Source organism: Pongo abelii, chromosome 2 (assembly GCF_028885655.2).
Source record: "Pongo abelii isolate AG06213 chromosome 2, NHGRI_mPonAbe1-v2.0_pri, whole genome shotgun sequence".
NCBI classification, from domain to species: Eukaryota; Metazoa; Chordata; class Mammalia; order Primates; family Hominidae; genus Pongo; species Pongo abelii.
Window position 1 is genome coordinate 209468822 of NC_085928.1, and position 63679 is coordinate 209532500.

At 42.4% G+C, this 63679-nt stretch overlaps 2 pseudogenes and 1 gene segment (V, D, J or C); all 3 read right to left on the reverse strand.

The window, feature by feature from the left end:
• Positions 1-25565: 25565 nt before the first annotated feature.
• Positions 25566-26011, reverse strand: LOC129047360 (immunoglobulin heavy variable 5-51-like; annotated as a pseudogene).
• Positions 26012-42791: 16780 nt separating this feature from the next.
• LOC129050968 (immunoglobulin heavy variable 4-28-like) lies at positions 42792-45660 on the reverse strand (annotated as a pseudogene).
• An 855-nt stretch (positions 45661-46515) lies between these two features.
• On the reverse strand, positions 46516-46977 carry LOC134761135 (probable non-functional immunoglobulin heavy variable 7-81). The segment is given in 2 exon segments: positions 46516-46847; positions 46932-46977. Coding segments are annotated over 2 exon segments (378 nt in total).
• Positions 46978-63679: the final 16702 nt, after the last annotated feature.

Sequence of the window (63679 nt, forward strand, 5' to 3'; positions counted from 1 at the left end):
GCGTTCACCTAAAATTATGGAGAGAACTAAGGTTCACGCAGATAAATTTTCAGGTAACTGGCATTTAACATATGTTACCCATTTTCTATCAGTTCTTTTTGTCTAGTTTTTTATTTGTTTGCCTGTAATAAACTTTATAAAGTCTAACTGAGAGATAATAAACTTCATATACTTAAAGTATACATTGATAAACATGACATAACTATCACCATTATCAAGAAAGTGGATAAGTGAATTCCCCTCAGTTTTTTCTCCTGTTCCACATTTCCTCCTCCTATCCCTTTCCCTTCTTCTACCATTTCCTCAGGCAACAACTGTTCTTCATTAAATTATTGTAGGTTAGTTTTCATTTTCCAGAATTTATAGAAATGGAATAATATAGCATATACACTTATTTGTTTGGCTTATTTTACTCAGCATAAATACCTAGATATTTTAGCTTGTTGTATCAGATATTTATACATTATAAATGATGGGTAACAGTCCAGTGAACAAATTTACTATAATGATTTTTCCTATTAAGAAGCTAATTAATATGTGGAATCTTCTGTTATTCTGGGTTTTACCAAAAATATCTGCTACTCAGCTTGCAGAAGTACTTAGATAAGAAATATATATATTTTTGTATTTTACAACAACAACATCAACAATAACAGATGAACAGAAAATAAGAAATTTGGCAAATTGTCTTTCATACTTCAGATAATCGAAATTTTAAGACAAACAGCAAATCTGAAATTTAGGGAGAGACAAGTTCTTGTAGAGAGTAACAAAGTCAGGGTATGAGATTACCTGAGGCAGAGTCTGCCATATGAAATATAGTCTATTTCAAGATAAAGCTTCAAATACATATTGGATTGCTTGAAGTCAAGAGTGATGCATGTGCTCTAGTGTAAAATTCTCAGGGACCAAATACTGAAGAGCTTTCCTATTCTCTTGAATATCTTTCCCCTAGAAAGGGGACAATCACATAAATCGTTCTGTACCAAAGTGTCTGTCTGGGAGAGAATGACAGCCTGTACTTCTAAAACACATCCAGACCCACTTCCTCCCTTATCACCACTACAAAACTAAGAAATTACACTTTAGGGGCAAGCCTCTGAAACCAGTATCTGAAGGGCTGAAATAGATACTCTAGAGGATGGAACAAGGTGACAATACAAAGCCAAGCAGAAAATAAAAAGCTATTGTTGCTGTTGATACTGTAATCAGTTGGCTCTAGCTTAGGTAGATTGGTATTGATAATCTGGTTGGGTCTGATTTCAATCGGAAAAGAATGGGAGAAGATAAAATAGTATGGTGTTTCAGCACGTTCAGCTCTCTCTGAGACTTCCAGCCTGCATTTATTTACGGTTGGTCTTATGAACATTGAACATGCCTACACATCTCTCATAATTATTATACCCTATATCCCACAGAAAATTGGCAAGTCCATCTGCAGCTTGTCAAACCTGAATATCAGACAGAAAGAAACTCTAAAGTAAAGTGGTATTTATTTGAGAATTAGCATTGCAATGGGAATGTGCATGGGCACATTTTGGTAGGCAAATAAGGAAAGTGTTTTAAAGAAAAAATGAGGAGGGCCACATATGTGGTTTTCAGACAATTAACCTGGGATAAAATGATCAATAACCAGGGTGGGATCAGTATAATATTGCACAGGCAGCTCTGGGCAGATATACTTGGAGAAGTAATTATTTTAAGGTTGTGCTGGCCTTTGTGCAAGGTTGTGGTTTTGCAGAATCTATGACAGTTCTTGTTATGGAAGACGCGTATGAGAACCCTCCCTCATGGCCTTCTCAGCTCCATTTCCCAGGTTTTAACGCAAATTGTTCCATTTTGATTCTGACAACTTTTACAGTGTCTTTCTAACACTATGGTGAGAAAAGTGACTCTATGACAATTTGCACAGCACAGGATCCAGTCCACACCCATATCTCATCCCCTTCACTACTAATGGCCACATGCAATCTCAGATGAGTCTCCACACAACACCATGGAATTCCCTGAGTCATGAGAAGGAAAGTCCCATCAGCCTCTTTCACATGGCTGCAGGAGCCACATCCTGAGACCCACCTGAGCTCCCAGGAAAAGGCTTGAGCCCTGGAATTTAGACCACAGGGATTACATCTCCCTTTATTAGGAAGCAGGAAAAGCAAATGGAAAACTGAAAGCCAAAAGTGAAAGCCACAACTAAAAAAAAGAAAATGGATATAGCAAAAGAAATAACTAAAAACAACAACTAAAAGAATACAGAAAGCAAAAGAAAAATCAAATCACTGCTGATACTGAATTTCATATTTCATTGTCAAGAGAAGGGTCATATATGGAAGCTGTGAGGTTCTATATGACACTGACCCTGGTCCAGACTCTGTCTTAGTTATGATCAGAATCCATAAATAGTATCTGAATCATGGAATTTCACTGAGGTTACTGTTCCAGGTCTGATTGGAGATGACCCACCAGAACACCTAAGATTTTCCAGGACTCTGATGTTTTTGACATTGGTTGATAATTTTTCTTCTCTGTGTCAATCTACATTTTGTGCATAGGAAAATATGTCTTCACATTACTATGATTATATATATATATATATATATATATATATATATATATAACAATAGTACACACAGAATTCTAAAATGAAGAGGCTCCCTAAAGAAAGTAACAGAAGAAGATGATGAAGTCCAATGTCCTGACAGAAAACCAGCCCCTAACCTCCATGTGAACCTGCCTCTGGAGTGGACTCTGATCAGTAGGCCCTGAGTGACCCCTGTAGCTGATTTCCCCCCAGCGTTCCTGTAGGAGGTTTGTGACTGGGCTCACACTGACTTCTCCTCACTGTGTCTCTTACAGTAAGAGACAGCCATGGTGTCAGCAATCAAACTGTTTATTTGCAGATACAGTGAGTTCTTGTTGTTTTCTCTGGAGATGGTGAATCGGCCCTTCACAGAGTCTGAGTAGTATGTGCTTCCACCACTAGCATTAATGTAAGACCCACTCCAGCCCCTTCCTTGGAGCTTGGTCCACCTAGTGCATGCCATAGCTACTGAAGGTGTATCCAGAGGCTGCACAGGAGAGTCACATGGACCCCCCAGGCTTTACCAAGCCTCCCCCAGACTCTAACAGCTACACTTCACATTGGACACCTGCAAACACAGAGACATTCTTGTCAGAAACTGCCACACAGATCCACTGTTTCTCTCACTCGTATCACTCACACTTAATATTTCTAGTTCTTCTTGATCACCTTTTAGAACAACAAAGAAAACCCAGCGCATCCCTAACTCCATGGCATGTCTTCAGTGTTCAGTGCTAATCACTGAATGGAAGCACCTTGGTACTCCAGGGCTGGGGCTTGTCTCCCAGAGCTGCGGAGTCAGGGCTGGGCTTGTTTTCATCAGCTGAGAGAGGGCCCTATTTTCATGTATCCTAATATATAGAAAGCTATGGTTTGGGATGCCTGAGGAGAGGGGAGGGTCAAGAGAAGATGAAAGATTCCTGGGAGATTTACATTGAAAGTTAATATTGATCAATGAGATGATTATGTGTTTTTTTTTTTTTACTTCTGTTTGTATGATGAATCACATTTACTGATTTATGTATGTTTGAGAATGGAATACAACACAGTCATAAGAAGAATAAGATCATGTTATTTGCAGCAACATAGATGGAGCTGGAGGTCATTATCCTAAGGAAACTAACACAGTAACAGAAAATTACATACCATCTGTTCTCATGCATAAGTGGGAGCTAATTATATTGACACAAAGAAAACAACAGACACTAGGTCCTACTTGAGTGTGGAGGGTGGGAGGAGGGTGAGAATTGAAAAACTACCTACCAGGTACTATGCTTATTTCCTTGGTGACAAAATAATCTGTACATCAAATCAACAGAGCTTATAAAATGAGCTTATAAAATCAACATTTGCTTATAAAATGAAACTTGCGCAAGTGCTTCTGAACCTAAAATAAAAGTTTAAAAACATTTTGGCTAGTTCTTCATTATTAATACAACACCTGAATACTCCTTAGTTATTGCAAATGCTCTCTAGAATATTTTTGTGCATGTTTTTTTTTTACTATCTTTTAACATAAAAAAACTTAGATTTATATAACTACACAAGTTAATAATGTATTTTGAAACTTCATAGTCACACCCATAGATACAGACACAGACACACACACCCAGCAATGAAACATATATGTGCACAGGCAAAAATAAATGCATTACCAAACATCAGAGTGACATACATTTGTTTCTATGTTATTATATTTAATTTATATGGATTTATTTGTATTTATAGTTTAAGGTTTTAGTCCAAAGTAACATTCTTCTATGAGTAAGTCTGTCTATTCCAATGTAAATTAAGAAATATATGTAAATGCATGTTTTAGTAAAACTTACTGTAACTGCCATTATTGACAAATCTATCATTGAAATATACAATGGTATTCTTTATATACTCTGTGCTGGCTTATTTCCCATTTTTACTAATAGCATATTTTTTAAATAAATGTTTTAATGCATTTAATGTTATAAATAAATATAATAATCGATAAGGCAAGCATCTCTATTAAAATTTTATTACATGATTGGTTGAAATAACATTGCACTTTACAAAAGGCATCACCTTTTCCTAATTTAAATAGCATTTCAATATTAAAATAAAATATTAAGTATTAAATTAAAAAATAGCAATTTCCACTTTAAAGAGTTTTTTCTTTTGCAATGGCTTCACATGAATTTTTAACATAAACTCGATAGGTTGTTTATTTGACAATATTCCTGGATGCTATAGAATATCCACAAACATAGAATTAATATCAGCACAGGGTTCCCAGGATTCACTCACAATGACAGCTTGCTAGAGGGTGGTCAGGAAGTGTGCAAACACGTTAGGGATTTAGGCTTTATCATCAAAGCACTAGTGAGCCCCAGGGCTGAGCACACACGGGGCAGCAGGAGCTGCAGAGCCCACTCTGTGGTACTTAGGGAAGATAGGGGTTGGTGTGGGGTGATGTCTGCAGGACCGTTGAAAGGGGTAAGGAGGGCAGAGAGTCTGCAGGTAGATGGGCATATTCTTAGAACTGTTGCCTGCCTATACTTGGTTGGCTTCAATGATCATAAAGGGAAGTGAACTGATTCACCAGACATGGATGAGACATAGTAAATGGGTAAATGGGCTTGCTGATTCCTTGAATGGAAATTGAGAATTATAAAATGTTTGGACAGAAGAAGGGAAAGTAGAGAAACAGACTGAGGGGCAGAACACCAGGGGCCACCAAAGTGGAGGACAGGAGCCCTTAAAGTGGGGTTTCATCTTCACAATCAGCAGATGAAAGAGAAAGAAACTCAACACCATGCATATGCTGAATTATTGTTAGAAAACACTTACAAAAGTGTGACTGACAGCACAGTAACAAAAATCTGTTTGTGTAAATAGTTTGAAGTAATCATACACAATTTCTTCATTTTAAAATGGTACTGAGATATTATTGCTAGTATTATTACAAAAATATAAAGAATTAAAAGTTTAATTGAATTCCTGTTCTAAGTTAGGATTTTGTAGGTAAGAGAAACATGGATTCCAAGGAAGAAATGGCAAAAGATGCTGAGAAGACTTTCACTTCACCAGGTCAGGAATCACAAGGCCTAAATAAAGAAACCCATCCTCCCCAGGCACCTGATGATGCACTGCTTCCTAAGAGAACCCTGATGTCCTGACTGCCCCTTGGTGTTCTTAGCGCCCCCTACTGTCCCGAGCGCCCTCTGTTGGTTCCAAGCTCCCCCTTGTGTCCTGAGCGCCCCCTGGTGGTTCTGAGTGCCGCCTGGTGTCCTTAGCTCTCCCAGATCTCCTGAGCGCCCCCAGGTAGTTCTGAGCTCTCCTTTGTGTCCTGAGTGCCACCTCATGTCCTGAGCGCCGTCTGGTGATTCTGAGCAGCTCCTGATGTCCTGAGTGCCCCCTGGTGGTTGCTGAGCCTCTCCTGGTGGTTCCTGAGCGCCCCTGGTGGTTCTGAGCAGACCCTGGTGTCCTGATCCTCCCCTTGTGTCCTCAGCGCCCCCTGGTGTCCTCACCACCCCCAGGTGGTTCTGAGCACCCCCTGGTGTCCCCACTGCCTCCTGCTGGTTCTGAGCTCCCCTTGGTGGTTCTGAGCAGTGTCTGTCACACAGTCCCCTCCTGTCTCCCTGCAGGGAGGTTTGTGTCTGGGCTCAGACACAAATACAGGTGTCTCCTGTGTTAGGTTGCCACACAGATATCTCCTGTGTCTCTCAGTAATACATGGCCTTCTGCTCGGCTCTCAGGTTGGTCATTTTGAGGGAGACTGTGCTGACAAGGGTGTCCCTGAAGATTATGATTTTTCTTTGTATTGATGGAGGGTACCACTAACAAATTCCACTTGAATCACTTGCTGTTGCCTCCCACAACAACCCCTGTCCTGAATCCTGCTGGGCTGAGCTCATGCTAGAGTCAATGAAGGTAAATTCAGAGGCTTTGTAAAAAAGGCTCTGAGAATTGTTGGGCTGTACCATTTCTCTTCCAGATTCCACCAGTGAACTTCTTGTAGGACTCTTACAAACACAGAGGGAATAGGCTGAGAAGCAGCCACAGCTAGGCTTGATCCACAGGGACCCTACCTCTGAGAATAAGAAGAGAACCCCAGATTAGCAGAGACCCTAAGATGTGGACACTGAGGAAGGGCACAGACATCAGGTGGCATCCCCTTCATGGACAGGGGATAAGCTGTCCACGGGCCATTTTATGAGCATGGATGGGGGGCACATTTACACGTCTTTCTCCCTGTGGACAAGTGTGAACTGCTCAGCAGGGCTCATCCCTCTGCCTCTAGACTTCAGGGAGGGCAGGGTCAAAGAATCACTGAAACTGGATGCTCCAGCTTAATCTTTCCATCAGTCTCTTCTTTTTCTCTAATGTGAGCCTGGTTTAGTTATTTTTCTGGTATCAACCTTCATCAACAAATAAGTCAAGGAAGTACATGAAAAGAAAGTGTTAGGAAGAGTTCGTACATGAACAGGAACCTGTTTGCATGTCTCCTACTATAGAGTCAGTTCTGGGGTGAAATTCCTGAGGAGAGAGCAATGCTCATAGTAGGTGAGAGTGTCATTTGTAGCATTTGGAAAAATATAATTTTCCCATCTGTCCTTAGGCAACTACTGATCTTTTTTTGTTACTTTAGACTCATTTTCATTTTTTATAATTCCTAGAAATAGAATCGTACTTTATGCACTTTTATGTGTTGGCTTATTTCAGCATACATTTTTGTGAATACAACAATGTTTTTTGTATCAAAGCTGTATTACTCAGAGTTCTCTAGAGAAATAGAACTAATATAACATATGTATATAGGAAATATAGTTTATTAGAATTTTCTCACAAAATTACAAAATGAAATTTCCATGATAGGCTTTATAAAAGCTTGGGAAGAGAGAAAAACTGGTAGTGGCTCAGTCTAAATCCAGAAGTCTCAAAACCAGAAAAGCAAACAGTACACACTTCATTCTCTGACCAAGGGCCCAAGAGCCCTCAGCAAGCCCCTGCTTCACGTCCCATAGTTCAACTGCCAAAGAATGTGAAATCTTATGTCCAAGGGCAGGAAGAGTAGAAAAAGGCACCCAGCAAGGAAAACAATGCAAAACAAAACAAAAACAGAAGGCTCAGCAAGCAATGTTATCTCTTCTTCTTCCACCTGCTTTATTCTAGCTGTGCTGGCAGCTGAGTGGATGGTGCCCTTCCATACTGACACTGGGTCTTTCTCTTCCAGGCTACTTAGTCAAATGCCAACCTCCTCTGGCAAAACCCAAGAGACACACCAAGAAACAATACTTTCCCAGCCTTCTAAGCATGCTTTAATCCAATCAAGTTAAACCTAATATTAACTATCACAAGCCAATCCCTTGTTGTCAACTTAGCACCCCTACACATCACCTGAAATCATGCTCAATCTCCAAATAAAGACAATAGTAAGGTCATAATTATGCCTAACATAATACAGCTCCTTCATACAACTGAAAGTGCACTAATCCTTAACCTAAATGCCACTATATACTGTTAACAACTCTCAAATGCTGATAGGAAGTCAATAAATCTTATGTTACATGAAAAACAAAAAGAAAACATTTTCTTAGTACAGTTACATACATGCAGAAATATATTCTTAAGAAGATAAGAAAGACATATTCATGACAATTCCAGTCCTCATTTCTGGTCAATGGTCATACCTGGTATTTATAACTACTTTCTTGTATCTACCCATTCTGTATCTTTTTGGCCTTCAGCAGTTACCTTGGCTGTTCAGTTTTGCTTCTTGCTTGTTTCTTTGTTTGTTTACCTGGTGGAGTGACCCAAGCTTTTACTCTTGAAGAATCTGGGCCATGTGTATGCCTGCCTGGATTAGGTTGTTGTAGTTTCCCATTGAGCTTAATCACATGGCAAAGTAATGCTAAGAGATGCCCTAAGAAATCCCCCTGTATTCCAAACATACTCTTTCTTACATCCATTGTGGAGTAGTAGTCTGATTACATCTTGATAGCCTGGGTCAATCACCCCAGCCATACAAATTATAGAGAGTTGTTTTTCCAATTTATGTAAATGCATTTCTTTGAAGTTCTGAATGGGAGTTTTTTTTTTATATGGTGACAGATAGAGATCCAGTCTTATTCTTTTACATGTGGCTTGCTAGTTTTCCCAGTACCATTTATTAAATATGGTGTCTATTTTCCAATTTATATTTTTGTATGTTTTGTAAAACATCAGTTGGATTTACATATTTGGCTTTATTTCTGGGTTCTCTATTTTGTTCCAGTGGTCTATGAGCCTACTTTATATCAGTACCATGTTGTTTTGGTAACTGCAGCCTTGTGGTATAATTTGAAGTTCAGTAATGTGATGGCTCCATTTTTTTCTTATTAGGATTTATTTGGCTATTTGGGCTTTTTTGGTTTCATGTGAATTTTAACATTATTATTTTTTAATTCTGTAAAAAATAATGTGGGTATTTTCATAAGAATTGCACTGAATCTGTAGATTGCTTTGGGCGTTACGGTCATGTTCACAATATTGCTTCTTCCCATCCATGAGCATGGGATGCATTTCCGTTTGTTTGTGTCATCTATGATTTCTTTCAGCAGTGTTTTGTAGTTCTCCTTGTAGAAATCTTTTACCTTTTTGGATAAGTATATTCCTAAATATCTTTTTGTAGCTTCTGTAAAAGAAATGGAGTTCTTGATTTGATTCGCACCTTTGTTGTTGTTGATGTATAGCAGTGCTACCAATTTGTGTACATTTATTTTGTAACCTGAGACATAAGTGAATTCATTTACTAAAACTAACAGTATTTTGGAGGAGTCTGGGGTTTTCTAGGTATATAATCACTTCATCTGTAAACAGTGATAGTCTGACTTTCTCTTTCTCAATATGGATGCCCTTTATTTTTTTTTCTGATTAATTGCTCTGGGTAGAACTTCTAGCACTATGTTGAATAGAATTGGTGAACATGGACATTCTTGTATTGTTTCTGTTCCCAGGGGCAATGCTTTTAACTTTTTTGCATTCAGCATGATGTTGTGTGGGAGTTTTTCCTATATAACCTTTATTAGTTTGAGGTCAGTTCCTTCTACGCCTACTTGACTTAGAATTTTTATAATTAAAAACGCTGAATTTTGTTAAATGCTTTTTCTGCATCTATTGAGATAATCCTATGGTTTTTGTTTTTAATTCTGTTTATGTGATGTGTTACATTTGTTGACTTGTGTATGTTCAAATAATCCTTCCATTTCTGAGATGAAACCTACTTTTATCATGATGAATTATCTTTTGGATGTGCTGTTGGGCTCAGGTAGCTGTTTTTTGAGTATTTTTGCATCTATATTTACCAGGAAAATTCATATGTAGTGTGTGTGTGTGTGTGTGTGTGTGTGTGTGTGTGTGTGTGTGTTTTCCTGGTTTTGGTATCTGGGTTATAGTAGCTTTAGAGAATAATTTAGGGAGGATTCTTTTTTTCTAAATTTAAAAAATAGTTTCAGAAAAAATGATAGCGATTTTTCTTGGAATTTTGTGTAGACTTCAAATGTGAATTCACCTGGCCCTATTTTGTTGTTGGTATTGTTGGCGGTTCTTGAATTACTGATTCAATCTCACTGTTTGTTATTCATCTATTCAAAGTAACTGTTTCTTCTTGATTTAATCTAGGAGAGTTGTATGTTTCTAGGAATTTTTCCATTTCCTTTAAGTCTCCTAGATTGTGCACATGAAGTTGTACATAGTAGTCTCAAATTATTTTATATATTAGCAGTGTAGATTGTATTGTCTCGTTTCCTTTCTAATTGAACTTATTTGGATCTTTGCTCTTCTTTTCTTGGTTAATATAGCTAATGGTCCATGAATTTGATTATTTTTTCAAATAACCAGCTTTTTGTTTCATTGGTTTTTTGTGTTTTTTGTTTGATTTTCATTTAGTTCTGCTCTGATCTTTGTTATTTCTTTTCTTCTTCTGGCTCTAGGTTTAGTTTGTTCTTATTTCTCCAGTTTCTTGAGGTGTGACATTGTTGCAGAAATTCAGGAGGGCAAGGGAGACCTCAGGGTATAGCAGGAGGATCGTTTATTGGGTGCACTCTGTCCCAGTGGACTCAACGTCCAAAAAACTGGGCCCTGAACAAAGACAAGGTTTTGCTTATATACCTACTCCTAAGTGGTGCAAATGCGAATGTACAGATGCAAGACAAAGGCCGTTAAACAAACTAAGACAGGCTTATAAGTCAAGTTTAGTATACTCCTTACTATGCTGCCCAGATGGTCATTATCTGCTTAGTTCAAAGGAGTCTCACAAAGACTCGTCCTACGACCCCTGCCATGGCATGTAGCTGGCTACAAGCCAGACCTGCTCAGGCTATACTGCTTAGATGAAGAAGCAGGAACCTACAATCATTAACTATAGGAAAAACAGAAACTCCCAAAACTTACAGAGCAAGGAGCAAGATATAGTTTACATAGCAGAGGGGATGAGATTCGACAGGGAAGTTTACTTACACTAAAGGAGAGATAGGAAAACCTATCTCTTCACGTCGTTATGTTGAGGGAGTGCTGGGAGAGTCTTCAGAGCACATTCCTCTGAGCTCTGGCCCTTAAATAACGTTATTGAAACTTTGCCTGTTACTGCCTTTGACATGAGTCAGCCTAACACAGGCAGCTTGTTTCTTTCCCTTTTTTAATTTCTATTTTCTTTTTTTCTTTATTTTTTTCTTTTTTCCCACCTCATACTCTGCCTTTGATGCCTCCTATGTATGAAATTTTAATAGAAGTCATCACTACAACTTTGTTCTTCATGATAAGGCAAGTTTTCTTCGTTTGGTACAGCTTGGTATTTAGTTAGAGCCATTAGTCAAGTGGTGATGGTTTTGTCAACTACAGCTTCTATAGTTGATTGGATGCCCCTGATGAGGAGGCGTAAGAGGCAGGGGAGTATTAAACAGCCTCCTAATATAGCTAGTACTATCCCTATTAATGTTTTAAAACTGCCAAAACCTGAAAACCAACCTCCAAAAAGGGAATCTGGAGACCATATTGGCTTCCAGGTCTGAACTGGGACATGAGCTAGCTTTCACATTCTTGCAGTTATTTCCATGATGGCCTTTCTGTTATCATCAATTTCTAAACAACAATTTGTCAGATTAAACTTCCCGCCTATGCCTCCTTCCTGGGCTAGGAGGTAGTCCAAGGCTAGCCTATTTTGATAAATGGCATTTCTCATCTTTATGGCTTGCTGGGCCAGCAGGTCTAATGCATTTGCAGTTTCACTGGTGATGATTTCAAGTACTGCCTGCAACCTTATGATGTGGTTGAGCATGTAAATAGGGGTACAGTATCCCTGCATCCCATCTTGTGCCCATGTAGCTGGCCCATAGTATTAAATTATTCTTTCAGGAGGCCAATCGGTGTCCTTCCGATCTCCTATCTTTATATCCTTTTTATGTCTATATTCCTTTTGCTCCTTCCCTTAATTTTGTCATAGATAGGATACCCTAAAACCTCTCTCTGTTGTAATGGGTCAAGGAAGAAAGATGGTGTTATTGTCCCCAACACACAGGCCCCTGTCCAATTGGCAGGTAATTGCCAATAAGCTCATGGCCGACAGATCCAATCGAGGCCAGAAGGTGCTTGCTAGGTGTTTGGTGCCTCTAGCTGATACCAGGAGTGGTTTAAAGAGTGAAACGGGAAAATGGATTGGGGCGTGGCAACCTGGTTGTATCTTTACCTTGCTTATTTTCGCCCCGCCATAAAGTTTTCCCTAATGTCTCATTGTAATATTGCTGTCCTAGGCAGACTAATTCCCCTACTGGGTTTGTAAAGGCTTTTCCCCAGTGGGCAATGCAGAATCTTCCAATGACAGAAGATTTTAGCAGCCAGACACCTGAGCTCGTGAGTGCCGACTCTGGGGATGAAAGGGTTAAAGTGTAATTTTCTTGAGGGAATAGCTCTTTTGCTTCCCAAGGCCACTGGTTTCCCATATTTGTTCCTCCACAGACAAAGCATGAGGAAACACCTAAGCTGCCAGCTGTTTTCAGCCAACCGTGCAAACAGATCTACAGCTATAGGAGGAGGCGTTTCAGGTACCTCCTGCTTAAAGTGCTCATTGAATGACTTAAAGATTTGGAACTGCTGCTGGGCAAGAAGGATTCGGGTTTTTTATATATATATATAATATAGACATAGACTCTTGAGTCTATTTCTTGGCTGCTGACTTGTACCCCTAGCGGTGCTTTTAAACCTGTAGTCCATATGAGTCAATTTGGCTCCAAGGTGGTAAGATTCACAGGATTGCAAATGCTAGTTTTACAATCTGGTTCTGAAGGTATTTTGGTAAGCATGATTAGCCCTAGTGATTGTTGGTTAGTAGGCCATGTTGCACAGCCCCAGCAAGCTGTTACTGGGGAACCGGTGGAGCAAGCCGGGGGTGCACACTTATTTTTATGGTAGCTATTATAGTACTCCATGGAACTGTGCATTACGGGAAAGAGTGAGTCTATGGATGTTATCTGGCAAATATCAAAATACAAAGATGTGACTCCCTTGTGGGAGAGATAAACTTTGGTCTTGTTTAAAAGACTTCCTTCCCTTGACCCATTGTGAATCTCAAACCAGGCCCCAGGTAAAAGCTTAGGGTCATAGTATACATAAAGCTAGCTATCCCCTGGGTCACAAACTGAATAGTTTGTTTGGTTGTACATACAAGTCCCCAGAGGGGTTCCTGTGCGTTCATAGTATGTATGGTACAATAAAGTCTTAACTAGTGTATTACCTATCCTTGTAGAACACATGCAATGTGGGCATTCCTCTATAGGCTCTTCCTCTCCTAGGACAGATATGGGGATCAACAGAAACAAGGCAAGGTGTAGCATTCTCACACCTAGCATGGGCAGGATGGAGGAGATTTGTTGAAGCAATAGCACAGCAGAAATATAATTAATGATACAAATAAGATTACTGGACCTAAGATCTCTGGCCACATTTACTCATCTGATGACGACTCCTCAAGCTTCAGCCGTGCGTAAACTAGTCAGCTTCCGGAGTGACTAGAGCAGAGCTTGCTGTTTCCTCAAGCTTCTGCCATGCATAGACTGGTCAGCTTCCAAAGTGAGCAGAGCTGGGCTGTTGTCGTCTCTGCTGGGAACCCAGTCTCGTCACAGGGTCAGCCGGGTCGGATGGCCTGGGTCCTGCTGGCTGGTCCTCTGGTCCTGGGCTGCCGGTTTCAGCCAGTCGTGGTGGATCCAAGGCACGATTTCTGAACTTTAACAGCAGTGGGAGTGGACAAAATTACAACATGGGGCCCATCACATATGGGTCCCAGAGTTAGGATTCCGTTTCTTAACCCCAACAAGGTCCCCAGGTTTGAAAGGGTGTACTGGGTCTGTCAGACTAATGGGCATTCTTTCTTGCACCCAGCCATGTACTTTCTGCATAGCTAGCCCTAAAGCCTGCATATGCTTCCTTAGAGTTCTCCTCACTCACAGAGATCACCTTTAATTTGACCTGTGATTGGGGGTGGACACCCGGTTTGTTTTGTGGGGGTGCACCTGACTCGGAGGAGGACCATGGGTTAGACCTGATCCCACCTCAGGTGAGTTTCCTGACAAAATTTCTTCAGTAGCTGTTTGAGTGTCCAGTTCATGTGCTCCACTTTACCTGAGCTCTGCAGCCTACAGGCTGTATATAATGTCCATTTTATTCCTAATAGTCGAGTTGAGTCCTGCACTACTTCAGCCACAAATGCCAGTCCGTTATCTAACTCCAGAGTCAGGGGTAGTCCAAATCTGGGAATAATGTCTCTTAACAATACCTTAGTCACCTCTCATGCCTTCTTTGTCTGGATGGAGAAGGCCTCGACCCATCCTGAAAAGGTGCAGACAAGCACCAACATGTACTGATAGCCCCCTGCTCAGGACAGTTTGATGAAGTCCATAAGCAGGTTTTCATACGGCATGGCTCTTGTTTCCTGAATTCCTGGGGGGTCAGGTGGGCCCTTGTCGAGGGTTGTTCTGAGCACAAGTTAAACACTGTTCACAAACTGCTCAAGTGATAGCCATAAGCTGGGGCACATAGAAGTGACAACCTAATAATGTCTCTAGTGCCGTGTTTCCCACGTGAGTCCCTTGGTGGAACTGCTTTACAAATCTGAGGGCCACCATTTCAGGTATGGCTAGCCTCCCATTGGAGAATTTCCACCATCCTCCTTCAATGTAGCTCCCATTTTCTTGGGCAAACAAAGCCCTTTCATTTGGAGTGTAGCTTGGGATCTCTGGGAGGGGAATTTCTGGGAGGAGAGGCATAGCTAAGGCTTCCTCTTTAGAAGGCGGAGTCACCATTGCAGTCTGCTTTGCCTCTTGTCTGCCTTTCTGTTTCCTTTCACCTCTGATGTTTCTGCCCTCTGGTGCCCCCTAAAGTGCATTACAGCCACCTGCTTCGGGGCCCACACAGCATCTAAGAGCTGTAGAATTTCTTCCTTGTACTTTCTTTCTTTCTCTCCATCAGTCAAGAGTCCTCTTTCTTTGTAAATAGCCCCGTGAACATTCAAAATGGCAGAAGCATATTTACAGTCTGTGTGAATATTGGCCTTCTGGTCTTTTGCTAGCCAATGAGCCCTTGTCAGAGCTATTAGCTCTGCTTTCTGAGCAGAAGTTCCTGTAGGCAAAGACTATGTCTCTACTACCGAGTCCAAAGTCACTACTGCATACCCTGCTCGGTGGGCCCCCTCTAGGAAGAAGCTGCTCCCATCAGTAAAATATTCAATGCCCGGGTCCCCGAGGGGCCGATCTGTCAAATCTCTCTGGCTTGAGAACACTTCTTCTGCTACGTCCACACAGCAATGAAGGGGCAAGGTAGCCAGGTTTAAGGTATTTACAGTCTCTAACGTTATGCAGGGATTTTCACATAAGAGCTCTTGATATCAAATCATTCTCAGATTTGATAACCATTGGTGCCCCCTTTTGTCCATTAAAGTCAAAACCAGGTATGGTACCTGGATTATCAGTTGCTGTTCCAAAGTCAGTTTATTAGCTTCCTGTGCCAGTGAAGCAGTAGCAGCTAATGCCTTAAATAAGGGGGCCATGCAAGTGCCACAGTGTCTGATTGCCTGGATGAATATGCCACCGGGTGGTGCCATGACCCTACGACTTGAGTTAGGACCCCTATGACCATTCCTTTTCGCTCATGGACATATAAAAAGAAAAGCTTAGTTAGATCTGGCAACCCTAAAGCTGGAGCTTGAGTCAAGGCTCCTTTGATTTATTTAAAGGCCTTTTCCTGGTTGGCCTCCCAGAAGAGGGGCTCCTTCTCTCTGCCCTTTGTGGCTTCATACAATGGCTTAACCATGAGTGAGAAATATGGGATCCAGATGCGGCAGAACCCAGCTGCCTTTAGTAACTCTCTCATTTGTCGCCAGGTGGTTGGAGTGGGAAGCACACAAAAGCCTGCTTTCATTCACTACCAAGCAATCTTTTCCCTTGGCTTATATAGAAGCCTAAATACTGGACACTTTCAGAGCAGATTTGATCCTTTTTCCCTGACACTTTATATCCTGCCTTCCATAACAGGTGCAGGAGGTCTTGGGTCCCCTGAAAGCAGTTCTCCCAGGTTAGGGCTGTTAGAAGAAGATCATCAATGTACTGGAGCAAGACACAGTCACTGCTTAGTGGGGTGTAGGCTTTAAGGTCTGAGGCCTGTGCCTCTTCAAAGATTGTGGAAGAGTCTTAAATCCCTGTGGCAGTCTTGTTCAAGTATACTGTGATTCACCCCATCGCAAAGCAAAAATAGGCTGACTCATCTGTGCCAGCTAGAGACAGAAAAATGCGTCCTTCAAATCTAGGACTGTAAACCAAGTGACACTCACTGGAATATGTCCCATTAAAGTATACAGGTTTGGCAGTACTCGGTGGATGGTCACTGTGGCCTGGTTTACTGCACACAAGTCCTGCACTGGCCTATATTCTCCAGACGGCTTCCACGCTGGCAAGAGAGGGGTGTTCCATAGTGACTGGCATTTGACTATGGTTCCTTGCTTGTGAAGCCGCTCTAAGTGTTTGTGGACTCCCCGTATGGCCTCAGGGAGTAGCAGGTACTGACAGATACGAACCAGAGTTGCTCCCGGTTTTAACTCCACTACAATTGGTGCCTGATTTACTGCCAGTCCAGGCAGGTTACTTTCAGCCCAAACTCCAGTAATTTTAGTAAGTAACCCACGCATTTAATGTACTCCTGGTTCCGGAGTATTTCTTGCATATAGTCTCCATTCCTCAGCCTGTGGGACAGTAAGGGTTAACACTATAGCCTCTGGGTGAGCTAGATTTAAAGTTACATACCCTTGTGGCCCAGATGTAATCTGTGCCTGCAGTTTTTGAAATAGGTCTCTCTCCAGCAAAGGAACTGGACAATTTGGGAGGTATAGGAATTCATGTTGGACTCCTCGTCCTCCTATAACACACCTCTTTGACTGACAGAAAGGCCTCTTCTCTGAGACTCCAGTGGCTCCTACAATAGTTGCACAGTTCTTGGATAGCAGCCCTATAGGTCGGGTCACTACTGAGTGCTTAGTCCCACTATCTACCATAAAGTCCACTAGTTGGCCTCCACTTCTAATCTGAACATAGGCTCTTGGGGGCCCAAAGAGAAAGAGCCCGGTCTGTCCTAGTCCTCATATCCTTCGGCCCTGGCCAGTCCGATTAGATCAGTGTCTGGTTCCTCCCAGGTGCGGCAGCCCCCTGCTAGTGGCCTTCCCATACCACAGCCCTGACCGTTCTCCTTGTTATCATTCTCTGGACACTCGTTCTTCCAGTGTCCTTTCCTTTTGCACTGCGCACATTGATCTGTTTCTAGTCTCAGCTGGCTCTCAAATCCCCATCCATTGTGGCCTCTTCCATGCCCTCATCCATACCCGCATCCCCTTGCAAAACCAGCTTCCCTTCCTGTAAGGGCAGCTGCCAGTAAATCAGCCTTCTTCTTAAGCCTTCAATCAGCCTCGGTCTTTGCCTCCTGATCTCTGTTAATGTACACCTTGGTGGCTACCTCAATAAGCTGAGTAGCATTCATACCCGCGAAACCTTCCATCTTCTGCAAATTTTGCCTGATATCACCCTAGGCCTGACCTACAAATGACGTATTTAGCATATGCTGATTCTCAGTAGTCTCAGGGTTGAACAGGGTGTACAGCCGATATGCCTCACAAAGTCTCTCATACAACTGGCTTGGGCTCTCATCTGCTCCCTGGAGCACCTCCGAGATTTTTCCTATATTAACTGCTTTTCTCCCACCATCCTTCAGCCCATGAAAGATTGCCTCTCAGTACCGCTGCAGGTGCTGCAACTGGGTTGCATCATTTGGGTCCCAATTGGGGTCTGTTTCAGGGAACTGACCCTGTGCATATGCCTGGGCATTAACTGTGTCTGCAGGTGCATTAGTTTTAGCCACCGGAGGGCTGCCTGTGTCACCCTCTGCCATTCCTCCATATTAAACAGGGTCAAATATGCATATGCCTGGGCATTAACTGTGTCTGCAGGTGCATTAGTTTTAGCCACTGGAGGGCTGCCTGTGTCACTCTCTGCCATTCCTCCATATTAAACAGGGTCAAAAGAAGCTGTTTTCAATCTGGTCATGTTGGATTGTATGTCTGAAAAATGGACTGCATCAAGTCTACGAGAGCCTGTGGCTTCTCCATGTAGGAGGGAATATGATGCTTCCACTTTAGGAGGTCAGTGGTTGAAAAGCGCTGGTAAACGAAAGTTCACTCTCCCCTCTGGATGCGGCCATGCTCGTCATAATAGACAGGTCCCCTCGTCTCCCTGAGACGCATTTGCAGGACTCAGCTGCGGCCAGATCTGAGATGGCCTGCCTGACTTTCTGGGCTTTCCACTCCAACTTCCTGCAGTTCCAATTCCTCCTTCTTAGTTGAGGCTGGGGGTGTATACCCTTCCGGATTTAACTCCCCATGGACAGCTGGGGCTGCTGGCCTCACAGCTGACCCTGCAGTGGGAGCAGTTGGTCTCGGCAAAGGGGGGTGGATTGGAACATAAGGAGGAGGAGGCAATTCTGTTTCCTCCTGAGGTGCCTGCAGAACTGGTTTATCTTGGCTTTCCTGTGACTTTCCCTTTTTCTCTGCAGCTGCCAGCATGGCTGATTTTACTTTCATTTTGTCTTCGGCTGCTCGGGCCACAAGCGTCTTACAATATGCTGCTGGGGTGTGCAACCAGGCTGGTCAGTTTTGTATAATATTGAGCCATGAATCGATATAGGGAAATTGATCTGGGTACCCTGGCTGTCCTCCCACCCCGGTCACCACCTTAAACACCCAGCCAATCACCTCCCTATCTATATAGTACCCTCGGCCGGCCAGCCCACCCCTAAAGAAGGCCATTCTGATTCACAGACAGTTTTCAACCTTTAGGGGGTCAGCTTAATTCCATAATCCCCTGCAAAACCTTTCTTAAAATTCTGTAACGTACATTCCAGTGGAGTGGGTTTCAACGATTTTCCTCCCATTTCCTCCCTCTACGACGAACACTCACTCTGACTTTCTTTTCGGACCGACCAGACCGTCTCCTGTTACGGGAGTTTTCGGAGGCCGCCTGGCCAGCAGAGTTCCTTATTCTCAGCACGGCCGCTGCTGCCGCGGGGCAGCTCCTATTAGCCGCATCGCCACTATCCCAGGTAGGCCTCAGACTGCGCTGGGAGCAGAGTCCACGCTAAGAGACCTGCGCCTCCCACGTCTCTCCCCGCACTGGCCCCCCCGGAACCGTCTCTTTCACGCCCTTTTCACCCGCTTCCCCTCCCCCAGTTCCCTTTCGTAGCCGACTTGGCGAGCCTCTCTCCTGTATCGTGTCGGTTGCGGTGTGTGCTTTCTCCGAATGAGCGATCCCCTCTCGCCGCCCCAGCCTCCCTGGGTCGGACTAGACGGACACCCCGGGAGGTGATGAGGCTCCCCTCCATCCTCACGGGACGGGTCCTGCCTTGGGCCCCAAAGCCTGACTTGGGCCCCAGTAGCGCTGCTTCTGGGATCATCCTGTAGCCCTTTCCAGGTTCCTTTGCGCTGTCAGGGGAGTGGCGCCAGGGACCGGGAGAGCCGGTCTCCCCTCCGGGCTGAAGTTCTCCCCGAGGCCGCCTGGGGTCACAGATCGCCGCAACCAGGAGCCCCAGACCCTCAGGCAAAGGAGACAGCCCATCTGTCCTCTCTCGTCCTCCTGGCTGCTGGCTCGCAAGAAATGTTGCGGAACCTCAGGAGGGCAAGGGAGACCTCGGGGTATAGCAGGAGGATCTTCACTGAATGCACTCTGTCCCAAGGGACTCAACGTCCAAAAAACTGGGCCCTGAACAAAGACAAGGTTTTGCTTATACACCTCCTCCTAAGTGGCACGAACGCGAATGTACAGGGCCAAGGCAAAGGCCGTTAATCAAACAAAGCTTATAACTCAGGTTTAGCATCCTCCTTACTATGCAGCCCAGATGGTCATTATCTGCTTAGTTCAAAGGAGTCTCACAAAGACTCATCCTACGACCCCCGCCATGGCATGTAGCTGGCTACAAGCCCGACCTGCTCAGGCTGTACTGCTTAGATGAAGAAGCAGGAACCTACAATCATTAACTATAGGAAAAACAGAAACTCTTAAAACGTGCAGAGCAAGAGGCAAGGCATAGTTTACATAGCAGAGGGATGAGATTCGACAGGGAAGTTCACTTACACTAAAGGAGAGGTAGGAAAACTTACCTCTTTTCATCCTTATGTTGAGGGAGTGCTGGGAGAGTCTTCAGAGCCCATTCCTCTGAGCTCTGGCCCTTAGATAACGTTATTGAACCTTTGCCTGTTACTGCCTTTGACATGAGTCAGCCTAACACAGGCAGCTTGTTTCTTTCTCTTTTTAAATTTATATTTTCTTTCTTTAATTTTTTCTTTTTTCTCGCGTCAACATTAGGTTGACAACTTGTGTTCTTTCTGGCTTTTTCATGTAGGCAGTAGGCACTATAAACTTTCCTCTTACCACTGCTTTTGCTGTATTCTTGAGTTTTCAATAACTTGTTACCATTTAATTAAGATAATTTTTAAATTTTCATCTTTATGCCATTGTTAACCCAGATATTACTCAGGAGCAGATTTCTTAATTTCTATGTATTTGTTCAGTTGTAAGGGTTTCTTTGAGAGTTCATTTTTAGTTTTATTCTCCTGTGGTCTGAGAAGATACTTGATACGATTTCATTGTTTTAAAAATTCATTGAGACTTGTTTTGTGACCTATTATATGTTCTATCTTGTAGAATGTTGCATGTACTGATTACAAGAATGTTTGTTCTGCAGATCTTGGACAGAATGTTCTGTACACATCTGCTACATCCATTTGTTTCAGTGAGTTATTTAAGTGCAATTTTTCTCTGTTGACTTTCAGTCTCGAAGATCTGTCTAGTGCTTTCATGATTGTATTAAAGTCTCCCACTCTGATTGTTTTGCTCTCATTTTTTTTAATCTCTAATAGTACTTGTTTTATGAATCTAGTTCCTCCGGTGTTTGGTGCCTATAAATTTAGAATTGTAATATTTTCTTGTTGAACTGATCCTTTTATAATTGTATAGTGATCATCTATGTCTTTTTTTTTACTGTTGTTGCTTTGAAATCTATTTTGTCTTATATCAAAATAGCTACTCCTGCTCACTCTTGGTTTCCATTTTTGTGAAATACCTTCTTCCACCCTTTTACCTTGAGTTTATGTAAATCTTTGTGTGTTAGGGGAGCCTTTTAAAGACATCAGATATTTCCATTGTGATTTTTTAATCTATTCTGCCATTGTGTATCTTTTATATGAAGCATTTAGGCCATTTACATTCAATGTGAATATTTAGATATGAGTTACTGTTCTCTTTGCCATGTTAATTCTTACCTAGTTTTTTTTTTTTCACTGTGTTATTGTTTTATAGGCCTGTGAGTTTCAAGCTCTTAAGAGGTTCCCTTTATGTGCTTATTAGGCTTTTGTTTCAAGGTTTACAACTCCTTTTAGCATTTCTTGTACTGCTGGTTTGGTAGTGACGAATTCCCTCAGCACTGGTGATTCTGAAAATGACTTTACTTCTTTTTCATTTATCAAACAGTTTGGCAGGATACAAAATTCTTGATTGAAAGTTGTTCTGTTTAAGGAATTTGAAGATAGAAGCTTAATCCATCAGGCTGGTGAAGTTTCTGCTGAGATGGGTTTTTGTTTTGTTTCATATTACTGCTCTTAGAATTATTTCCTTCATGTTGACTTTTGGCAGCCTGATGACTATAAGCTTGGTGAAGGCAGTTTTGCAATACATTTCCCAGGAGTTCTTTGAACTTCTTGGATTTGGATATCTAGGTCTCTAGGCAGGCCAGGAAAGTATTTCTCAATTTTTCCCTCAAATAAGTTTTCCAAACATATTGTTTTTTTTTCTTCTTCAAGAACACTAATTATGCTGAGGTTTGGTCATTTTACATAATCCCATATTTCCTGGAGACTGTGTTTACTTCTTTTGGTTCTTTCTAAATTTATTTTTCTCTGATTTGATCATTTCAAAAATTCTCTAGTCTTTTTTCTTTTTCTTTTTTCTTCTTATTTCTACTTTATTCTTCTTTTTTTCATCTAATTTTTTTACTTCAACTTTTTATTTTATACTTTTTCTAGTCTATTGTTATATTTTTTCTTCTACTTTTTTCTAGTCTATTTTTAAAACTTTCCATGGCATTTTGTAATTCCCTTACTATTTCCCTGCATTTTGTCTTCTATTTTCAGAAGTTCTGATTGGTTTCTCTTTATGATATCTATCTCTCTCTAAAAATTTGTATTTATATTCTGAACTGCTTTTATACATTTGTTTATGATGATTTTCACCTTCTTATTATATCTTCTTGAGTAGCTTAATAATCAACATTCTGAATTTCTTATCTGGTATTTTAAAGACTTCATTTTGGTTAGAGTTTATTGCTGGAGACTAGTGTGACCTTTTTGGGAAGTTATAGCACCCTGTTTTGTCATATTACTTGAGTTATTTTTCTAATTTCCTCTTATTTTGGTAGACTATTTCTTCTAATTATTATTGAAATTATGTTTGTTTTAACTGTTTATTTTGTTTGTTTTTAAATTTATTTTTTCCCTTAAGAATGAGACTTTAATGGTTATAATTAATTACTCCTAATTTGATTTTTGGTCCTTAGAGGGGTGAAGACTCCGTAAGAGTTCCGTGGTTATGGAGAATCTTTGCATGATGGCTTTCCTATGTGTTGATTGCAGTAGAAATCTGCTTAGTATGTGAGCAAGTTCACTATCTTCTATGGGGTTAGAATGGTTGAGGTCTATTAAACCTTAGTTCATTCCTCTGTGGCATGCACGTATTTATTTATTTTCCCCCAGTGATTTATTTGCTGGTTTGATGGTTCAGGCTTCAGACCAGTAGGGGGCTTGTCCCTGGATAGAAACCAGCTGTGGCTAAATCAGGTGATAAATGAAGTCCCAGCCTTGACAGAGGTGGCTGGAGGAGCTTTTAGTGAGTCACACTGAGGTCTTATCTGGGGGAAGGGTTGGAGCCACCTCAGCTCCCTTGCCAGGTCTGTAGGAAAGTTATGCACCTCTAAGACACTCTCCTATCCCAGGATTCCAGCTATTCAGATCAGACAGGCATGTCTTTTCCTCTGTACAAATGTTGAAGTGTTAAATACAGAGGAATTGTGACTGTGTCTGGTGAAAACCTGAACCTGGAGAGTGCTCTTTCTGGGGGATGCAGTCAACATGATGTGTTCCAGAAATGCTGTCTATAGTTGCCCCCGTGCTGAACTCTTGTGGGAGAGACCCCAAGTGTGCCTGCAGTGGTGTACAAGGGGGAAAGACTTCCTCTTCTTCAAGTTTTTCACATGCACCAGGGATATCTGACTGTTGAGACAGAGCTGAAGACTTTCTCTGCTGAGCTCAGCAGTGTAACTGTGCCTCTGCTAAAAGAAGTTTCCCACCAATGGAGGGATCTGATGTTCAAGGCCTGCCATCCAGATTCTCTTGTCCCATAGGGTGTTCCCTCAATGTGGTGCACTCCCTTCCCCTAGGAGTAGGAGAACCTGGGAGCCATACTACTGTGAGTGTTGTTGCTTCTCAAGGTCTAGCCGCCCAGTGAAGTTGACACACTTCAACCTGGTGTTGGGGAATGTATGTAAGGGATCTGGTGGTGTGATGTGTCCTCAAATTTTTCAGCAGTGAGCAGTGAACTAGGTCTGATGGAAGTGGCGGGGGAGTGATGGAGACTGTGAAATTCCTTAGGTATTGGTATACTTTGTGTGCTGGCTTTCTTGAATGCTGGTTATAGCAGTAATAAACTGGTCACGTGGACAGACTCAGGACCTCCTGGTCATCCAGAGTGGTGCAGGCACTGGTCATAGCTGAGATCACACAGTCATTTTCTCCTTTCTGGGTGCAGTGATAGTCTACCAGGCGATACCGTGATGGACTGTTTATTGGCCTCCTGCTTGGAGGTGGTGCTTTCAAAAGAGCACCAGCTACAGTATTAACAGTGGGGTTTTTGCTTGGCTTATGTTGCCCAGGAATAGCGGCTACTGTGGATTCTCAGGCAGTGGATGTGGCCATGTATCTCCCAAAAGATGCTGCCCTTTGTATTAAGCTGCCAGGGCAGGTGGCTGCATAAAGCAAGGTGAGGGCTGGGCCAGGTGGGTTTCTGCTCTGAGTATCCTTGTGCAGGGCAAGCAGCAGCCTCTCTGGGTATGGGGGACACCTGATAATGGTGAATTCTATTGTTAATCTGCTGTTTAATTTTGTTTGTCATCTCATCACTCTTGAGAGTTTTTGAAACTATGATAATCAGGGATATTGGCCTGTAATTTTATTTACTTGTAGTGTCTTTTCCTTGCTTTGGAAATAGGGCCTTCCAAAATAAGCTTGGATATATTTTTCTCTTTATTTTGTTGGAAATTTGAGTACAGATTCTAGGTTTTTTTTTAATTTTTGATAAAATTCAGTAGTGAAGCCATGAAGTTCTTGACTTTTCTTTGATTAGAGATGTTCGAAAAATCACTGGCTCGATCTCTTTACTCATTGGTCTCTTCAGATTTTTTTTAATTGGAGTCACTCTGTTGCTCAGTCTGGAGTGCAGTGGCTCGATTTTGGCTTTCTGCAACCTCTGCCTCCCAGGGTCAAGTCATTCTCCTACCTCAGCCTCCCGAGTAGCTGGGACTATGGGACTGCGGATGAACACCGCCACACCCAGCTAATCTATGTATTTTTAGTAGAGACAGGGTTTTGCCATGTTGGCCAGGCTGATCTTGAACTCCTGACCTGAGGTGATGCACCCACATCGGCCTCCCAAAGTGCTGAGAATACACACATGAGCAACCACGGCCAGCCCAGATTTTTTATTTCTTAGTGGTTCAGTTTTGATAGGTTGTATGTCTTTAAAAATTTATCTATTTATTTTAATTTATCCTTAACCAAACAGGTTCTAAAATATTTGCAAGATTACTCACAGGAAATCTATTTATGAAGGAAGTCTTTGTTATATCAAAATACTTACGAAATGGCACAAAGATGAATTATTCAGTGCATATTGTTAAAAGGAAAATAACAACAAAAACAAGATAACCTATTAATAGTACAAAAAGGGATTAAATGATTTTGGAAAAGTAAGTAGAAAATAAAAGAAGGAGGGAGTAAGAGCGGATAGGAGGGAGGAAGGCAAGCAAGCAATGATGAACTGTGTAAAATTTTCACTAATTAAAAGACTATCATATTGAAGAGGTGCCTATTAGGCAGCCTTTTGATGTTAACCATGTAATATACACCACGAAAAACCTTGTAGAACACACAAGAGCCCCCTCAGAGAATCCACCTCCCATGGTCAGGTCTCCCATCCATTTGCCTTAGGGGTTGGGAACCCTCCCATGTTGTTCTCTGGTTCTCACTCCTGAGGACACAAACAGCCAGTGTTTCCTCCCCAGATGAATAGAGAGATCCCTGGGGAGGGTGTGTCTGGCAGCTCACTCTGCACCTGCACCATGGAAGGTTTTAGATGGTCTGTCTCACACAATAATACATGGCGGTGTCCGAGGCCTTCAGGCTGCTCCACTGCAGGTAGGTGGTGCTGATAGAGCTGTCGGCTGAGATGGTGACATGGCCTTGGAAGGACGGGCTGTATCTGGTATCAGAGTTCCCAGGATAGATGCCCCCTATCCACTCCAGTTCTTTCCCGGGCACCTGGCACACCCAGTGGATCTAGTAGCTGGTAAAGCTGTATCCAGAAGTCTTACAGGAGATCCTCAGAGACTCCCCGGGCCTTTTCACCTCTGCTGCAGACTGCACCAGCTGCACCTCAGCAAAGACACCTGTGTGGCAGACACAAAATTTGCATCAGGGGCTCCCTTCTGCCCATTTTTCTCTGTGACCTCAAACCCTGGGCAGGACTGACCTTGGAGAACAGCCAGGACGAGGGAAAGGATGACGGTTGACCCCATCCTGGAGGAGGACAGAAAGAAAGCCCTGCGATCCCAGCTGAGTGGTGAAAGAGACTCACTGTGGAGGAGAGCCCTGGGTTTAAGTGGGGAGGCCCCCATTTGAATTTGCATAGTTGCCGCCCTGGCCTGAAGGGAAGAGTCTACAAGGTTTATAACCCAAAACCGCAACTGCAGAAAAAAGGCTGGCCTGAGCCTCTTGGGAGGGGCAGAATAAGGTCTTAATAATTTCTTACAACCACCTCTTCTCCCTCCCCACTCTTGTCCATGGTCCTACAAGACCCAAACCAGGGCCTCCCTTCTTCCCACTCTTCTCTGTGACCCTGTGAAGGTGGTAAATCTAGATGAAATCATGTGTGTTTTAAAAAATGAGAAATAGAACCAGGAAATGCTTTGAAGACAAAATTCAAATGCGCATATGCCTGATAATAAGAACTACAAAAAAAAAAAAAAACAAACAACCTACTTTCTACTTGCTGGCAATTTCCCATGAGTGTGATTATGGTCTGGGTACCCAGCAAAGGCAGGACCACCCTAGGGCTTCAACAGTCCTCAACTTGATTAACTTGCCAGACCTTCACCCATGCCAAATCACACATTTTTCCTGATCATTTTGTCTTCTAGATTTCTACAGTCTGCCAATTCAACATAAATAGGGAATATTTGTTTAGGTCTCTGAATTGCTGATGGAACTGAAGAGATTGCCATTGCTGCACCCAACTCCTGGTAGTTCTGTTTTAAGTCCTTTGTGTCAACCCCAGCACCTTCTTGTTTAGTTCTTTCATTTTTTAACATTTATTTTATGATATTCACATTGCTTGGAGGAGGCCCTTAACTATCCCCTATGTCTGCCCCATTTTCTTGTGAACCACTCTCATTTCCTTATCATCTAAAAGATCCAAATGAAAAGCCAAGGCAACACAAACTACACAGTTTCTAAAATATTTGCCAGATTGCTCACAGGAATTGTACCTGGGGTGCAGAAGCAAAAGGACTTCTCTTTATCACAGCACAGGCCATGACCTAGGTAAGGTGCATGTGAAGCAATGTCCAGCAGCATTGACAGAAACACACAGCAGCAGGACCTGGATAAGGTGCATGCTAAGCAATGACCGTCAGTATCAACATAAACACATAGCACCATGGCTTCCATGTGCAGCACTGGGCTCCTCATCTGGAGAGCCCACTTTGCATTTTAAAGAGAGAAAAGGCAGTCTCATTCTCAGAGTAGATAAACTTTACATGATCAGGATCCAGTGCACGAGGAAAGCTGTCCCATCAGAAGCATCCTACTTGAGGTTGGGATCAGCTAGAGCCATCTGTGATGTGTCTGTTGTGAGCTGTGGGTCCAGCATCCTCCCAAACATACTCCTCCCTTCTGCAGCACATGAAGCCAAAGAGAATCTGCTACATCATCAGTCTCCTAGTCCATTGGCTAACGTTGTTCATGATCTGATGATATCTATTAATGATATCATTCATATTACAAAATGATGCCACTTTCCACACTATCCTCCCTGTTCTAGTTGTCTAGTGGATTCCCCTCCCCAGCCCAAACCCTGGGCTACCATCTGTGTAGCTCTTCTGTGTTGTGTGTTGTTTCTGGACAACTGTACCCTTTGGTGGTGAATGGGAGTCTAGCAGCCTTGGCTCACAGGGCACACTTCAGGGCTGGATATGCATCTTTTTACTATTATTTTAGCTATCACAGATATGAGTTGCATATTCAGGTTGTTCTTCGTTATTTTTACTTGTTCTTATTCAGGGAACAACTCCTAGGGAGCTGTGTCTGTCGTTTCTAAATTCCATGGATTACTTTCACTTCCTGCTCCTTATTGGAGTGCACACATCATCTTATGCCATGTGATTCTGTAGCCATCCAGGCACTGAATGTCTTTTATCCCACAATTTCTCATCCTTTGACATTATAAACAATGCTCTAGAGATGTGTCAGTAGTCAGGGTCTTTCTAGCAATTTACACCTCTGATGTAATTGTGTTGAGTGTCCCAAGACCATCCTCAGGCCCCACAATCAATAGAAATAAAGGACTCAAGACAAGCTGTTATTCTCATGGGTGCAGCTTTATTATAGCAAATTAATATGAATTAAAATGAGCAAAGGAACCAGCAGGAAGGCCCTGAGAATCCAGGCACAAGCTCCCAAGTGTTCTTTCCTTGAGGAGTCTCTTGACCTGAATTCTCCCAGTAGTGATGCATGACAATACGTGTGAAGCATTGTCCACCAGGGAAGCTCACTTGAGTGCTGGTGCCCAGCGCTGTTTATTGGGGCCCATCACAGATGTGTGTGACACCTGTATAACTGACCTCCAGTGCTCAGACGCCGGCCCCTTCAGCAATAATAGGCATTCCCCATAAGTCATTATGGAAACAGCTAGCGCAGTTGCACCCAGGCTACACACACAGAGACAGAGACACACAAACAAAAACACATTTCAACTAATAATAATAATCATAATACTAAGAATAAAAAGAATAAAAAGGAATGTTTTGGAAGTGATTGCTATGGTTATGACCTTGATGGTGATGATAACTTTGCATACTTAACTCAATGAATTAAGTATGTTAAATAATGTATAGTCTTATAGATGTAATCCTTACCTTAATAAAATGGTTTAAAAATATTTGCAGGAGGAGTTTGCCAAAAAAGCAGATATCATCTCCCAGGAGCTGAATACGGACCTGGCTTGAGAAAGCACTTTTTCAGTAATCTTCAGGGTTTGCACAACCCAAGCCTGCGCAGTAAACACTTTCCTGTACATAAGTCCAGGTGAGATGGAAACAGGCTACTGGAATAAAAGGCAAGATGCAGAAGAAAAGAGAGAGGAAGTGGTGGACAAGATATGAACCCATGTAGGGTCAGTGCAGATGGAAAGCGCTGCTGAGAGCCTGTGGATGGACAAGAATGTGGACCAGGGGCAGCAGGAAAACAAGGCAAGGGGGGTTCTTCCTGAGCCCAACCAGATGTTTCGCGGAGGTTGTGATCAGGGGCCAGGCACAGGCACAGGCGGGTGCCATGGAGTAGGGGAGCCACTGGGGTATAGACCCAGGACAGCATAAGAAATTCAGACATTCCCAAGGCAGCAGGCACAGAAACAATGACTGACAAGCTTCTATCTTGGGCTCCCATCCATATATCAAAGATAAAGTTAACTGATTTTTCCACCTGGGAAGAAATGACTGAATCTCTGAGTGAGGAAAGACATGAGTGGTGCTGCCAGGGGAAGCAATGCTGGACGTGCCAGCAACCCTCCTCCCCTCACACTGCCCTGCATGTCCTCCCATCCTCAGCATGGAGCTTCTCATCCTTGTCCAGTGGTGGGAGCCACAGTCAGTTCCTAAAACCCTCAGGAGGCTTCCTGACATGATCAGCTGAGTCTAACAAAAACATGGCATTCACAATCAAGTTCTCTGTCTACATGTCACCAATGTGTTTATGAGGCTTTAGAGTAAATGAAATAAGTGAAAAAAGACTTTACAAGCAATAGAAAAATCAACAAAACTAAGAGTTTTTTCTTAAAAAAAGACAAATTCTTAGCTAGATTAAGAGAAAAAGAATCCTTTAATAACTAAAATCAAAAATAATTCAGAAAGCATAAGAATTGATAAAACTGAAATTTAGAAGCAATTAGAGATGATTCCTCTGACATTGTTCAAAGTTGTCTCAATCTGCCAGGTAGTAATGGCATTTCTTGTCTCAGAACCCAAGAAGAGTTCTGAAACACACAATTACTTGTTTAAAATATCTGTATCACTCTCTGATAAAATACTCACACATAATAATCTAGCTGCATGAAGATAAAAAATAACTAGTTTGAAATTGGAACAAGTCCCAAGTAAATCAAAGTTAGCATGTGGTTCATAATGTGATAGACACTAGACATGGCTGAATACTAAGAATGTGTTCATATCTATTTTGTGTCAAGATCAGGAAAATATTTTGTATGTTATTTAGGTAAGAGTCCCATTGAGAGCAATGATTTAAGATTATATATTGGTGGGTAATACCTCAATAATAAAAGTAGAGATTATTAACCATTAATTTGTATTACTAGTACAAACTTTCATTCAGGATATATCCCTCTATGTGTTATGAAATCAACTCAGAAGGCAGAAAACATTGCACTTATTAAAGCTTTTTAATAAATTAAAAATTATAATTAAGTATATATGTTTCTAGATGGTGTACAACTTAGGAATATTTTTAACAGAGAGGGTTCTTACGTCTTCTGGAAACCCTATCAAAATGGACAACAGGGGAAGAAACTCCCAGATGAATTTCTACCTACTAGAGAACTGATTAATATAATTTTTTGAGTTACTATTTTTTATTATACTTTAAGTTTTGGGATACATGTGCAGAATGTACAGGTTTGTTAATAGGTATATATGTGCCATGGTGGTTTGCTGCACTCATCAGCCCATCATCTACATTTGGTATTTCTCCTAATGCTATCCCTCCCCTAGCTTCCCCACCCCCTGACAGGCTCCAGTGTGTGTTGTTCCCCTCCCTGTGTCCATGTGTTTTCATTGTTCAACTCCCACTTATGAGTGAGAACATGCGATGTTTGGTTTTCTGTTCTTGTGTTAGTTTGCTGAGAATGATGGTTTCCAGCTTCATCCATGTCCCTGAAAAGGACATGAACTCATCCTTTTTTACGGCTGCAGAGTATTCCATGGTGTATATTTTCCACATTTTCTTTATCCAGTCTATCACTGATGGGCATATGGGTTGGTTCCAAGTCATTGCGATGATGAACAGTGCTGCAATCATCGTATGTGTTCATGTGTCACATAAGACACAGTAGAATGATTTATAATCCTTTGCTGATATACCCAGTAATGGAATTGCTGGGTCAAATGGAATTTCTGGTTCTTGATCCTTGAGGAATCGCCACACTGTCTTCCACAATAGTTGAACCAATTTACACTCCCACCAACAGCATAAAAGCGTTCCTATTTCTCCACATCCTCTCCAGCATCTGTTGTTTCCTGACATTTTAATGATGGCCATTCTAACTGGTGTGAGTTGGTATCTCAGTGGTTTTGATTTGCATTCCTCTAATGACCAGTAATGATGAGCTTTTCTTTTCATGTGTCTTCTTTTGAGAAGCGAGTGTTCATATGTTTTGCCCACTTTTTGATGGGATTGTCTTTTCCTTGTAAATTTAAGTTCTTTGTACATTCTGGATATTAGCCTTTTTGTCAGATGGATAGATTGCACAAGCATTCTCCCATTCTGTAGGTTGCCTGTTCACTCTGATAGTAGTTTCTTTTGCTGTGCAGAAGCTCCTTAGTTTAATTAGATCCCATTTATCAATTTTGGCTTTTGTTGCCATTGCCTTTGGTGTTTTAGTCATGAAGTCTTTGCCCATGCCTATGTCCTGAATGGTATTGCCTAGGTTTTCTTCTAGGGTTTTTATGGTTTTAGGTCTTACGTTTAAGTGTTTAATCTATCTTGAGTTAATTTTTGTATAAGGTCTAAGGAAGGGATCCAGTTTTAACTTTCTACATATGGCTAGCCAGTTTTCCCAGCACTGTTTATAAAATAGGGAATCATTTCCCCATTGCTGTTTTTGTCAGGTTTTTCAAAGATCAGATTGTTGTAGATCTGTGATGTTATTTCTGAGGCCTCTGTTCTGTTCTATTGGTCTATATATCTGTTTTGGTACAAGTACCATGCTGTTTTGGTTACTGTAGCCTTGTAGTATAGTTTGAAGTCAGGTAGCGTGATGCCTCCAGCTTTGTTCTTTTTGCTTAGGATTGTCTTGGCTATACAGGCTCTTTTTTGATCCCATATGAAATTTAAAGTAGTTTTCCTAATTCTGTGAAGGAAGTCAATGGTAGCTTGATGGGAATAGCATTGAATCTATAAATTACTTTGGGCCGTATGCCCATTTTTGCAAAATTGATTCTTCCTATTCATGAGCATGGAATGTTTTTCCATTTGTTTGAGTCCTCTCTTATTTCGTTGAGCAGTGGTTTGTAGTTCTCCTTGAAGAGGTTCTTCACATCCCTTGTAAGTTGTATTCCCAGGAATTTTATTCTCTTTGTAGCAATTATGAATGGGAGTTCACTCATGATTTGGCTCTCTTTTTGTCTATTATTGGTTTATAGGAATGCTTGTGATTTTTGCACATTGATTTTGGAGTTGCTTATCAGCTTAAGTAGTTTTCAGGCTGAGACAATGGGGTTTTCTAAATGTAAAATCATGTCATCTGCAAACAGAGACAATTTGACTTCCTCTTTTCCTATTTTGAGTACCCTTTATTTCTTTCTCTTCCAATACTATGTTGAATAGGAGTGGTGAGAGAGGGTATCCTTGTCTTGTGCTGGTTTTCAAAGGGAATGCTTCCAGCTTTTGACTGTTCAGTATGATATTGGCTGTGGATTTGTCATAAATAGCTCTTATTATTTTGAGATACTTTCCATCAGTACCTGGTTTATTCAGAGTTTTTAGCATGAAGCAGTGTTGAATTTTATCAAAGGTGTTTTCTGCATCTATTGAGATAATCATGTGGTTTTTGTCACTGGTTCTGTTTACGTGATGGATTATGTTTATTGTTTTGCATGTGTCGAACTACCATTGTATCCCAGGGATGAAGCCAACTTGATCGTGGTGGATGAGCTTTTTAATGTGCTTCTGGATTCGGTTTGCCAGTATTTTATTGAGGATTTTTGCATCGATGTTCTTCGGGGATATTGGCCTGAAATTTTCTTTTTTTGTTGTGTCTCTGACAGGTTTTGGTATCAGGATGATGCTGGCCTCAGAAAATGAGTTAGGGAGGAGTCCCTCTTTTTCTACTGTTCGGAATAGTTTCAGGAGGAACGGTACCAGCTCCTCTTTGTACCCCTGGTAGAATTTGGCTGTGAATCTGCCTGGTCGTGGTCTTTTCTTCGTTGGTAGGCTATCATTAATTACTGGCTTAATTTCAGAACTTGTTATTCATCTATTCAGGGATTCCACTTCTTCCTGGTTTAGTCTTGGGAGGGTGTATGTGTCCAGAAATTTATCCATTTCTTCTAGATTTTCTAGTTTATATGCCTAGAGGTGTTTATAGTATTCCCTGATGGTAGTTTGTATTTCTGTGGGATCAGTGGTGATATCCTCTTTATCATTTTTTTATTGTGTCTATTTGATTCTTCTCTCATTTCTTCTTTATTAGTCTGGCTAGCGGTCTATTTTGTTGATCTTTTCAAAAAACTAACTCCTGGATTCATTGATTTTTGAAGGGTTTTTCCTGTCTCTATCTCCTTCAGTTCTCCCCTGATCTTAGTTATTTCTTGTCTTCTGCTAGTTTTTGAATTTGTTTGCTCTTGCTTCTCTAGTTCTATTAATTGTGATGTTAGGGTGTCGATTTCAGATCTTTCTTGCTTTCTCTTGTGAGCATTTAGTGCTATAAGTTTCCCTCTAAACACTGCTTTAGCTGTGTCCCAAAGATTCTGGTATGTTCTGTCTTTGTTCTCATTGGTTTCAAAGAACTTATTTATTTCTGCCTTAATTTCATTATTTACCCAGTAGTCATTCAGAAGCAGGTTGTTCGGTTTCCATGTAGTTGTGCGGTTTTGAATGAGTTTCTTAATTCTGAGTTCTAATTTGATTGCACTGTGGTCTGAGAGACTGTTGGTTATGATTTTCATTTAATCCAAATGCTAATGGAAGCTAAAAAAAGTGATTAAATACACCAAACACTCTAGCTCATTCTAGTTTATAATATTATCTAACCATGGAGATCATTATCATTGTTCATATAAGACAGAATGAATCCTACTCACAATCTTCTAGGAATGTTTTAAAAATGGTCTCTCTACATAAAAATGATCAAATCTTTAATGAAATGTAAAACTCCCTTGGCCAAAGCTTCTCCCACTAGCACTATGGAATCATGGTCCACTCCTCAGGGTGCATCAGTTATTACCCTATGACTTGGCAGCTAAAAGGCCCATATGTTTATAGAGTTTACCCCCAGAGATCATCTTTGTCCTATTGTATGCATGTGTTACAAAATACTGAAAGTGATTCCTGTGTGATATCCACTCCAATCATGAAGACTTTGAGGTGCCTTTTTATTACATCTTTTCCACAGACTCTTGTGATCTTCAGCAAGGAAATTGGAAGGAACATCAGCAGAAAATACTGCTCTTGAATCATATTGGAAGGAATCTTATCAGATACTTTTAACTAACTCGCTGCAGAAAATATTCAGGCAGTTAATTATTGGGTTCACGTTTTACAACTAAAGAATAAATTCAGGCCAGATGCAGTGGATCATCGCTATAATCACACCACTTTCAGAAGCAAAAAAAAAAAAAAAAATGAGGGAAATCCCATGAGACCAGGCAATGGAAGCCAACCTGAGAAACATAAACAGACGCTATTTCTCTGAAAAAATATTTTAAAGAATAAGCAGGTGAAGGGTGGCGTTCTCCTCTACTTCTAGATACTCAGGAAGCTAAGATGGGAAGATTATGTGAGTCAGGGGTTCAAAATTACAGTGAGCTTTGATCATACAACTGTTCTTTAAACTGTGTAACAGGGTGAGAGCCTGTCTCTAAAAACAAATAAAAAAGAATCAATAAAGAATTCCACACAACTGTAAAGCTACTGAAATAGGAGATATTAAACTGAGCATCCTTATAGATTCTCTGGCGTTTTGGATGTTTTTAAGCAGGTAGCTGGCCTAAGACCTGTAGAATAAGCTGATAGTCCTTTGTTGTGAAGAGCTTCTACCCAAGACATTAGACCAGGACCCCTGTCTAATTCCCCAACCCCTCCTCCTTTTTCTCAATATTCTTTGCTTATATTTATAAAGTCATTGCATTCCTGTAGACCTCCATGTTGTCCACCCGTATTGAACCCTTATCTTTTTGCTTATTCATTATTTTTATTCTTGCTACATAGAATAAGTTGTCACACTATTTTTTGATGCATGACTGCTGAGGACTTAAGTCTCACTCATCTATCACCTCCTCTTTTGTCAAACAAGGTGAATCTAGTTTGCAATCACAGGAGCTTCTTCATGTGATGCCAGTGGGAGTTTCAAACCCTATAAACCCCTTTCTGTGAGTGGGAAGCCTCACTCTGCCTCCACCACCAAACCATTATAAAAATCCTGAGTCAGTCTCCATTCCTCCTCTACCAAGCCATTTTAGACGTTCCTGAGAGAACTGCCCTGCTCTCAGCAGACACCTCTACAGTGCAGATAATAAACCTTTCCATATTCACTTGTTCTGAGTGTACGACTTCATCAGACATAACATCCACACTAAATCTCGGTTGAGATCTCTTGACTTTGCATGGTGTCAAATACTACTGATGGTGTGAGCTCGGTGTCACGGTTTCTATCAACAGGACACACTGGATCCCTGAAACAACTCCAGGACTGAGCTGGATATATGGTATGCATTGGCTTTGTGTCCCCACCTAAATATCATCTCAAATTGTAATCTCATGTCAAGGGAGGGACCAAGTGAGAGGTGATTGGATCATGGGGGCAGTTTCCCCATGCCGTTCTCATGATAGTGAGTTCTCACAAGACCTGAGGGTTTAAAAGTGTATGTCATTTCTCTCTCTCTCTCTCTCTCACCTGCTGCCATGTGAGAAGTGCCTTGCTTCCCCTTCACCTTCCACCATGATTGTAAGTTTCCTGTGGCTTCCCCAGCTGTGCAGAACTGTGAGTCAACTAAACCTCATTTTTTGTAAACTACCCAGTCTCATGTAGTTCTTTATAGGAGTGTGAAAATGAACTAATACAACATGACTGGTGGGTTTGATAAACTTTCTTAATGTCATAGAATTAGTCCATTATTTTGCTGTATTCTAATGTTTCTCTAAAAATACAGAGATGCCTAGGGCTCATTACTGTGTATTTCAGGTGTCTCTGACATTTCATGTATTTTATTTGTTTCTGTCTAACTCCTTTTCTACCAAATTATACATGTTATAATTAGTGCTATTTTTAATTAGGTTAACTTAAAAAAAATCTTTATTAAGTGTTCAATTTTACTAATATTGTCCCAAACATAAACATTATGAACGTAGATAACAAGTCAATTTCCTTAAAATTTTCTCTTGTTCTGTAATTTCTCCTTCCTAGACCTTCCCTTTTCCTACAGTATTCACAGTGAACTACCAATTTTTATGTAAGTTTAGATTACTTTTCATTTTATAAAATTTATAAAAGTTGTATCTTATGTAAGTACTTTTATTTGTTTGGCTCATTTTACTTCTGAGAAGTACTCGTGAATTTTGCCATGCTGTTGACAGTATCCAACATTAATTGATTGTAGTAGTGGGTAATATGCCAATGGATGACTTTTCCACAATGTCTTTACCAATTAAGCTGATGATTGACATTTGAGTTGTTTTTCATTCTGGGTATTATAAGCTGATGCTACTCAGCTTAGAGAGGTACACAGCTGGGAAACACATGGTTCTTATTCTTACAACAACATAAGCAACTAAGCTTGAAAAGCTGCACATTAATCAAGTTTATTAAATACATCAGGTAATAAAAAGTATAGATTTATGTGTGTTGTGGGGTGGGTGTATGTCAGTTTCTGTGTGAGAGAGAGAAGGGAGGAAGGAAGGCAGAGAAAAGAGGAATGTTACATAATTTACCACAATTTATGAGGTCCTCAAGAAATTACAGAGAATTAGTCCTTATGGACAAGGCTGACATAGATGGAGAGGACAACTTGACACACCTAGCTATGGTTATGTATTGATATAAATATCATTTTCTTTTTTTCTCTCTTCTTTTTAAATGAAGTCTTGCTCTGTCGCCCAGGCTGGAGTGCAGTGGTGCGATCTTGGCTCAACGCAACCTCTGCCTCCCAGGTTCAAGCGATTCTCCTGCGTCAGCCTCCCGAGTATCTGGGATTACAGGCTTGTGCCACTGGGCCTGGCTAATTTTTGTATTTTTAGTAGAAACGGAGTTTCACCATGTTGGCCAGGCTAGTCTTGAACTCCTGACCTCAGGTGGTCTGCCCGCCTCAGCCTCCCAAAGTGCTGGGATTACAGGCATGAGTCACCGCACCTGGCCCCAAAATATCATTTTCTAATCATGCAAACACTCACATGCGTTAGAACAGATGTAGTGGAGGGTGTCTAGTGGTGAAATATGATGGTGACACGAAACCCCTCATCCAGCCCCTTTTCATTCCGGCTTCACCTGCCCTAAGGCTGAGCCTTGAACCTGCTCTTTCTGAGTCCTCACAATGGTCCTGAGCCCCCTGCTGTACCGAGCACCCTCTGGTGTCCTGATTTTCCTCAATGATTCCTGAGAGCCCTCGGCTGACCTGAGTGCTTCTACAATGGTCTTGAGTGCCCCCTGGTGTCCTGAAAGCCCCCTGGGGACCTGAGCAACCCCTTCTGTCCTATGCACCCCCACAGGGAGGTTTGGGTGTGAGCTCACACTGTGATTCCCTCACTGTGTCTTTGGCTTAAAAATACATGGCTATGTGCTTGTTGCTCATGCAGCTCAGCTGTAGGAAGAACTGTTTTTTTGGACATGGATCTGGGGATGGTGACTAGACTCTTGAGGAGCGGGTGGTAACGTGTGCTCCCTTCACGACCTATGCACCCGATCCACTCCATTCCCTCCCAGAGGGGGGCTGATGGATCCAGCTTCAGCAGGAAGACCTCATTATCATGGGGAACACAGACACAGCACAAGTGAGGGAGAGGGTCTGTGAGGGCTTCACCAGGCCAAGAGTGCGCTGAGAAACACAGTTGTTGGCATGCACAGGTTCTGGGCAATACATTGAAATTCTCAAATACATACATTTTTATGAGAATAAACAGCTCACTTGTGCTCAATTTGTGAATCTCCTAGAGCAATGCAGCAGATTCTGAGGTTAGATTCAGACAAATATAGGGTCACGTTTTTCTCCATAGTTGGAACCAAATTATAAAGAGAAACTTATATCAGTAGAATGGGCATTGAAATATCTCTGTCTATGATAACAGTGATGTTCAGAATAGGATTGGGATGTGACAACCTGAAGGGTGTCCTAATTATTAACCCACAATTAGACCTGAGCAGCAATCACTGGCAGTGGAGGTCACCCACATGGAGAAATGTGTGACTCACTGAAGCTGCACCTGGGGGTCTCTTTAGGCTCTGAGTTATACAGGAACAGATCTTCCCTCAGACTCAGAGTGAGGACAGTCTGCTCTTTCTCTGGGGGAGGTGAGGGTTAGTATGATGAAAGAACCAACCTTACTGTAATCAAGATCTCTGTTCTTGGACAGAAACCAAAGAATATGAGAAAAAACTGATCTCAGTTTAAATGGAACAATTCATCATGAGGAAGGCAATAATATGTCCGGATGCTGCACAGAATTAAGAAACAATGAATTTGGGATAAAGTTGAAAATTATTTTGCGAAGTCTGTTCCTTTTTTTTTTCTTTTTGATGGAGTCTCACTCTTGTTGCCCAGGCTGGAGTGTAATGGTGTGATCTTGGCTCACCACAACCTTCACCTCCCAGGTTCAAGCAATTCTCCTGCCTCAGCCTCCCCAGTAGCTGGGATTACAGGCATATGCCACCATGCCTGGCTAATTTTGTGTTGTTAGTAGACATGGATTTCTCCATAGTGGTCAGGCTGGTCTCGAGCTCCCGACCTCAGGTGATCCGCCCGCCTTGGCCTCCCAAAGTGCTGGGATTACAGGCATCAGCCACCGCGTCCGGACCAGACTTTGTTCTTAATTATCTACGTCATCTGAGAAAATGAAGTAAAATCATGGTTTTTATATACAAATTCATGAACAGTGTGCTGGCCCTGAGAATGCACCTCCCATCTCTTCAACATCAGGGAGCCCAAAAGACTAGGCAGCCAGCTGCTGAACTGCACTCTAACACCCATCACTTGGTGTGTGACAAAGACACCCATCCTGGGAGCTCCTCCTAGACAATGGCTGTGCACAGCGGAGGTACCGAGGCATGGCTGCTGCTAGGACACATGGGAGATTCCTGATGAACAACTGAGCTCTGGGAGGCACCAATGGCCTCGCTGGACTTAGCTTGGACCCAGAGTAGTTAGGAAAGCTCCATCAAACTCCCACTCTTCTCCAGCACTAGTGGTGAGATTGACATTCTGGGGTGGCAGTGTCTACAGCCTCCCTGGCTTCCTGTGCATTTTTATGCCTCCATTACTTACATCTGCCTTTGGGACAAATGAGAATGTTTCCACTTCTTAAAATAAACTTTTCTAATCCAGAGACCTCAGGGATGGGCACAGAAACATAAATGTCGAGAGGCTCCCAGGGGAACTGTTGGATGCAGAGGAAGCCACAGACCCTGAAGGAAAGTAGCCCATGACGACCGTCTGCACCTGCCCTAGAGCTGCCCCTGTTTTCTCTGGGTTCTGAGAGCTCCCTTTAGCCTGGCCTCCTCCCTTATCATTGCAGGAAGTTCTGTGTCTGTGTTCACACTGATATCTTCTTACCTGGTGCCTCATATACGGTAATACATGGCCGTGCCCTCTGCTCTCAGACTGTTCATCTGCAAATACAGTGAGTTTTGGCACTTTCTTTGGAGACGGTGAATCTGCTCGTCACAGATTGTGCAAAGCATATTTGACTTCCATCATACTATATATCTACTACTCAATCCAGCCCCTTCCCTCGAGCCTGGGAAACCGAGCTCATTCAATAGCTACTGAAGGTTAATCCAGAGGCTGCACAGGAGAGTCTGAGGGACCCTCCAGGTTGTCTTGGGTCCTCTCCAGACCACCAGCTGTACCTCACACTGGACACCTGCAAACTCATAGAGATCCGGGTGAGAAACTGCCTGACATATCCACTGTTTCTCTCAAATATATTCACTCATACTCTATCTCTCTATCTTTCAAAATAACAACTGTGAAACCCAACTCAGCCCAAACTCCATGGTGAATCCTCTGTCCTTAGTCCTCATCACCAAACGGAAACCCCTGGGAATCCCAGGGCTGGGGCTTCTCTCCCAAACCTACAAGGTCAGGACTGGGCTGGTTTTCATCAACAGAGGGAGAAACCTATTTGCATGTCTCCTACTGTATAGCAAGCTCTGGGATGGGAATCCTGAGGAGGGGCAGGACCCAGAGCAGATAAAGTGCCCTGGGGGATGGTAGTCATCTTATCACTCAGGAAAATATCATTTTATATTATGTGATCATACCTTGATAATCATTTAGCAGTCATCATCTTATTTCATTTTTACATATTTGCAGAAGACATTTAATGCAAGTGTCAATGTTACATTTTAAGGAATATAAATTACACACAGAAGAGAGTGGCTGTACAATATGGTCAAGATCACACAGCTGGACAGAATTAGCCCCATTATCCATGCCTGTGCCTCTGACCACTAGAGGAGACTGCTCCCCTGAGACAACTCCAGGGCAGTGTGGGACATGCCTAGTGAGGTTTGCAGGATTCCACCCCTGCCAGGATATCTCTGTTTTCTTTTAGTGTATTCTGTTGTTTACCTGAAATGTATATAGAGAGAACCAGTGTTCATGCATGTGTACTTTCAAGAGTCAGTGTCAGTAGCCATCTATTTTTTGCTCCTCCTCAACAAACACATTCATTTATTTCTTTGTTACTGCTTTTTTAAGAACAAAATTAACAAATAATTAATTCAAATATATACTGCCCAATTTGGAAAATGTTAATGTATGTGTGCAACCCTTTAATGAGGGTTTCAATTAAGTTGTGTACAATTAAGCTAACCCCTAAATCTTTCTGTCACTTCTCTGTAATTTCATCTCAACACCCCACTACTTTCAACGTCCAATTCTCACCAAATTTTCTTCTGTTACTTTAGAATAGTTTTACCTTCTACAGTTTATACAAATAGAAGTTTATGAAGTGCACTCTTAATTCTTTAGCTACTTCCACTCAGCACAGTTATTTGTGAATGTAGCCATGATTTTATGTGAATGAGGATGCCTTGATTCTAATGCTGCATTGTACTTTACTTCATAATCTTATGTCGAATTGTTTAACATTCACCTGTAATGGATATGGATATTTGATTTGATCTCTTAGTTTCTGGCTTTTATATAGAAATCTACTCAGTTTGGGAATGTGAAAAATGAGGAAATTATGATCTTATTCTGTCCTCATTAACAACAAACCTGAAAAACTATGAATAAAGGAAGAAGAAAAACCTGTAACATATGTGAGTTGGTTTCACAGAGAAAACAAGAAGACTGAAATCTGAGGAGACAGACGCCTGCAGAGAGGACTGGGGCCCACATGTTAGTGAACCCAGGGCAGGTGCCACTGGATGGCATTGAGAGAGGAATAGGCTAACCTGGAAATATTTAGTGAGGTTTTTTTTTTTTTTTTTTTTTTTGGATACATGTGCTAATGGTGTTAGAGTGTGAATCTACTAGTCCTTTCAGGCTTTTCCCAGGAATTTGAAAAATTCACAGTCAACTCCCTTATCTGCTGTTCTGTGGTGCTGACAGGAAGAGAACAGCAAGGACTGTTGAACGCCTGGATTCACCTCCACTATCTCCAGGGGAAATCCAATAAAACCTGCATCCTATGGGGTGTGGTGGAGTCAACAGAAACAAAAGAAAACAGAGGATTCCCAGGAAACTCCATCTAGAAGAAATCCTTAATCTGCAGGGTAAGTACAATGGAGGAGAAGCTGAGGACACTGGAGAGAAACCATTGTGGTTGGGAAAAGACACTGTACCCCTGGGGGAAGAGGTACGGACAGGAAAATTTGGAAGGTCACCCTCAGAACTATGATTACTACTCAAGCATAAGAAGGAGGCTGATTCGGAAGGTGGGAGAACGTCCCCGTTTGTTCAAGCCTCTTCCCCACATGGTCAACTAGGTCTGCAGAATAGTGAAGTAGCTGCACCAGCTCCATTCTGGCCTCTCTCATGTGACAGTTTTTTTGTGGATTTGCTGTCTGCTCTCTCATTATTTGTTTCCTCTCTCAACTCCTAGCTCCATTCTCCTGTTAATTCTCACTTTATTGAAGAGATTCATATTTAGCTTAGAACATTAAAATCTATGGAAGTAATTTTCATCTCAAACCTACCTAATCTAATGAGCCCTCTCCAGGGGTGCCCATCTGTTTTTTTCTTCCTTTCCTATGGGGTATGGCCCTGGTTTCTACCTGAGTCCAGCTCTTATTTTCATATGCATGAGGAGTCCAACCATCACACACGCAGGCACATCTTGGGGGAACGGACCCTACCATCCATCTCCTCAGCCGTCGTGCACAGTGGCTACTCTGTCAGCTGCTGTATGTGCTTTAGGGCTTTCCATTTAAAAGTGTCTTTCTCTAGCCCCCCAAACAAAATTCCTGGACCTTAAATACCTTCAAGATCCAGTCTTTCTTTCTGCCCCTTTGTTGTTAATATTGTTTTATTCTGTTAAAATCCACTGGGAACCTCAGTGACAATAGAGGTGACCAGCCTACCCATCCCATTGTCTGACTTCCACCTGACGGACCTACCCATGAGCTTTACTCCACTGCTGCGCAGCTGATGGGGCCATCTGGACCTTTATTAATAAGAGGTGTGTAATTTGTTAGAGAATGACTGAGATCAGCAGGTGCCTGAGCTCCTCAGAACACAGGTGTGGTCCTGCAGTAGAGTCTGTGTAACTGAAATCACATGTGTATATAACTTGTGGCCTCAGCCCAGAAGCTGATGCCAGCTTCTGGCCATTCCTGGGTAGCCCGATGAGAGGTGTCCAGAGAAGGATGGATGCAGGATATGGGTTTTAGAAAGTGATGTGGTGTTGGGTGCATTGTCAGCCAAATTTCACTGAAAGTCTATTCTGCCCTTTGTACTTGGGGAAAACTGGAAAGAAGGGAATAAAGCTCAGACCCCATGTAGCTCCTCATTTAGGAAGAGATTCAGTGCAAATTTAGAAAGTTGAAGGAATAGACTATACTTTCAGGGATCATTTCTATAGTTCATTCGAGGAGGTTGAAGAAAAACAGTGATGTCTGTGTGATTTTCTTTGACATACTTAGGAGATAGCAGAAGACGGTCAGTGGTCAGTCTCCATCCAGCTGGTACTCACTGTCCATTTGTTATGTCCAAATAAAAGATAAAAGACAACTTTTGTGGCACAGACACCAGGGTTTGTTTCAGAGACCTTTCCGCAAAAATGGCCAGTGGTGGCTCACACCTGTAATCCCAGCACTTTGGGAGGTGAGGCGGGAGGATCACGAGGTCAGGAGATCGAGACCATCCTTGCTAACATGGTGAAACCCCATCTCTACTAAAAATACAAAAAATTAGCCAGGGTTGGTGGCAGGCGCCTGTAGTCCCAGGTACTCGGGAGGCTGAAGAAGGAGAATCACTTGAATCCTGGAGGTGGAGGTTGTAGTGAGCCGAGATCGCGCCACTGCACTTCAGCCTGGTGACAGAGCGAGACTGTCTCAAAGAAAAAAAAAAAAAAAAAGAAATAAAAAAGAAAAACAATGGCCAACAGGGCCATGACACATTTTTTTATGAGAGTTACTAGTTTTGCCTACTTTATATGGAAATCTGAGAGATGTGCCCAGACTCAGGGGGCTGCTTCTCCTTCTAGGAGACAAAGCTAACAGAGTTATGTAGTATTAGTCTGTGTGGGTCTTCACAAGAAGACAACAGGAGTGGGTGGCATAAACAACAAATACTGATCTTCTTACAGTTCTGCAGTCTGAATGTCCAAGATCACGGTGCTGGCAGGGCTGGTTCTTGGTGCAGCTTCTTCCTGGCTTGCACAGGGCCACCTTCTAGTCCACTGTGTCTCCACATGGCCTCTTCTCTGCGTGCACGTGGAAGGTGAGAGGTCTCTGGTGTCTCTTCCTCTTCTTATAAAGACAACACGTCTATTGCTTTAGGGTCTCACACGTATGACCACATTTAACCTTAATTATATACTTAAAATTCCAATATAGATCCACTGGATTTAAGATTTCAGCATATGAATTTCTAAGAGGGCACAATTCAATTGACGACACAAATCAATTGACAACACAAATTGGTGAGAAGCATTAGAACTTTTTTTAATCAAGAAGGAAAAAATGGGCCATTCAGGAACTTGTAGGAAAGTTCCTAGTATTGGTGATACTTCGACTGTAAGAGGAAAATTTGTCTTCTTCCTTTTTTTTTTTTTTTTTTAGACGGAGTTTTGCTCTTGTTACCCAGGCTGGAGTGCAATGGCGCGATCTCGGCTCACAGCAACCTCCGCCCCCCAGGTTCAAGCCATTCTTCTGCTTCAGCTTCCGGAGTAGCTGGGATTACAGGCATGCGCCACCACGCCTGGCTAATTTTGTATTTTTAGTAGAGACGGGGTTTCTCCATGTTGGTCAGGCTGGTCTCGAACTCCGGATCTCAGGTGATCCACCCGCCTCGGCCTCCCAGAGTGCGGGGATTACAGGCATACGCCACCGCACAAGGCCTGTCGTCCTCCTTTCTTTCCTGCCAGAAGGACGTGAGGAAGCAGAACCACAGATAATAAAGAAAGAGCAGCCCTGGAGACAGCTGAGGTGCTGGCGAGGAGGCAGACCCCTGAGCTGATGAGGAAGCCCCGCCCTCCCTGCACCTGCTCCTGACCCGGCCTCCTGCTCTGTGGGCCCCGCGCGCCCCCTGCTGGTCCTGAGCGGCACCTGCGCCCGCCCCATCCGCCTCCTTGCAGGGATGTTTGTGTCTGAGCTCACACTCACGTCCCCTCACTGTGTCTCTCGCACAGTAATACACGGCTGTGTCAGCGGCGGTCACAGAGCTCAGCTTCAGGGAAAACTGGTTTTTGGACGTGTCTACTGACACGGTGACTCAACTCCTGAGGGACGGGGTGTAGTAGCTGCTCCCACTATAATAAATGTACCCAATGCATTCCAGCCCCTTCCCTGAGGGCTGGCAGACTCAGATCCACCAGTTTCCACTGCTGATGGAGTCATCAGAGACAGCGCAGGTGAGGGACAGGGTCTCCGAAGGCTTCACCAGTCCTGGGCCCCACTCCTGCAGCTGCACCTGGGACAGGACCCCTGTGAACAGAGAGACCCACAGTGAGCCCTGGGATCAGATGCAGCCTCCCATATCTTCATATCTGCATCCTAGAGACACTCACATCTGGGAGTTGCCACCAGGGGGAGGAAGAACCACAGGCCTTTCACGTTCTTGCACACGAGGCCTATGACTCTCAGAAAGCATTTCTCATGTAAGCAGAACGCTGAATTTAAGGAAATGTGTGGTGGTTTCCTGTGGGCGCTTAAATGAGGAGTTGCATGTGGGTGGTGCCTTTGTATGGAAAGACGAAAAGGGATGAGGGAGGCCACAGTCTTTCGGGCTCGCCCTGGGAGGAGGATACTGGCTGTGCCCTCTGAGAACTCAATTCTCTACCTGTGGCCTCCCCTCACCAAGCCCAGAGTCCTCTTCATCCAGGTAGGGAATGTGTTGAAGGACCTGTTCTGGGAGATGAATGTGATCATGGATCAACAGATTTTGGAATAGGGTCAATATTGTTCTACCCTTAAAGACTCATGTAAAACCATCCACACACCCAAGTCATTCGAATTGTCATTTACACCTTCAGATACATTGAAACAGCAGCTGAGTGTAATAATCTCAGTGAGTTCAGACAAACCTGGATGCATCCAATGTTTATCGTAGTTCTGAATATCCATCGTAGATATCTTGCCATATGTAAGACATGGTGCATGACCATGTCTTACATAATGGGAGTTGACTGTAAAAGTAGCATGAAGATGTGTAAATATAATGCCTAGGTAGATAAACTGCTGAATTAACAAAGCCTGGAGCCAATTATATTCTGGCATCTTGTTATTTAGTTGTGAATTTATTTTCAGTTGGTTAGTTCAAGTTCCCAAAATTCAATTTCTGCTAAGATAGTCACATATAATAATCTTGAGATATTAAAATGAAAAAAAAAACTGATTTGAAAATGAACCCAGCTTCCAGAAGTGAGAATTACTTTGTGGTGAATGGTAGGAAGTGTGGAGACGCAGCTGAATACCAAGATTGTGTTCACAATTGTTTTAATTAGGGGAATTTCTATACATCCCTTCTATTTATTAGAAACTCCCACTGAGAACCTTGAACTAACATAATTTGTTGATAGATTACACAAAAACAATGAAGCTGAAGGTTATTAAGCAGGAATTGCTATTACAAAATTAGCTTTCCTTTAGAACACATTCTTCTACCTGATGTGAAATTAGCCCAGATGCACTGATGAGAGCTTGTCAGTTAAGCAAAGAGCAGGAAATGGGATCACATGTGTCTGGAGCAGGGCATGGCTTTGGGATGCTTTGCTAACAAAGTGGCTTGTCACGTCCTCTGGAAAACCCATTAAAATGAGCAAGTTAAGGATCTCTTAGGAGCACCTGTCTATCCCATATTCTTGGATAATATAAAGGTGGATGTCGATGCAAAATGAGATAAGATGGAAGTTAAGGAAACTGCTGCATCACTGCCTCAGCTCAGCACAGCTGCCTCCCCGATCAGGGTTTCTGACACTCTCAGGATGTGGGTTTCCACATGGTGTATCTCGCACAGTAATACATGGCCGTGTCCTCAGCCTTTAGGCTGCTGATCTGCAGGTATGCTGTGCTGACAGAGGTGTCCATGGAGAAGACAAACCGTCCTGTGAAGCCCTGGGCATATGTTGGGTTCCCAGTGTCGATGTTGAACCATCCCATCCACTCAAGCCCTTGTTCAGGGGCCTGTTGCACCCAATTCATACCATAGGTGGTGAAACTGTAACCAGAATCCTTGCAGGAGACCTTCACTGAGGCCCCAGGCTGCTTCACCTCATGACCAGACTGCACCAACTGCACCTGGGAGTAGGTACCTGTGGAGTGGACACAGGAGTGGGTAAAGTCTCACTTGAGTGGCCTGGTTTCTGCCTCAGCCCTGGGACTGGGGAGCCCCTTACCTGTTGCTGCTGCCACCAGGAAGAGGATGCTCCAGGTCCAGTCCATGGTGAGGAGCTGTGCTCTAGGGGATTCTCCCAAGGAGGGATGTGGTTGTTGGGTGATGCTCTCAGGGTACAGAGTTGGGTGATGCTCTCAGGGTACAGAGATACTATATTCCCCTCAGTTATTTGCATATTCATGAAGGATTCTATTTAATAGACCAATTCCTGGCCCAGTATGAGAAAGAGAAAATCCATGACACGCGGACGACACAATTGTTAGAAGCTGAGGGTTCAAGTTGTAATCCTGTTAGAAGCCATGCATCCCCTACACATTCCTGAACTCTGTGTTGATAGAGCTTCCCCTACTGGGGAACAACTCCCCCAGGACAGCACCTCAATTTGAACCCACATTTGAATGTCTCAGGGGCAACGTGAACCATTTCTAGACCTTAATATGTGAATGCGTTATTTTGGGAATGAGTGTGTCTCTCCAAAAATTGCACTTATTTATAAGTAAGGAGCTCTTCCTGACCTCCAGCTGCTTACTATTAAGATAACTAGCAGAGTTTGAAATCACCATTATTAAAGTGGTTCTCATTACAACATCCAGTTTGATAAATGCTCACAATTGAATAGGATATTTATACAAACATCAACAGTCCCTGTGAAATATTTATTTTAGATATTTTTAAAGGAAGACCCAGGCCCTGAGAGGAACCTCTCCCCAGCCTCCTGTGCACCTGCTCTGGGGCGGAAGACTGTGCTGGGTGTGTCCTGAGAGCCCCCTACAGCCCAGCCCCCACCCTGCAGGGAGGTTTCTATCTGAGCTGACAGAGTATATTCCTACCAGTGTCTCTGGCCCAGTATAAAGTGGCTGTGCCCTGGCTCAGAATTCCACTTTATTTACACCATATGCTTCTCACACCATCTCTCGAAATAATGAATTGGCCTTAGGAAACCCAGTGAACTCTGCAGGGAGACCCCAAGAAAAGATCTCATGCATCACCAGGGAGCCCTTTCCTGGAGCTCAAGACGCACAGAATCACTGGACACATGGTGAAACCAAAAGCTCTTCAGGGGTTGAGGGGAGACTCTTATTTCCTCTAGGGTCCTGCAGTTGATTATTGTACCTGAGAAAACCTGTATGTGCAGGTGCACGTGGGTAGATGCCCACTCCAACTCTACTATTCAACTCACACACACACACACACACACACACACACATTGTGGCTAATTTTTACATTAGTGGGCCCCATGTTTGCCCTTTTTTCTGATATTCATCTCATGAAAAGCACTCCCTACACTGGAACTAAGACTGAATATGTGTCTACTTTCTGCAAACAGAATTAAAGAAAGCAGAATACAAGTGGACTCTTGGGAAGTGCATGCACATTGAATTCACCTGGTCTCACTGTGCAACCCTGCAGATGCCCCATGAAAAGTAAATTTGAGACAAATGAGGGTGAAATCATTTCATTAGTGCTGAAGTTGCTGTTGTCAGAGGCTTCAAATTGCTCTATTTTCCTTAACCTTTTTTCTCCTATTTTCCTCCTCAGATAGAGTTTGTGCATTGCCACACTCTCATATTTAGTTCATATTGACTAAACTGGTGAGACGTAATCTGTGGAACACGGAACCATTACATGTTTTTACAGTTAAATTGTAATCCTGTGGATGTCTTCTTTCTCTGGTCTGTGATCTATAAAGGAAGTCTCCAGAAGTGAAGCTGATTTTTGCTGTTTTCTGGCTGGAACATCACAGGAAAATTTTCTTAAATGTACTCCTATTGGCTAATTTTACCCATTTTCATGAAAAGAAGGCTGCTGGTATGGGCTTGTAATGGGGATGGATTACCTTTCCTCACATAGATATAGTTCTAAAAATGCTCTTCCCCTGGTTTGTCTGTCTGAAGAAGGTCTGGGTGTATTTGTCAGAGATTTGGTCTCCTGATAATAGAGACATGAAGGGATCTATGTGGATTCTCACCCTGAGAACCTGGAAGTTCCCTGGAGGAAAGGGCGATAAGAGTATGGGGGGTGGAGCTCCCAGGATCTCTCACCCTCACGCTAGTCCAGACATACCCTTTATGTTTATTTAGTTCGGATTTTCATATAACAAACCACACAGCCAGGCTCATTTAAATTATCCATACTCAGTCCATATTGGAGCAGCAGCTGAGTATAATAATCGCATTGAACTCAGACAAATCTGGGCTCAATCCAACTTTTACTGTATCTCAGAGCAACTTTACTGACTCACTTAACTTGGAGATTATTTCTTCCCTGAAAGAACTGTAAGGGTTGCTGTGGAGTCTCTGTGGGGTTGGAGTGTTTTGCATCAGCCTGTCATGCAGGGTGTTCTGAACGATGTAGACCTTTACACTTAAATGGTAATTATTCCTAGTGATGTGGAAATGGCAGGAAGCCTTCAATTCTGTTTCCTTCTTTTGTTCACCTAATTGTCTACAAAAATCCCATGAACCTCAGGAATCTCTCCTTCATGGATGACTCTGAAGATTGTCAATCAATTCAGTGCTGCAGACAGAGGGAGCTAATGGAGGATTCTCAGTTCACTGATATTTCGGACTAGTAAAATAGGACACAACCGAGAATGAACCACTTTTGTCGATGCCAATCAATATTAAATTCAAAAGTCATGATTATTAGTAAATTAGAGTGTAAAATTTTCATGATTCTTGACAATGAGGTCTCAAACTTGATGGTTTGCAGGAGAAACAAGCTCATTATGGTTAAAAAGGAGCTTCTTTACGTGGGAAGTTAGTTTTTTAAACAAAAGCACCTGAAGCACCTGAGAGGTGGTTTCCTGAGATCTTGCGAAAATTTATCTATTGGAGAAAAACATCAGGAAAACTGGTCTCAAATAATTGACAGAAACCTTATAAGAAATTTTTAACAACACAGCCATGAAACTCTACTTAGTAGATTTTTTGGTTCATGTCTTACAACTCAAGAAGCAATTAAGAAATCTACACAATTGGAAGCCTACTCCAACAGAGATAATTTTTCCCTTCTTGAAAAATAAACCAGTATTCATACAGAGACACTTCATACAGAGACATGAGGGCTACAACTTACATAGGTTTCTGTAACCTGAAGAAGTTTTCCTAAGAGGATTATCCTCTAGACATCTATGTATGCAAAAATACATTGTGTATATATGTGTATGAGTAATCTGTACAAGCCCTTGGCATTCTAAACTTATGTAAATGTGACAATTTTATCACTTACTGTGCTCTCACACTTTACTGATTTCAAAAGTTCATCACCCTTCTGACGGAGCAATAGCTGCCTTTGATAATATGCTGTAGCTTCAAGTGAACACATTCTAGATCCTCACTTGACTTCATGGTTTCATATTTAGCATTGGTGTGTCTTTGACTGAAAACCCAACATTTTCATCCAACAGATTCTCCTCTTATGAGATCATTCTGAACACTGCCAACAACCTCCATCATGCATACTTTCAACCTTTTGCTTTTAAGGGAATAAGGGCGCAAATTCATCATTGCTTTAAGGTGAGAAAGTTTCTTGGACTTCCATCATATTCATTAGAAACTCTCATGGAGAACCATAATCAAACATTATTTGTTTATGAATCATACCTCAAAACTGAAACTGTTTCTCATGACGGCTATACCAGTCTATATTTCCACAATTATTGAAAGCAGTATAAATGCTCCTAAATTAATTAAAACTGGAAATATATGATCAGAAATTCTGCTCCTAGAAATATACCCAAAGGAATTAAAATTACCACCTTGTAAAGATATCTGCATCCTATATTTATTGAAACACTATTAATCACAGCCAAGATATGGAAACAATCTGAGTGTCAGTAGACAGACAAATGGATAAAGACAATGTGGTGTGTATACACAATAGAAAACTATTTAATCTTATAAAAGAAGAAGATGCTGCCATTTGCCACAAGATGGATCGAATTCATAACCACTAACAGGGCACACCATTCATTACAGTTCCTCCCTAGGGAATGGCAGATCCTTATTCAGTAGTAACCACTGGCTGTGATGGGAAGTAAACTTTTATGTACTGTTGAATTTTTCAGCATAACACATCAATGTCTTAAAATATTCTGCTGTGTCTCGATGTGATAAAGTAGAGTCTAATATTAGTAGTAAAATTTAAAGTGCACAAGCCTTCTAGACACCGAGTCATAGGATGATTATGACTCTGTCCTTTAGGGTGTGGACCATAGGTCTTACATACTAGTTGGAGTACTTTTGGGAAAAGAAGTTCCAGGGGTACAATTTCTTGAACTGGCCAGAGAATGCACAGGTGAGGCAGAGGGTCAGTGAGGGCACTTCCAGTCTAGGGCTGACTCTGGTAGCTGCTCCTAGGACAGGGCACTTAGAGATATAGAGACTCAGTCCATGTCAGACTCAGTCCCTGTCAGTCACTTGCAGCCACAACCATTTCTATAGGTTGTGTCTGACATCAGAAAGACTCAACTTGGGAGCAGGAGAAGTTGGGAATTCCATTCCCAATGCTGATTCTATCTGAGAGCTTGAAGAAAAATCTTGATTGTCACAGCTTTGTCTTTACAAGAGAGAGAGACTGAGGTCAGACTCCCTTGTATTTGAAAGTTTTATTGTTTTTTTTTTTTTCTGGATGAATTGAAGCACTGCCTTGCCAAAAACTACAGCCATTACAGTTGATGAAATCTTCTTGATAGTGATATTTCAACTTGTGACATATACATTTGTATATCAACTGACTCGTGAAAATCTCAGGAGAATAATTACAAAATAACTCTCTAATTCATGAGTGTTACTCCAATACTATGCTGTCCTTACTGCCAACAATCTTCTGGAAAGGTTGAAGAAGAAATAAATAGTAAATTTAATTTTTAAATTAAAATTATCAAAACTTTCAGAAACCCATGAACTCCCTTTGCCAAAGGTACTGCCACTAGTGCGTATGACCTCTGGTCCACTCCTTCAGGGACACAGCCATAATAACCTATGACTTAATATCTGAAGGTCCATGGATTACTTATTTTACCACTTGTATTAGACTCTGCTATCTCACATGCAGACACAACATATTTTAAGAGATTGATATTTACTGTATTAGTCTGTTTTCATGCTGCTAATAACACAGACCCTAGACTGTGTAATTTAAAGAGGAAAAAGTTTAATGGACTTACAGTTTAACGTGGCTTTGGAGGCCTCAACATCATGGCAGAAGGCAAGGAGAAGCAAGTCGTATCTTACATGGGGATAGCAGCAAGCAAAGACAGCGTGTGCAGGGAAACTCCCATTTTTAAAACCATCAGATATCATGACACTCACCCAGTATCAAAAGAACATCACAAGGAAGAACTGCCTCCGTGATTCAATCACCTCCCGCTGGGCTCCTCCCATGACACATGGAAATTGTGGGAGATAAAATTCAAGATGAGATTTGAGCTGGGGCACAGCCAAACCACATGATTCCACCCATGGCCCCTCTCAAATCTCATGTCCTTACAATTCAAAACCATTCATTTCCAACAGCCCCCAAAGTCTTAACTCATTTGAGCGTTAATTCAAAAGTCCACAGTCCAAGGTCTCAACTGACACAAGGCAAGTCCCTTCCATCTATGAGTCTGTAAAATCAAAACCAAGTCAGTAACCCCCTAGATACAATGGGGGTACAGGCATTTTGTAAATGCAGCCATTCCAAAAGGGAGAAATTGGCCAAAAGTACAGGCCCTATGCAAGTTTGAAATCCAGCTGGGCAGTCAAATCTTAACGTTCTAAAGTAATCTTTGTTGACTCCATGTCTCAAATCCAGGTTACCCTGATGCAACAGGTAGGTTCCTATGGTCTTGGGAAGTTCTGCCCCTGTGACTTTGCAGGGCACAGTTTCCCTCCTGGCTACATTCATGGGCTGGCATTGAGTGTATATGACTTTTCCAGGCACATGGTGCAAGCTGTCAGTAGATTTACAATTCTGGGGTCTGGAGGAGGGTGGCTTTCTTCTTACAGCTCGACTAGGCAGTGCCCCAGTAGGGACTCCATGTGGGATTTTTGACCCCGCATTTCCCTGTTGCACTGGGACTCAAGGCATATGCCACAAGGCCTGGCTAATTTTTGTACTTTTAATAGAGATGGGTTTTTGCCATGTTGTCCAGGCTGGTCTTGAACTCTTGACCTCAGGTGATCTGCCTGCCTAAGCCTCCCAAAGTGTTGGGATTACAGGCCTGAGCCACCGTGCCTTGCCAAGATTAATATAACTATGTAATTTAATGATGTATTTGAAAACTTCATGATCATACAAACACACATACATGCACAACAGCCCAGCAAAGACTCATACATGTGCCCATGCAAAAGTGAATGTATATCTAAACACCAAAACAACACACCCATTTGTTTCATATTATTCTAATTATTTAATTGAATTTAAATTGTGTCTGCAGTTTGGGGTTTTAGTCCAAAAGAATGCTTTTCTACGTGTATATCTGCTTATTCCAATATTAAAAAGACAAATATATTTAAATACACGTTTTGGTAAAACTGTATGTAAATGCCATTCTTGTCAAGTATTGAAACAGGAATTAAAAGAAATTAAAGAATGTGTAAGCAGAAACCCAGTTGTATGTAAGAAAACCCAATTCTCCCTGAAAAAGAGAAACAGCTGGAGTCCTTTAAAAAACTAACTGCCTGTTTTTCTGTGGCTAATGAGCCTTACCTCTCCTCCCTTCTCAGGCATCATGAAGACCCTGATTCCCTAGCGGTGTAGCTGCAAGGTCACTGGAAGGATAAACTCAAGTCGCAAAACATGTTTTTCCTTGAAAAGTAAGAGATGATGTAATGCATGTTTCAATTGAATAACTGTCTTTGTTTCTCACTTCTGTAGTATGCTTCCCCCTGTACAGATCTCCCCCCTCCCACCCCACAAAATGCTTAAAAGCTAACTTAACTCTGTTCTGGGCTCAGTCCTTTGGATGTTAATTTGACTTGGCCGGTGCACCTAAATAATAAATATCCTCCTGAACACCATCGGTCTCTCTGATTCCTTAAAAAATCCCAGAACAGTATGGCACTTAAATGTGCAATGGTATTTATTTTAAATATCAGTCTGTTGTTAATAAATTGAATAACTAATAAGACAAACATGACTTTTAAAATTGTATTGCGTTATTTGTTGAATTTAGATGGTAATTTTCAAACTAAGCAAGATAAAATTTTTTACTTGAAAAGTTTTGAAAAAAACTTTTTTGGCATGAATATTCAATACAAACTCTAGTCTTTATTTGCCAGCATGCCTTTATAATAGACAACATCCAGCAATATGAAATTAAACCCAGCCCACGCTTTTCAGGGCTCACTCACAATGGCAGCTTCCTAGAAGGTGGTCTGAGAGGGTGTAAGCACATGGGGATTTGGGCTTCATCATCAAAGTGAAGAAGTAATTCATGAATTTCACAATATGTAAAGTCAGAAAATTAACTTTCCCCTCAGGGCTTACTGTAGTGTGTAGCCCCTCCCCCGTACTCTAAGTTAGAGAATACTAACTGCCTGTTTTTCCTTCTGTGCTCAGTAAGCCTTATCTGTTCTCACTGGTTTCACATTCCTTGAGGCTCAGAGGGTTCTTGCTTACCTCCCCAGTACAGCTGCAAGATCATAAGATTGTTAAGTATATGTTACAGAACCATGTATTCCCAAGGATGTAAGACATGAAGTAACAAATAACTGCCTTTGTTCTCTCTTCTGTAATTACGCTTCCTGCATCATGTAGCTCCCGGCCACTGACTGTGTAAAAAGTGGCTGCTTTCTTTGTCCAGGGCTCAGACTTTCCTGGATGCTAGTCCAACTGAGCAAGGTGATCACCTTTTAATAAAGGACTATCCTGAACTGTTTGGTCTCTCCCATCTTTGATCGTCCTGCAACAAAAGCACTAGTGAGCCCCAGGGCTGAGCACACAGAAGGCAGCAGGAGCTGCAGAGCCCACTCTGTGGTACTTAGGGAAGGGAGAGAATGGAATGAGGGTGATGTCTGCAGGACCCTAGAAAAGGGTGAGGATGGCAGAGAGTCTGCAGGTAGGTGAGCATATTCTAAGGAGAACTGTTATCCTCCTCAACTTGGTTGGATTCAGTTATTATGAAGAGAAGGGAACTGTTCACCAGACTTGGAGGACAGAAAGTAAAAGGAATTTTTATTTCCTGCATGGAGACTGAGGAAGACAAAAGACTTTTAAAGTAAAAGGGAAGATGGAGAAATAGTCTGAAAAACAGGACACCAGGAGCCAACCAAAGTGCAGAACAAGAGCCTTTAAAGTGGTGTTTAATTTCCATTCCACTTTCAGCTGATGAAAGAAAAAGAAATAAAACACCATGCATATGGTGAGTTAATGTTAGACAACATATATAATTGTTTGAGTATTACAGCAAAAAAACACAAAACTCTATTCATAGAAACAATTTGTATAGAGGATACACATTTTTTAAGACAGGGTCTCACTCTGTCAACCAGGCTGGAGTGCAGTGCTACAATCACATCTCACTACAGCCTCAACCTTCCAGGCTTAAGGGATCCCCCCGCCTCAGCCTTCCAAGTATCTGGGACCACAGGCAGCATCACACCCAGCTATTTTTTTTTGTATAGAAAGGATTTCACTGTGTTGCCAAGCTGTTCTAAAACTCCTGAGCTCAAGTGATCTGCCTGCCTCAGCCTCCCAAAGTGCTGAGATTGCAGGTGCAATTTTTAAAATTTCACTCTTTTAATAATAGTATTTTAATAAAATATATAAATAACCTATTTTAAAAATTGTCCTGAGAGATCATTGCTAGCATTACTCAGAAAATACGCAGCATTAAAACTTCAAATAGGCTAGGCATGGTGGCTCACGCCTGTAATCCCAGCACTTTGGGAAGCCTAGGGGGCAGATCACCTGAGGTCATGAGTTTGAGACTAGCCTGGCCAACATGGTGAAACCCCATCTCTTCTAAAAGTACAAACATTAGCCAGGCACGGTGGCAGGCACGTGGTGGCAGCTACTCAGAAGTATGAGGCAGGAGAATTGCTTGAACCCTGCAGTCGGAAGTTGCCATGAGCCAAGATCATGCCACTGCACTCCAGCCTGTGCAACAAGAGGGAGACTCTGTCAAAAAAAAAAAAAAAAAATCCCTGTTCTAAGTTAATGTTTTGGAAGTAACATTTGTAAAGAAATCATGGATTTACAAGGAAGTAATGGTGAGAGATCCTGGGGAAGATTTTTGCATGCCCAGGTCAGGAATCACCAAGGTCTAAAAGGAAAGCGCAGCCTCACAGGCTCCTGATGCAGAGCTGCCTCCTAAGGGAATCCTGATGTCCTGAGCGCCCCCTGGTGGTTATGAGCGCCCCCTGGTGGTTATGAGCGCCCTCTGGTGGTTATGAGCGCCCTCTGGTGGTTATGAGCGCCCCCTCATGTCCTGAGCGCCCCCTGGTGGTTCTGAGTACCTGCTGGGGTCCTAAGCGCCCCTTTGTGGTTCTGAGCGTCCCCTGGTGTCCTGAACACCCCCTGGTTGTCCTGAGCACCCCCAGTTGACCCGAGCACCCATTGCTGTCCTGAGTGCCTCCTGGTGGTGCTGAGCACCCCCTGGTGTCACCCCCTGATGTCCTGAATGCCCCTTGGTAGTTCTGAACGTTCCCTTTGTGTCCTGAGCGACCCCTGCTGGTTCTGAGCGCCTCCTGGTGTCCTGTGCGCCCCCTGCTGGTTCTGAGCATCCCCTGGTGTCCTGACTGCCCCCTGGTGGTTCGGAGCACCCCGTGGTGTCCTGAACACCCCCTGGTTGTCTTGAGCGTTCCCTGGTGTCCTGAGCGCCCCCTGGTGGTTCAGAGCACCCCCTGGTGTCCTGAACACCCCCTGGTTGTCCTGAGCATCCCCTGGTGTTCTGAGCGCCCCCTAGTGGTTCTGAGCACCTCCTGGTAGTTCTGAGCGACCCCTGGTAGTTCCAATCAGCATCTACTATGCAATTCCCTCCTGTCTCCCTGCAGAGGATTTTGTGTCTGGGCTCACACATGTTCCCGCTCCTGTGTCACTCACAGTAACACAAGGTCTTGTCCTTGGCTTTCAGGTTGGTCATTTTAAGGTAGACTGCACTAGAAAGGGTGTTGCTTGGGACTGTTAATTTTCTTGTAGTCATGGAGAGTAACCCTGAGAACTCAGTGTTGCCACCCACACCAATCCCTGTCATGAAGCTTGCTGGACCAAGCTCATGCTGTAGCCAGTAAAAGTGAAATCAGAGGTTTTGCAGGAGAGTCTGTGAGAACCGCTGAGCTGTACAATGTTTCCCCCTCTGACTCCATCAGTAAGCTTCGACAAGACTTATGTGAACACAGAGGAAACGGACTGACTACAGCCCCATGCGGAGCAGCCGCAGCTGGACCTGATTCACAATGCACACTAATACTGAATGTGATGAGAAGGGAAGCCTGTATCAGTGCAGACCTCATGGTGTGGACACTAAGGAAGGGACAGACATGGGATGGCTCTTCACCAAGGGCCTGAAAGAACAGAGGATGAGCTGCCTTTCATGAGGTGGGAAGAGGCACATTTCCATGTCATTCTTTTTGTGATCATGGGTGCACTGCTCAGTTTTGCTCATCCATCCTCTGTGTCTCCCTTTCAGGGAGGGTAGGGTCAAAGGATTGCTGGGTCTAGATGCAAAGGGTTAATCTGCCCATTACTTTCTCTTATTCTCTAATGTGGACACTGTTCAGGTATCTTCATAGTAGCAAACATTATCAGCAAATACATCCAGTAAGAATTTAAAAATACATTTCCAGAGAAAATGGACGCCTGTCTTTAATCAGTGCATTTGGAGCTGCAAACTACTGTTCTTGACAGTAAGGCAAAGTTAAATTACAATGAAAAAATGCAGATCTACACTTTGTCAGTAAGGGGTTTTATAATTATCATTATCTTGAGATCATGTTGCCACAAAACAGTTCAATATTGGATATATGTGCTTGTGTAAGGAAACAGTCAATGTGGAAATATGTGTACTTATCTGAGTGAAGAGTTCACATGGAGAAATGTCTGTTTGTCTGAGTCAAGAGTCTGCATGAGGAAATGTCTCTTTTCAGAGGAAAGAGTAAATGTAAGGACATATGTGGTAGTCTGAGGAAAAAATCCATGTGGGGACATGTGTGTTTGTCTGAGGGAAGAATCCACATGAGTAAAGGTGTGTTTGTCTGACAGAACAGTCCACATGTTCACAGGTATGTGTACCCATCTAAGGGTAAATGCCCATTCAGGGAGAGTGTGTGCCTGAACTGAGCTGAAGTTTGTGGAAAATCTTTCTCACCTAAGGGTTAGGGTTAGGGTTAGGGGTTAGGGTTAGGGATTAGGGTTAGGGTTAGGGGTTAGGGTTAGGGGTTGGGGTTGGGGTTGGGGTTAGGGTTGGGGTTAGGGTTAGGGTTGGGGTTCGGGTTGGGGTTGGGGTTAGGGTGAGGGTGAGGGTGAGGGTTAGGGTTAGGGTTAGGGTTAAGGTTAGGGTTAGGGTAATGTAAGTAGTTTCACATTATTACTAATAATAAATTATTATTTTTATTACACTATTACTTAATGCAAAGGCTATAAAGACATGTTTGTCTTCAAAGAATGGCCTTGGTTTCTGTGGGCAATGTCTCCTCATGGAAAGGTAGTGCGTTCCTTCTAAATCATGGGCAAAACGGCCCTCCACGAGCTACAGGCTGCAGCAGCAGCTTCTCCTCTACTTCCTTCACTGCCTCATACTGTTGTTGACTTTGTAAGCCTCTTTCGGTCTAGTTTTATCAACAGAGCTAGTATTTCATGAGGTTCTACTACATACCTGGTTCCAGAAAGCTAATTGCCTCTTGTTTGTTATTATTCACTAAATAAAAATCACAACTCTCTTCTCATTACACACACAACAAAATTTAGCTGAGGGAGATTGAGTGACTTTCCCAGGGTCACACAGCTACTAAGAGCAGAGTCGTGTTTAGATTCATGTGGGAATACTGAACACAGAAATGAACCAGTGGAAACATCCTATGTTCCAAAAGTCTACTCAAGACATTTGTTCTTATTTTAAGGAAAATCTTTATGCTAATTTTAAACTCCAAATAGTTATGAATGTCAGAGATCTACAGATTTGATTCTGATGTAAGAAATGATGCTCACCAGCTGGTTACTTCTACCACTCCACAACCCTGAGCATACTGGATAAATGTCTAAGCCTCATGGTTAGTGGGCACAATGCTGGTGGAGTCTGAAGTTGTCATGCAGTGACTCACTCGAGCTTAGGCAGATTTGGTGATATATGACACAGAGATGCAAAGAAATGCTGTAGCTGACACACACAGGCTGGCTCTGGGAGATGCAGAAGGAGTACGTCACCCAAAATAGAGCCAGACAGACATCCTTAAGGAAGGAGCAAAGGGGCTGCATCTTAAAGAATGAAGAAGGGATTTGTCATGAGAGATGGGGCAGGAAGTTCTTGAGAGGCAGAGGGAGGGCATGAGAATTTGGGGAAGGGAGGAGAGATTCTCACACATCTGGGAAGCTGACAATCCATCAGCATGTCCAGAAGGAAAATAAGGAGGAGGAGCAGAAATAGATGAGGCTGGATATAGAAGCAGGGCTGAAGCTGTGTCGATTGTGGTAAAGAGTTGTGATTCTATCCAGAAGGCAATAGGTAGCATTCTAAACAGAGATCTTTTAAAACAAGAGTCAGCAAATATTTTCCGCAAAGGGCTAAATGTTAAATATTTTAAGTTTTCCAAGCCATATGGTCTCTCTCTCAACGACTCAGCTCTTCCATTATACCATGAAACTAGCCAGAGACATTATATAACACATGTATTGGCTGTGTCCCATTACAAATTTGCTTACAAATGCAGACTGTGTCAGCCATAGTCCATGCATGGTAGTTTGCCACACCCTATTTTAGAAAGCTCAGGTTTATGCTGTGATGGAGAATGCCTACAAGAGCTCTTGTTTTAAATGGTAGAGTGAACATACACTGGAATTCTATCCTGCTTGACCCAAGCTCTTGATAGCGAAAGGTAGAAAACAGATAGTAAATAGATAGAGAGATGATAGGCAGGTAGATAGATAGATGATAGATAAAGAAAATACACAGCTGTACCAGAAAACAGAAATAGATAACTTCATGAACCAAAAGCAGAGTAATATACTTTAGAAAGGAAGCAGGCCGGAAAACCCACAGTTGCAAAGCAAATAGAATTTCCAACTCCCTCTTGTAGCCCCTTCCTGGAAGTAGTCATAGCCCAGGGTGTTCGACTTCTTCCTCTGTTTTTTGTTTGTTTGTTGTTTGCTTTTCTGTGGGGTTTTTGTTGTTGTTGTTTGCTTTTTTAAAAAAAAATTCCCTTTCCCTGCTTTTTTGTCACAGCAGCCTTTGTCACTTCAAACACCGCAAGTGTTCTTTTAAAAACATTATATCAACCTTTCAATTAAAATGCAACATGTCTGAAACTTGGTATCTGGAGAGGTGAGATGGACAAAGGAGCCCTTGTTACTGCACGTTTTCATTCTCTAAACTTCACCTTGCACACAGTAACAGACAATGCACAAAGCCACTTCCTTATGGACTGAAATTCTGAAATCCTTTTATGCCTGGCCTTTCCATCCTTCAACTTCCCCTCTCCCACACTGTGAATGATTGTATTCACGTTTTTTTCTTCTTCATATGAGGGCTAAAGCTTTTTTTCTCACTAATATTTTTGGAGATTTTTAAGATTTTCTTTTGTTTTGACATACAATCTTATGGCGGCTGAGAAATAAATTTTTTTTCTATTTTATTTTTCAGCCCCAGGTGTTTGCTTTTGCAGATTCTTGAGCACACTGAAAGCCTCCAAGGCATGGAGCAGGGTGCCTAAACTTTCAGTGATTATAGGGAGTTGAGAGACTCAACTGGGAAAGGAAAGATCTAAAAGGAGGCAATTTGGAAGATAAAAATTTTCTCAAAGGAGCCATTAAAGTTCTAAATAATTCTTAGTAAAGTCATGCAAACAGGAAAGGAAGTAGAATTAGTTCCATATTGGTGGAACAGAGTCAGCAGAGGTTTGAGAAGGAGAATTTAGTCAACTGAGAAGTTCCCATGAAAGGAGCAAGATCAAGATCAAGATCACAGAGACACCTTGAAGCAAAAAGCCAGGAATAACTTCCAACCCAAGAGGAGAATGGAGAGGCCTCAAAACCAAAGCTAGGATAAGAAACTTGTAGCCCAAGAGTTACCTTCCAGACAAAGAAGCCTGAGATTCCAACCTAGCTTCAGAGAGTACTCACTCAAAATGTTACTGAAACTGTAGGCTTTTTAATGACTTAGCCATGCATGCAAAAGGCATTCCCTAACGTGGCACAGAAGATGGAGCCCCCATATCCAAAGATAGCCAAGGAGAAAGAAAGACCCCTCTTGCCAGAGCCAGTGGGCAAAGGCAACAGAAAAGGAGACAAGGGTCCTAATGGGATGAGATCCTTTCAGATTTAGGCTTATACAAACTCCTGAGAACTGGCAGGTTGACAGCCATAAATGGGGTACCAACATTTCTAATCATTGGATTACAAGTTCTCAGGCATCCAAAATGATTAACAAAATGACAATTTCTAGGGCTTCTGTGGGAGAGTATGGAAAGGTCTTTTTGAACCTTTTAACGCTGTCAATGGAAGAATGATGAGGTTCATAAATTTGGAAAGGAGACACTTCTTCATTTTTATGGTTTTTTTTTTTTTGAGACAGAGTTTCACTCTTGTTGCCCATGCTGGAGTGCAATGGCATGATCTTGGCTCACTGCAACCTCCACCTCCTGGATTCAAGCGATTCTCCTACCTCAGCCTCCTGATTAGCTGGGATTACAGACGCCCACCACCACACCTGGCTAATTTTTTGTATTTTTAGCAGAGACAGGGTTTCATCATGTTGGCCAGGCTGGTCTGAAACCCCTGACCTCTGGTGATCCAACTGCCTTTGCCTCCCAAAGTGCTGGGATTACAGGCATGAGCCACCGCACCCAGTGAGAGATTTATTTCCTATAAAGGGTTGCAGCCTGCAGGATTGTCCTTCTGACAGGCTGGGAAGCATAGCCTCCAGCCAAAAGCCAGAAACAGATGCTTCAAGGAAGAGGTAAAGGAAATAGTAATTTATACTTAGTGGAATGGCCAAATACATTTATTTAATAAGCTCTAGGAGGAGTCATGCATATTTATGGAAGGAGAAATGCATGCATGTGCAATTCAGTTTCTTGCTTCTTCATGGGTCCCACATACAAAAAATGGCAGTGTTAGCATGATCCCAGGGTGGAGTTTTCAGCCCTCTGACATTAAAAGGTGAAGCAGAGGACATGAAAACTCACTCTGCATCCTCCGTATGCTGGCCAGAACCTTTCCGTTGTGGGTGGTCTCTTATCAGGCAAGAAAGGAGAGGTTGATATCAGTGGTGGAGCCTTTGAAATGGCTGGTTTCTGTTAAATCCTTAGGGAAGAAAGCCTCATCATGGTTAGCAAAGGAGGGGGTATAACAATGTGTATCTGACCCCCATCATCCCATCCTAGCAAAGCTGAGAACTCAGTTTTGAAAGTTACTCTGGGGTCCCCTCAGCCAGGAGTGGGGTCTGTTCAGTCAGGTGGAGGCTTAGGATTTCATTTTCATTTATCAATGCTAATGGGAAAGAGTACGCTGTCTCCATGGCAGCTGAATTTGCAAGAAACTCCTTGGATGGGGTTAATGGCAGCTGTATTTTAGAAATAACATCAAAGTAGTTGTCAAAATACTTAGGAATGTGATTTCTGGACTGTAAGGTGAGACTTGTTTAGCTTTGGAAAAAAATGCCCAACTTGTAACAGGGGAGGAAAAATAATTTTCTATGTTTTCAGAATTCTTAGATGGGACCCTCTGTAAAAACTAACGAATTAAAATGAGAAAAAAAGAAAAGTTTAAAAACATGTATACCTTATGGATACATGGGACATACTCAGGGAAAAATGAGTAAATCTCCAACAAGTGGTTTTCAGTTCAAGCATAAATACTATCTTCAACTTAAAGAAAGAAGATTTGAAGTGCAGTAGTGGGGAGTTAACCAGCAAAAGCACAGTAGACAAGGGTAAGGTTTGTTATACAGACTAAAGTCCACGCATTCTCCATTGATAAGACTCTTTAGTGATTTACTTATCCTTCTCTTCTTGGTGTCGAGAGAGGTAGCTTTTAAATGGGGATTTCCTTTATAGATGTGAATTTTCCTTACACAAGGGTAACTTCTACTCTGTGTTCAGAACTTCCTTTGTTAGCATTTTTTTTTTCAAAATAATCAGCTTGGACTAATTCTTAAGCCAAGGGGACATATTTTGGGATGGCATATTCTGGTTTCCTACCATTATATTTTGGGGTGGCATATTTTGGTCTTATACACTGTATTCCCCCACTACACTGCAAGCAAGAGGGCCCGGCAGCGTCCCCAGCTGCCAGCAGGGGAGCCAGCCGCCACTACACTTGGAGCAAGAGGGCCGGGCAGTGTCCCCAGCTGTCAGGAGGCGAGCGTGCTGCCACTACACTGTGAGCAAGAGAGCCCTGCAATGTCCCCAGCTGCCAGCAGGCGGCGAGCCGCCAGTATACTGCAAGCAAGAGGGCTCTGCAGTGCCCCGCCACCAACAGGGGGCGCTGGCCACCACTGTAAGCAAGAGTGCCCTGCAGTTGCCCTAGGCGCCAACAGGGGGTGCACTGGCACAACACCGTGAGCAAGTGAGTCCTGTAGTGCCCGGCTTTTCAGATTACTGAGGT